The sequence below is a fragment of the Saccoglossus kowalevskii genome, chromosome 22 (genome assembly GCF_978046115.1).
Source record: "Saccoglossus kowalevskii chromosome 22, keSacKowa6.1, whole genome shotgun sequence".
Classification (NCBI taxonomy): domain Eukaryota; kingdom Metazoa; phylum Hemichordata; class Enteropneusta; family Harrimaniidae; genus Saccoglossus; species Saccoglossus kowalevskii.
The window spans coordinates 16,389,556-16,461,644 of NC_140662.1; the positions used below are offsets into that span (position 1 = coordinate 16,389,556).

General features: G+C 34.8%; 5 protein-coding genes across 6 annotated transcripts in view; 3 read left to right on the top strand and 2 right to left on the bottom strand.

Annotated features, from left to right (window-relative positions):
• Positions 1–4,161: 4,161 nt before the first annotated feature.
• LOC144343220 (uncharacterized) lies at positions 4,162–5,364 on the bottom strand. The gene is made up of 2 exons (XM_078005925.1): positions 4,824–5,364; positions 4,162–4,316 (listed from the first exon to the last, which is right to left on the bottom strand). The coding sequence occupies exons 1-2, from the start codon at positions 5,362–5,364 to the stop codon at positions 4,162–4,164; spliced, it is 696 nt and encodes a 231-aa protein (XP_077862051.1).
• Positions 5,365–17,138: 11,774 nt separating this feature from the next.
• LOC102806514 (uncharacterized) lies at positions 17,139–24,502 on the bottom strand. Its single transcript, XM_006825141.3, has 3 exons — positions 23,957–24,502; positions 21,731–21,828; positions 17,139–17,621 (listed from the first exon to the last, which is right to left on the bottom strand). The coding sequence occupies exons 1-3, from the start codon at positions 24,231–24,233 to the stop codon at positions 17,484–17,486; spliced, it is 513 nt and encodes a 170-aa protein (XP_006825204.1). The 5' UTR covers positions 24,234–24,502; the 3' UTR covers positions 17,139–17,483.
• Positions 24,503–25,593: 1,091 nt separating this feature from the next.
• On the top strand, positions 25,594–34,731 carry LOC102806980 (carbohydrate sulfotransferase 8-like). Of its 2 annotated transcripts, none has more exons than XM_085495529.1 (4): positions 25,594–25,641; positions 32,310–32,423; positions 33,068–33,198; positions 33,448–34,731. In XM_085495529.1, the coding sequence occupies exons 2-4, from the start codon at positions 32,315–32,317 to the stop codon at positions 34,264–34,266; spliced, it is 1,059 nt and encodes a 352-aa protein (XP_085351655.1). In that variant the 5' UTR covers positions 25,594–25,641; positions 32,310–32,314; the 3' UTR covers positions 34,267–34,731. The 2 variants fall into 2 exon arrangements, with proteins under 2 accessions (XP_085351655.1, XP_006825208.1); XM_006825145.2 differs by lacking the exon at positions 25,594–25,641 and adding an exon at positions 27,030–27,174.
• Positions 34,732–53,385: 18,654 nt separating this feature from the next.
• Positions 53,386–56,227, top strand: LOC144343221 (carbohydrate sulfotransferase 8-like). The gene is made up of 2 exons (XM_078005926.1): positions 53,386–53,436; positions 55,409–56,227. The coding sequence occupies exons 1-2, from the start codon at positions 53,386–53,388 to the stop codon at positions 56,225–56,227; spliced, it is 870 nt and encodes a 289-aa protein (XP_077862052.1).
• A 6,735-nt stretch (positions 56,228–62,962) lies between these two features.
• LOC146729058 (carbohydrate sulfotransferase 11-like) overlaps positions 62,963–72,089 on the top strand; it is a 9,545-nt gene continuing 418 nt past the window's right edge. Inside the window, exons 1-4 of the mRNA XM_085495961.1 lie at positions 62,963–63,013; positions 69,315–69,431; positions 69,859–69,959; positions 71,273–72,089. The exon at positions 71,273–72,089 is cut by the window's right edge and continues 418 nt beyond it. Of these exons, the coding sequence (XP_085352087.1) occupies positions 69,323–69,431; positions 69,859–69,959; positions 71,273–72,088 (1,026 nt within the window). The 5' untranslated portion in view covers positions 62,963–63,013; positions 69,315–69,322 and the 3' untranslated portion in view covers position 72,089. The remainder of the gene's footprint in view (positions 63,014–69,314; positions 69,432–69,858; positions 69,960–71,272) is intronic.

Here is a 72,089-nt window from a genome sequence, read left to right on the forward strand (position 1 = left end):
TGTTCTCCTGGTCTATGAAACAATTTTTGGAAAGAATTGAACCATCTTCAAGGGGCTTCAACAACAAAAATGGCTCTTTACATAAATTTGGTGGTTGTCTGCACATAAGATGTAAAGTGATTTGTCATGGATGTCTGTTTTGAAAGTTACTATATTATAGTAGTTACTGACTTGATATATTTTATGGAAAATATCAGATTTTTAAATTATGATACTAAAAAGCAACGACCATGCTCAAGTTCAACATCTTGTCCTTTGATCTACCAGGATTTTGATGTCAATGAGCGGTTTTTGAACCTTGTCATGTTCAAAATGTCATAAATATTCATAAGTTGTCAACCTGCAATCGTAATTACGTCAAAAATGTATGAACATAGAAACAAAGGCCAAAACAGGTGTACTCATTTATACATGCAACGTAAATTTGAACGTGATTGGCCAGTACAAACTCCAGCCATGATTGACAGCCGTTAGAGAGATGAGTGGACGCATTTGAATTAGTAGTATACCAAGGTATCCAGTGATGTAATTTTACCCACAAACGGACTTGAAGTTTTTAAGCTAATTTTTTTTAAACCACTTTTGTCCAAAAAAGCATATTTTTGACCCAAAATCAAAAACTCATTCTGTAAATAAATATATAAATATAAGTTTTACAAAGTTTGTATAATAAGCTTTCAGAAAATATATAACATGTTGGATATATAATACCATCTTCATTGTCTAATTACTCAATTAAAAAGCAAGCCAAATAAACTGCATCTCTACGTTAATAGTTGGATGTTGCACTCCACTCTTGCATTATTCTTTACTTACTGTGAAATACTTATTTTAGCTGGAATTAATTTTCGCTGAAAAAATTTATGGGTGTTTTATATGGAACTTATTTTCACTGATTTTTTGACAAGGTGAATGTAAAATATCGGAATAAAGGTATATTCGCTGGATTTTATTTACACTGAATCATTCTGTCTGCGAAAATAAAGTATTATACAGTACTAGTTTATTGAGTTGCAAGTCCTGATTTTGGAGATAATGGAGACTAGTCACTTTGTGCTTTGTGATAACCTATACTCCATTATAAGGGATGGGCCATTATTTAATGGGGTGGCTGGATTATAGTTGCAAATACTGGAAGATATGTCGCTGTGCTTTGTGGTACTCGTAATCTATGCATTATAAGGGATGGGCCATTATTTTTATGGGGGTGGCTGGAGTACAGTTGCAAATAATGAGACCAGGCACTGTAAACCGATACTCCATTATAAGGAATGGGCCATTATTTTTTATTAGGGTAGCTCTATTAGAATTTACTGGGTAATTAGATTTCCCTTTTTATTCATATTTGTTACAGTTGGCTTTCTGGGTTCACGTGATTGCCTGCAGAAATATTACTTTTGCCCCTGACATAGTGTTTCGTGGTAGCCTGCAGAAATACTGTACCCGCCTTGAAACACTCTTGTGGTACCCTAGTTCTATCCACCACTGAGTTGGAGTCAGTGCAAAGCTATTTACAAGAGTGTGTCCGATTGGCTACCCAACCCTAACACCTAACAGTGCGACCAATCAGAGAGCTTGTTTGTTGACAGGGATTTTTCGACGTATGAAATTCTCCCTTGTATATATGCTTCGACTCAACTCGAGAGTTGAGAATGCCTGTTGACTGTGAGCGATATGACGGTCGTGACGGCAGCATTGAGTTATGTGCGCCCTCTGCCGATGGATAAATGCCCAACGAATTTGTTTACGTGAATTGCAGTTGTCGAAATAAACTTAGTTAGCTATGAATATGAATTTTACTGTTTATTTGAAATATCTAAAATACATAGTTTTCTTTAATTTCCATTCAAAATAACTTGAAATGTGATGTATTCGTGTTAATATTTGCAGAGTTCGGGAAACAAACTGTGTTCCCCCATTACCCTGTATGCTGGTGTTTTCTTGTCTAGTGTAGTGTTCTTACATTGCAACAAGGCATTTCTGTATGATCTAAATGAAAACGACAATAGCTGTGATTTTGAACATTTTTGATTTAAATATAACCACAATAAAGACGACCAAATCTTACCGAAATATTGTTTTAGACACTATAGCATGAACAATTTTTGAAACATCCAATTTACAATAAATTTCCCATAACCGAGCCATAAACTTGGAAAGCATACTAAACAAATAATATAAGATTTGTAAAGTATCCAACATAATATTACATACAACGATAACAATTACATTTACTATCTACCACAAATAGAAGATTTGCAGCCCAACATTCGAGAAATCATTGTCACCAGTGTAAGGGACGACGTCAAAAGATCGATGTCGGATAAAAAACTTATTTCCTTTAGTTTGGGGGTGGGGGGTTTTGACCTCAAAAAGTTTCCATCCTACAAAAACGATTTTATTTGTTAATGAAGTCAAAAAAATCTTGGAGTATTTGTAGTTCGTTTTTTTTCTATCCAATCATGGACAGAAATAACCGAAAAGAGAAAAAAACAGAAAAATGGTTTGGTTCGAGTGTAAATCTGGGCGTCAAATGAGGTACATTTGTAAAATCTTTTTACACCCACCGACAACCAACTGCTATGCAATACTACTGTCCGATTATCAATTTGTATTTAATGGTGAATGTAGTCTGACGCCATGACCAATATTTATCAATTAAGTTTCAGTGGGGGGTAGGGGGGTTTGGAAAAAAACTAAAGGAATTAAGTTTTTTATCCGACATCGATCTTTTGACGTCGTCCCTAAAAAGTTCGTCCGTCTACTAAATGTTGATGTACGTACCGTAGAGGGCGGTTGAACTCGAATTGCATTTGTTATACAGGTGGTATACGTAATCGAAAACAAATGCTGATACATGTAAAAATAAAGCTGATTTGTAAGAAGGCGCAGTTTTCAATAAATGATAGTTGCAAACACCGTATATTTCATATCGTTTCACATTCTAGTATTTTGCTATACTTCCATAATTTTGCTGTCAGACAGAATATTGTGACCACGCTGAATTCAAATATCGATCTTGTAATCTTTGAAAAAAATAGCCTGTTTATTATATTTTAATATCCACTGTATACTTGTTTTTAATATTAACCCAAAATAGTATAGAAACCATTGGTTTAAATCAAGACTGTACAAATGGAATGTACACCGTTCTCGGTAACTCGCGGGATGACCACAATACTAATGGGAACATACAGTAGTTAACTTTGAACAAATATATTCAGACTGGAAAAATACCTGGTTGATATCGAGAACATCGAACTGAGAAAACAGTTGAGTAAATTGAGACTCGGCAATCACTGTATCAAAATCGAAATGGGTAGACCATGCACACAAAACCTAAAACTTCAACTGACAAAAGTAATCGCTTTATCTACTGCTGTGGAAATTGAAGACGAGGTCTACTTCGTAATGTCAGGCAGAAAATACGAAAAGCAAAAGTAATTAAATATTTCACTGTTTTGACGAAAAACAATAAATTCTTCGCAATCACGAGCTCAGATGACATTTATTAATATCATGTTCAGCAACTTCCAAACCGAACACAATAAGCCCAGTCTACATAAAAAGATGAAATTATTTTAAATAATCTTCTTTGTTCTGTCCATTATACCATTTTCTCCTGAAATACTTTATTTTATTTCTTACTTTTGAAGTGATCTCATTCCTAGTTGTCTTGTTTTTTGCATGTCTGAGTTTTAGTGTTAACACACTGCATATCAATTTCTGTGTCAGATTCGTGTCAATAAAATAGTATTACCAGTATATACTACGCCACGTTAGAGAGTAAGCGCCCTCATTCTCAGCCTTAGCCTGACAAGTTGGCGTAGGTGACGCCCTGTACTGCTGCGATCCTCACTTTGACGCAATTTGACGCGTGCTGTCGGCAACATTACAGATACTTTACGACGAGTTGGTAAACAATGGGCAGGAAGACGATCAGAATTAAGTGATAAGTTGTTGTCTCAACAATCGCAACGCTTCGTGAATGGTTAAATTATGACGGACGTCAAAATCAACAGTTTCTGAAATCTGATTGGTGCCGACAAAAAGTTGTCGGAGATAAGAGAAAACTACATACTAGTATTCTGTCAGGCGTGGGTGGGGAACGCAGCAGTCCAGGGCGCCACCTACGCAAACTTGTCAGGCTATTCTCAGCCTCTACTTCTTTTTGTTTTTCCTAATTTTCTTCTTAATTTTATTCCACATTTTCTTCTTCTTTTTGGGCTTGGCTTTGTCGCCGTCCATAGTGCTAACACTTGACACACTCCCATACCGTCCGTCTGTGAAACTGACATTAGAAGATGCAATAGAACCTGCGAATAATGCAACAAAATACTGTGTATTGTCACAACTGAATGCTTGCAGTCGTCGTGCCGTGTCGTCACGGTTGGGATTTGGCAGTTACAGAACTTTAGCATTCACCCCTCGTTTACGCAATTGATATTAATTTTTTTTTTCAAGAATTTTTCATCGAAATCGCAAGAGACCAGGACCACAGATTATTGACAATGGCGACGTCACAGAACTTGAAGTGCGTTCTCACTTCTCGGGAAGGTGTTGCCAATCTGTAAACTATTTTCAAAATCAAAAACAAAAATTGTGGAATTTTTTTTCTCCAGCCGTTTCCAAAGACACTGTTGAATTGGTGATGCCATAAACCTTTTGCAACAATATCCCTCCTATTTATCTCCAGACACAGTTGTCTATCCTAACATTTATATAACATTATTAACGACATACGCCAAGCAAACCCAATGAATAAAACATCTGTTTCCCGGGGTATGTTTCATCTGTTTGTGTCGAGTGTGTACACAACTCACCAGTGTCAGGCCTTTTCGTTACATGTACAATGGCGTCAATATCAGTGTCGACGTCATCGTTCGTTTCATCGTTCGTATCTTCGTTATTCTGATTCGCAAACCACATCGCACTGTTCTCGGTTCCTCCCATCTTATTAGTCAAGATCACCCCATCCGATTTAGCTCTTTCTTTATCCCGATAAAGACGTTCCCTTTGGCCATTATCTAAACCAACCCGAAGACGGCGTTTTCTGTTTTTATCGTCTATACGTGTGTTTATTGTTCCTTGTACGTTATCATCTTTATCAACTTGACCGCTTGTTGTCTCCGTGTCGTTATTACGGATTTGAAAACTGTTATAGTCTTCACGGTTCTGTCTGTCAGAATTTAGAGCTCTATCTTCTGAACCGCTTGAACTTGACACCGATGGTCCACGATGTCCGCTGACTTTGCGATGAGTAACGCCTCTTGCAGGTTGTTTGACCGTGGCCTCTTCCGAATCGTCGTGCCCAACATCGCTGTGGTATGAAGCACCGCCTTCTCTGTCAAAGCAACAACCCATTATGGAGCCGATAGATACTGGACTTGCCTGAGTATCTACTTCACTCTAGAGTTAACCCTCGGTGGCGACGGAAACATTACAAGGATCCGTCATATTGGTATGCGAGAAGGAACTGAACGACCTTTGAGTGTAGATATATTCGTCATCAAACATACCCACCACGTGTTAGTAACCGTGGTGACAAGTAAATGCCAATTAATAATGTGAATATGAATATAAAAATGCAGTGATAATGAAAATTAAATAAGTTTTAACAACCCCAACATGACAATAATGTATAACTTAATACTAAAATCAGTTATCTCACAGATGGGTTTTGCCATTTAATATATATTTTATTTTAATTTTGAAAAAAAATCATATTTTTTACTATTCTTCTTTACCATATTTATTACTTACTAGTAGATTGTCAAAAAGTAAAAACGTTTTGTGTCGAAAATTTATACACGTAAACATATACAGTTCATGGTTTATTATCCGGACTGTTTCAACATACAATAATGATTGCACATCAAATGAGACACTCCACTAATTATCATATTAATGCTAATGTTTAATAAGTGCATAAAGGATACGTTCGTATCAGAACCTGTAAAATTTGTAGCCAAATACGTTCGCTGATTTTATGACTTGACTCTGTTTACATGTTAATGAATGTAAATACTACTACGTACACATTATTATTTTTTTTAAATTAATTAATCCAATGAATGATAATGTTTGTACATAACTCAATATTGGCAATAGTCTGTTATTATCATAAACAGTACAGTTCGAATCACCGTCCCTCAACACCGGTGTTCGAATACATTCGCATGGATGAAACATTAGTTAAGAATGTGAACGACATTCAACAACCCGGCTTTAATTAAAGCAGGGGAGTCGTCACCTGCGCATGCGACAGATGGCCATAGCGTGTCATTGTTTACAAACAAGCGTTTTAAGCGTACGTTGTTATCGTCGCTTGCGCGTGCGCAGGTGACGACCCCCGCTTTAAATTATCCTGATTTATAAAAGAAAATTGGCACATTCAAGATTGTGCCAATTTGGCCAAGAGTCTGGCTTTAGTAATAGAGAAAAATGAGCTAATAACTGATCTGTAATTCAACGTTACACGGCATGCTACTATAACAACCCATACCCCACCTGAAAACTTCTATTTAGAAGAATACGGTAGTGCATAGACCGTTTACCTGGCGATGAATCTTGCTATTGTGATACTTCGACGATTGAAAACACCGGTTTTTTTTACACCAGTTACTGATAGATTGTTAGAAAACAGACACACGTAAAGACAACAACAAAGTACGGGTACTTGAAAATGGTTAAAAACAGAATGTTCAATGATCGGAATAGTAAAAGGGCACAGTACGGCATATATTTGCCAAATTGGATACCTAATCATCTCAGATGATGTATATGTTGTTATAGTAACACGCTTAGTAACTTTTAGAGAATGCATCACAGATAATTTTTAACTTGATTTACCCCTATTGCTACCTTAATGTGTTATTTGATATCCATATTTTTAACTTGCCTGAGAGGGCGCAACTGACTATGGTTTTCCAACAGATTATCCCTACCCGATTATTATCTACCCGAGGGGCGTCTGTTGCTGTCCTTTGGGTCATACATTACAACACGTTTTTGCAGTCAGAGATCATTTAAGCTGCGATATAAAAAGACTACATTATCCCGGTATATTCTATGAATGAGATCGTTCTTCAAGCTGTGATATAAAAACACTACATTATCCTGGTATATTCTATGTATGGGATCGTTCTTCAAGCTGCGATATAAACATACTACATTATCCCGGTATATTCTATGCGTGAGATCGTGCTTCAAGCTACGATATAAACATACTACATTATCCCGGTATATTCTATGCGTGAGATCGTGCTTCAAGCTGCGATATAAACATACTACATTATCCCGGTATATTCTATGTATGAGATTGTTCTTCAAGCTGTGATATAAACATACTACATTATCCCGGTATATTCTATTCATGGAATCGTTCTTCAAGCTGCGATATAAAATATGACATTGTCCCGGTATATTCTATGCATGGAATCGTTCTTCAAGCTGTGATATAAACATACTACATTATCCCGGTATATTCTATGCCTGAGATCGTTCTTCAAGCTGCGATATAAACATACTACATTATCCCGGTATATTCTATGCGTGAGATCGTGCTTCAAGCTGCTATATAAAATATGACATTATCCCGGTATATTCTATGTATGGAATCGTTCTTCAAGCTGCGATATAAAATATGACATTATCCCGGTATATTCTATGCATGAGATTGTTCTTAAAGCTGCGATATGAACTTACTACATTATCCCGGTATATTCTATGCATGAGATTGTTCTTCAAGCTGCGATGTAAAAATACGACATTCTCCAGGAATATTCTATGAATGAGATTGTTCTTCAAGCTGCGATATGAACTTACTACATTATCCCGGTATATTCTATGCATGAGATTGTTCTTCAAGCTGTGATATAAAAATACGACATTATCCCGGAATATTCTATGTATGGGCTCGTTCTTCAAGCTGCGATATAAACATACTACATTATCCCGGTATATGCTATGCATGAGATTGTTCTTCAAGCTGCGATATAAAAATACGACATTCTCCCGGAATATTCTATGAATGAGATTGTTCTTCAAGCTGCGATATTAACTTACTACATTATCCCGGTATATTATATGCATGAGATTGTTCTTCAAGCTGTGATATGAACTTACTACGTTATCCCGGTATATTCTATGCATGAGATTGTTCTTCAAGCTGCGATATGAACTTACTACATTATCCCGGTATATTCTATGCATGGGATTTTTCTTCAAGCTGTGATATAAAAATACGACATCATCTCGGTATATTCTATGTATGAGATCGTTCTTCAAGCTGTGATATAAAAACTTGACATTGTACCGGTATATTCTATGCATGAGATCGTTCTTCAAGCTGTGATGTAAAAATACGACATTACCCCGGTATATTCTTTGTATGGAATCGTTCTTCAAGCTGTGATATAAAAATACGACATTACCCCGGTATATGCTATGCATGGAATCGTTCTTCAAGCTGTGATATAAAAATACTACATTATCCCGGTATATTCTATGTATTGAATCGTTCTTCAAGCTGTGATATAAAAAAACGACATTATCCCGGTATATTCTATGCATGAGATCGTTCTTCAAGCTGTGATATAAAAACTTGACATTGTACTGGTATATTCTATGCATGGAATCGTTCTTCAAGTTGTGATATAAAAATACGACATTGTCCCGGTATATTCTATGCATGGAATCGTTCTTTCAGCTGTGATATAAAAATACTATATTATCCCGGTATATTCTATGTATTGAATCGTTCTTCAAGCTGTGATATAAAAATACGACATTATCCCGGTATATTCTACGCGTGAGATCGTTCTTCAAGATGCGATGTAAAAATACGACATTATCCCGGTATATCCTATGCATGAGATCGTTCTTCAAGCTGTGATATAAAAATACTACATTGTCCTTGTATATTCTGTGCATGAGATCGTTCTTCAAGCTGCGATATAAAAAAGACATTATCCCGGTATATTCTATGCATGAGATTGTTCTTCAAGCTGCGATGTAAAAATACGACATTATCTCGGTATATTCTATGCATGAGATCGTTCTTCAAGCTGCGATGTAAAAAAATACGACATTGTCCCGGTATATTCTACGTATGGAATCGTTCTTCAAGCTGCGATATAAAATATGACATTATCCCGGTATATTCTATGCATGAGATCGTTCTTCAAGCTGCGATGTAAAAATACGACATTGTCCCGGTATATTCTACGTATGGAATCGTTCTTCAAGCTGCGATATAAAATATGACATTATCCCGGTATATTCTATGCATGAGATCGTTCTTCAAGCTGTGATATAAAAAATACTATATGTCCCGGTATATTCTATGCATGAGATCGTTCTTCAAGCTGTGATATAAAAATACTACATTGTCCCTGTATATTCTATGTATGGAATCGTTCTTCAAGCTGTGATATAAAAATACTACATTGTCCTTATATATTCTATGTATGGAATCGTTCTTCAAGCTGCGATATAAAAATACGACATTATCCCGGTATATTCTATGCGTGAGATCGTTCTTCAAGATGCGATGTAAAAATACGACATTATCCCGGTATATTCTATGCATGAGATCGTTCTTCAAGCTGTGATATAAAAATACTACATTGTCCTTGTATATTCTGTGCATGAGATCGTTCTTCAAGCTGCGATATAAAAAAGACATTATCCCGGTATATTCTATGCATGAGATTGTTCTTCAAGCTGCGATGTAAAAATACGACATTATCTCGGTATATTCTATGCATGAGATCGTTCTTCAAGCTGCGATGTAAAAAATACGACATTGTCCCGGTATATTCTACGTATGGAATCGTTCTTCAAGCTGCGATATAAAATATGACATTATCCCGGTATATTCTATGCATGAGATCGTTCTTCAAGCTGTGATATAAAAATACTACATTGTCCTTGTATACTATATGTATGGAATCGTTCTTCAAGCTGTAATATAAAAATACTACATTGTCCTTGTGTATTCTATGTATGGAATCGTTCTTCAAGCTGCGATATAAAAATACGACATTGTCCTTGTGTATTCTATGTATGGAATCGTTCTTCAAGCTGTGATATAAAAATACTACATTATTCCGGTATATTCTATGCATGGAATCGTTCTTCAAGCTGTAATATAAAATACGACATTATCCCGGTATATTCTATGCATGAGATCGTTCTTCAAGCTGTGATATAAAAATACTACATTGTCCCTGTATATTCTATGCATGGAATCGTTCTTCAAGCTGCGATATAAAAATACGACATTGTCCCTGTATATTCTATGTATGGAATCGTTCTTCAAGCTGTGATATAAAATACGACATTGTCCCTGTATATTCTATGCATGGAATCGTTCTTCAAGCTGCGATATAAAAATACTACATTGTCCCGGTATATTCTATGCATGAGATCGTTCTTCAAGCTGCGATATAAAAATACTACATTGTCCCTGTATATTCTATGTATGGAATCGTTCTTCAAGCTGTGATATAAAATACTACATTGTCCTTGTATATTCTATGTATGGAATCGTTCTTCAAGCTGCGATATAAAAATACTACATGTCCTGGTATATTCTATGCATGGAATCGTTCTTCAAGCTGTGATATAAAAATACTACATTGTCCTTGTATATTCTATGTATGGAATCGTTCTTCAAGCTGCGATATAAAAATACTACATGTCCTGGTATATTCTATGCATGGAATCGTTCTTCAAGCTGTGATATAAAATATGACATTATCCCGGTATATTCTATGCATGAGATCGTTCTTCAAGCTGTGATATAAAAATACTACATTATCCCGGTATATTCTATGAATGAGATTGTTCTTCAAGCTGTGATATAAAAATACTACATTGTCCTTGTATATTCTATGTATGGAATCGTTCTTCAGGCTGCGATATATAATATGACATTATCCCGGTATATTCTATGCATGAGATTGTTCTTCAAGCTGTGATATAAAAATACTACATTGTCCTTGTATATTCTATGTATGGAATCGTTCTTCAAGCTGCGATATAAAATATGATATTATCCCGGTATATTCTATGCATGAGATTGTTCTTCAAGCTGCGATATAAAATACGACATTGTCCCGGTATATTCTATGTATGGAATCGTTCTTCAAGCTGCGATATAAAAATACTACATTGTCTCTGTATATTCTATGTACAGGATCGTATTGCAAGCTGTGATATAAAAATACGTATTTTCCGGGCTATCCATTTCTGTTTTTCGATCAACTTTTTAATTTGTAAATGTCCGAAACTGCACTTTTCTGAAATTGTTTATTCCTTGAAGTAGTTATATGTATGAGTGATTTGAAAGAGATTGGCGCAATTTTAACAATTAGAGAAATATGTACGGAACCGGAAAAGTACATCACGAAAAGATACGATAATATTGGTTGTTTTCAACGCATGTAAAAAAAAATAGGCTGTTATTTACACTTCTTGGTAAACGCAATTTATACTCCAGAGGGCAGCAGACATTGGAGAATCTTATTTCAGCGCCCTCTATCAATAGAATATTAAATTGAACTGCGAGTGAGTCCGACGTGTAGGAATGTTTACGGCAACAATCAGTGACGAATTATAATTAAATATAGCAATTGGAATTTTAATTATAAATTTTTGCTTGCCAATTGATATCATTTCTACTCTATTTCGTAATGTACCAACATAAATTACTGTCACTTCATTTTTTAAATTAAGTCTATGTTGCTATGGTTCCAGGTGTCACTCTAAACCTACGCTTTCAAAAGTAATTTGAACTATTTTAAACGAAACCTTTGTTAAATTGTCTCCCATGGTGCATCTCATTTTGGAGACAAATAGATTGGCTAGTTTCCGGATCAATCTGATTAAAACTTAATGTACTGTACGGGTTATATTTTATTTTTTTATATATTTATTTTACTTCAATATTTTCTGTTAATTATTTTGTTTTTTATGTTTTTTATTACATACTTGTGATTCAGTATTTTTTTAACTATCACCTTGTGGGCTTTCGCGATTACCAAAAATAATAAATTAAAATCAAATGAAGTAAAAACAAATGTATAATAAAAATTAATTATTAAACACAAATTTTAAAAAAGAAAAGCCCAAACTACGATTTTATTATAATCAGATTGGTTTCCAGGTTTGTTGTCATTATGTTTACAATGGAGGCACCCTATATTCCTAGAAAAATTATGAAATTGTAAATCAAATTGTAAAGGAGACACCCTTTCTTCATTGAAATGCTAAAAATTTAAAACTAAATTGAAGAGGTACTCTATCTTGAAAATGCTGAAATTATGAAACAAATTGGAAAGGAAGCACCTTATATTCCCTGTAAAAGGCTGAAATTATAAATCAATTGGGAAAGGAGACCCTATCTTCATGGGAAAATTGTCGACCAAATTGAAGAGGCACCCTATCTTCCTCAAAATATGCTGAAATTGTTGACCAAATTAAAAAGAAGCCACCCTGTTTTTCTTGAAAAATGCTGAAAGTGTGAACTAAATTGTAAAGAATGCACCTTATGTTCCATATAAAAGGCTGAAATTGCAAATTGCAAACCTACTTGAAAATTTAAACAATGAATAAATAACCATATTAAACAGTCTGGACCAGAAGACGGGCAGTAGGAGAAAGAAAGTTTTTATTGCTCTGGTGGGTCACCTGCTATCAAAACTGGATAATACAAATACACATACAATGGAATGAAAATCTTGAATTTCATCTCATATTTTGTTGTTGAAATATAAAAAAAAAAACCAACACATTTAATAGTTGTTGAAAGTGATATATAGGAATATGAAGATATTCTAAAAATTTCAATATCAGACCAACCAACATAAAAAAACACATTAGACATGACATTTCAAGACACAAATAAGTAGACAATAAAATAAGATATGTACTCAGTTCGAAGAAAATTTACTTACAACACAGCATGTTTTATCTGTTTTAGAACATTTTACCATAATTCCTAAGGCAATGATGTATCTAAAATTTTGTTTGAAAAAAATAAACATGACAGTATCTTGAAAGTAATTCGTTGATGTGAAAATGTATTAGAAAATTGACATTATTGTCAGTGAGTTTTCATTAGTCTATGGAAACCGTTACAAAAATGTCACTCTGTGCATATTATTGATTTTTCTCAAAAAATAGATTGACAATAAACAAGAAAATTCACAAATTGTTGAATAATACTAAAATATTGTCACTGAAATATGCGCTAAAATACGTAAAATTCTAATCGTAAGAAACATAAATCAATATAATAATAAAATACAATATTTCCATGTTTATACAGAAAAAGAAATTAAAGTCATACATTATTAGAACACATTAATCAACAGTATATCATTAATTAATTTATGCTCAATAATTAAATGGATCATATTTATTTTAAAATTAATATTTTACAGACAGAATATGATATGATTTTTATAACAAACAATGTGATGAACTTATAATATAAAAATAATGTGATTGAAAACTGAACTATATTGTGTGGAAGGTCACGACAATGTATGGTGGTGAAAAGGTCTGTGTCTAGATGGTGTGCTGGCGTATGAATGCATAAAGAATTGAGAGCATTGAGAACACAAACAATATGTATATGCCGTTCTTCTCATTGCAAAGTCGATATACCTTGCTAAAGAATAGTCAAGAATGTGTTATCGTCAACACAACTAACAAACTAAACATGTTCAGTTATACCATCTTAATAAATTGTAAACAAACAGACAAATTTTACATCATGAAATGGAGGATTCAAACTCATGATCACGACAAATGCCACAACACTGCAGTTTGAAATGACGTATAGTGAGCATCGCCCTCAGCGACTAGATGGCAATGCACAAGTTGTATCTTGAACATCACAAACAACATATATACAGTAGTTATGTCGTCACGGTTCAAATGAACTTTACTTATTTACGATTGATCTCAAGTCACGTATATCTGTCCACCATGCAGAAACGACATGTACCACTGAGTTGAGTTAATAAATTATACATGAAAACAAACAGACAAATATTACAACATGAAAGTCATGATTTGATTTAACAATCACGGCAATCACCTCACCACTACAGATATAAGCTGATTTATATTTCAGGGAATAAGGAGAAAATTGCAATATGCAATATCAAAGATGATCATTTGGAATCTATATTTTACCCTTTTCCTGTGATTTTCACAATTTGCAGCGTTAAAATTAATTTACACAGAATTCTGAACTCTGTAAGGACACATAAGTTACTTTAAATATGTAAGCCTTTCTTAGATAAAAACTTAGAATATATACAGGTTGTAATAATTATTACTAGTAACCATGGTAACAAACATTTCCCTACCAAAATGTTGCTACCACTTTTTTAAGCATTTTCTTAAAATTTATTGTTAATTCGTTTGGATCAAATTAACATAAGCGATCTGTCAAGTATGCTTTTGTTACTGCACAAAGTTTACTGACGATCAATTTAAAGAGTAAATTGTTTCAGTCATAGTCATAGACCAACCTTAATTATAGCTGGAGAGAGCTTTACTTGATATGGCAGCAAATATAAGATCAAATTTGAAAGAAAATGAGGTCGTTAGCTGTGTCAACGGCAAAATCACAGGGAGTGAACATGCAACATTTGACAAAGATAATGACACTGAGTTATACGTTAGTGAACGAACCAAAAAAAAAGTTGATAGCGCAGGGAAGAAGTTGGAAAAAAGACAGTTTTGAAAGTTTAACTTTAAAATTAACTCCTTCCCTAACACAGTATAGATGTGTCAAAAATGTAAAGATGAAAATGAATGTTGAATTTTATTTTGAAATGAGGGCCACTGACTAGCTATTTAGATGCCTAATGTCCAGAATGATTTCCTATATTGAGATTCTTGTACTTAGTGTTTTGTTAGGGTGTTAGTGAAAGTTTAATTGTTGATGTGACTTAATATGCTTTTCTCAACTCTCAATTTTTGTCTTGTTTTGTAACTTTATTGTAAGCAAAATAAAAAAAACAAAAAAAACAAAAACATAATTTCATTCAATGAGTTCTGATCCTGATCCAAAGTGTAAATAAAATGATTGTAAATTGTTTACTTACAATAAACCCACTCATCCTTCTGAATATATCATGATCTTTCCAGCCAAAAATTGTGTTAATATTTTCTGTCCAAGACATTGTTGAAAAATATTGCACATTTTTAAGTATTTTTCTATACTTTTTCGTTGATATTTAAACCAAATGGACAATAATTTCCAATTAAATAAACATGCAGCTTTATTTTATGAATGTTGAATTTGAAAAGTTACATTGATGTTGTGACAATGTTTTTTGCAGATCAGCTAATTCACAGAACTATGACTTGAAACATTCTTGCATTTATTAATATTCATATTTTGAATTCTTGATGAATATGCTCTTTCAATGAAAAGCATACTGTTTTTTTTATTATAAGTTAATATAATTATTATATCTCAGTCTGGAAACTTTACTCGTAAATCATTTACAGAATATAGCTGCTTTTCATTGTATAATTGACACAAAAATACCTGACTTACTTTCCGGTATGAATGGTAACATTCAGCCCAATTTAAAATAAATACATAAGACGTAGACATTTTATTTTAAGGCGAGTGAATGATCATGATCGTTCACACAAAATTTTGCACAGGTTCGCTAAAATAAAATTTCACATCTTTGCGTATTTATACACGTGGCATGACGACCCCTGCCCTTTAATACTGTAAACCAAATTATTTTTATAAGCGTCAAATTTTCGCCAATTTTGGGTGTCAGGGACGACTGCTGAATTTTCCAGTAAATGTACCAGTAGGCTCATTAAAACAATAACCGATAGTCGTAGTGACTCAAACATTTCGTTGAGGTCAATAAGACAGAGTCTCATACATTATATTTTGTAAATACTGGTGAATTATGTGTGTTACATACGATAGAATGGGGGAACGTTTGTTTTCTGTTTTAGAGACAGTTATGTGGATCCAATGTATAATGCATTATTTTTAAATGCTAAACTTTGAACAAATATCTTGTTCGTGTGGTATTGAATAATTTTAATAAAAATAAAAATAAAAAATAAAAATAAATTTGTTTTACCACAGGGAGCCCAGGAACTATAAGAAACTATAATCAACTGTAGTACGCACTCCCTATGAGCGAGGGGGGGGGGTATCGGCTGGTATCCGTGTAAGAAATAGACAAGGGATGAAGGCTCCGGCGAGCTCATATTTTTTAAACTGGAAAAAACAGACGAACAGAATGAAAAATAAAATCTATAAAAAATACCAGGTTGAAGATTATTAGTTGCTCTTTCACAAAGCCTTACTAATATTTTACCTATATCTGCAGAATAAATCAAGAAAACTACACAAACGGTTTGCCCGAACGCACGGCACAGTTGGAGGCGTGGCCTGTTCAGCATTTTGTCAACAGCCAATCACAAGACTGGACCTCGATGTGGTTCGTAACCAGCCTTGTGATTGGTTGTTGACAAAATCCCTGTGGTTTTACCACATCATTTTTCGCTTTTCCCTGCGATGATCAAGAAGCAAAATCTTAGGGGGTCTACTTTTCACAAACTGTTCCTTTAAAAACACACTAAGCCATAGATAGAAACCTACAAACCTTTTGCAAACTAAAGAGTGTTAAAAGTTATTATTATACATCTGTCACCATAACGCCATAAGTTACAGCGTGCCATAATTTTGCGGTATTGCACTGGGTATTTTCATCCTACCATATTAGGAAATGTGAATTCTGATTACGCATGTAGCGTCTTCTAATAATAAAAACAAACATGGCAGCCCCCAGGGTTTGACCGGACTCCACACAAAGAAGTTCGCTAAATCTGTTCTAAACTTTTTTGATTTTTGCATTCCCAGGTTGTATCCTTGGAAGGGAAAGATGTATAATAATAAGGATATCATGAAGATACCTCAAAGTATGCACTCAGACAGTAAGACGTCGCATCAACCTCCACTGTGCGTCATTCGATACTCGTCATTCGCTGTACTGTCTTCGTGCATACTTTTCGATATCCTCGTAATAATTTCATATTACGCACATAAGATACATACAATAACTATAGAATTGTTTAAAACATGTTACTTTTTTTCACTCAAAAACATGTTTCTGTAGGCTAGAAACTTTTAAACCTATTTCCATTTGACATGAGTAATCACAGCTATAAGTATATAATCTCTGTATATCGAACTTCACTTTGAATTCAGTGAAGTGGAACAATAACTTCACAAATACAGTACAGGCCAAGTGTAACTTAACACTTACCTAATTCTTAGCTTGACCAAAGCTAACTTAGGTTGCATTTAAAACTATTAAATGTCTGAATTGTGATGACTAGTCAGCCTAAGTCTCATATTAGATAAATACTACAAGAAATAACAATTTTCTAAATACTTGGCAGGTTAAAACAATTCATTCATCTTTTTTTTTCTTAGACTTCTTCTTGTCTTTTAATTGTTTAGCCGTCAATGAAAGTCTCTGTGCGTGCATTGCTAATGTTATGGTTCTTTCTTCCGTGTCTTGAAGCTTCTCTCCTCGTTCAACGGTGCCCTGAAAAATAAATAAATAATAAATAAAAAATAAAAAAATTGATAATGTTGTAATTTATTAAAAGAATAACCTGTAGACTTGTTGAATTAGTCCCAGGCATTTCAAATTTCATTATGTAGAGTTTTGAGCGTGAATATGCTTCTTCAAAGTCAAATTTGTCAGTAAATGACCCCTGGCCAGTTGCTCTGACCTCTCTGTTAAGTCTGTGACACACTCCCCCAGAGTTAGATTCAACAATTGTTTGGCATTCATTACCGTCCACTGACCACAAGGCTTGATCAACAACAACTATGCTACTGGTTATCTATCACTTATAAAAAGTGTCTTTAACATTTATTAAAACTATTTTTTGATGGGCAATATTGACAGGAAAATGTAATTTTCAGTATTGTTGTTTGACAGAGATATTGATGGATTATGATATATGGTGAACTGAAAGTTTTTTTCTTATAGCTTTTATCTAAAGATTTGTTCCACCACGCAATGACTTGCTTTGATACGCTAGTACACTGGTTGATTTGGTACATACAATAACAAACACTGCACATGCATATTAGTGGTTTTAATTTTTTTATCTAACGAATAATGTTGTGTAATTTAAGATGCATATTCTACAGTATCGAACGACAATATTTGGAAAATATTTTTTTTTCATCCATATCAAGGGTTCTTCTAGAAAAAAACTGCAAGAGGGAGCACTGCAATTCAGCGGTGCCACCAAGGTAAGGGGGCGCATGACCATGCCATGAGGGCACTGCGTCCTGTTCCCTTGTTTAAAAAAATTCCTGCATATTGCAACTATAATATTATTCAATAAAAAGTTAAATTAGCAACTAATTTAATTAAAACTCTCAATATTCATATTTTAATTATTGGCAATATTTATACAATTATTACACAATAGTCAATGCTATGTACATGTCATACACATCATGTAATATAATGAATGTAAGCCACGTCTTTAACGTCAACTACTCTCATAACAGTTAATTACACACACACAATCAATAAATATAATTACACACAGGGAAAACAATTAAAATAATAATTAATAATAATAATAATAATTAAGTTCAAGTAAATTAGGTTATACTAGGATGTTGATTACACCTATTATAAGCCAGTTTTTCTGAAACATTTTTTCACATTAATTAATAATTTTGCAACATATTTTGTCTTTTTTAATTATTTTATTTTTATTTTGCTTACTTTTTTTAATATATTGGCTTTTACTAAAAAACATAATTAAATGATTGGAGCTTTAATTGTTTTATAGCTACATAAGGTGGCATAGTTACACTGTGAGTTCTATTTTTTTAAACAGTCAATATTTATATTTTTAAAATTGTCAATATTCATATTTTAAAATTGGCAATATTTTACAACATAAGGGTATGTACTATTTTCATCATCCTTTGATAGAACTACCGAATTTCTTATGACCACAGAAACAATATACATTCTATACTGATTATCTTATCAATATCAACATTTTTTTACAAAGCAAAAAAAAAAAAATTTGAAAGAAATGTACATGACACGAATAAAAAACAACATTGGAGTAGAGTCATGTTGTTTATTTTCTTGAGGTTTCTAATCTGTGTATTGCTGACCAGGGAGTTAACAAACCAGCATCAGAACATAGGCAATTAATTCAGCAAATAGACATAAAATGAAAAGGTTACGACTTGATGACTCAGCAAATAACAACACATGTCATATTGAGACAACACTTTCAAAAATTTTAGTCAAAAAAATAATTTAAAAACTCATAGAAAATACAAAAGCAGTAGCGAAGAAAAACTACTGGCAATGAACGCGAAATTAAAATAAAATTACTACCGTAAAATCTGTATTAGAAGCCGCATCCCTAATAGAAGTCGCACCCATTTTTTTTGAATAATTGAGAACCAAAAATTCATCATTTCTCATATGTGTAGATGCTCTATTAGAAGCCGCATCCCCTCTGTTGCATTGTACCATTTTAATAGAAGCCGCGGTTTCTAATACAGATTTTACAGTAAATTGAAAGTGTAGGACAAAGATAAAATTAATATGAACAACACCATCTAATGCAGACATTACCTGGCAAGGTAGAAGCATTATACATATGCCTGCTCAGTGATCAAAAAATTTCATCCGGCCATTTTGCCACATTTCCATTTTTCTTTGGAATTCATTCATTGGCCATAATTAGCACTCTTATTTCTATAAACAAACATTCAACTCAGAAAGGCAAAGTAATTTTAGCCAACAAACTTAAATCTAAAATTTATTATATATAAAACTTGTTGTACAACGATGTATTGTTTTCATTTGTGGGCTGTATTTTCCAAAGCTAATCTGAATGCTGTGCGGGTTGCTTATAACAACGCTTTTCGCGCTATTTTTTTATGTCAGTCGTAACTTGAGTATTTCTGAAACTCAAATTTTAAATGGTGTACCCACTTTTTTAAGTGTTCTGCGCAAGTCCAGAGCTGGCTTTTACACAAGATTGACTTCTAGTGAGAATTGTTTAATTGTGGCAGCCATGTCTACTGACATGTTGAGGGACAGCAACTACTGGAAAAGGGTCTTTTCTGATATTTATAAGGCGCCTTATTTCTAATGTCTGTTTTGCTGTTGTGTTTTTAGCAATTTTCAAGGCATTGTTATGAGCTGCATGGTTCTCGAAATAAAAACTATTATATTATTATTATTATATATGAATATATATTGATAAATTCAAAAATGAGCTCCAACTTTCAATTATACATAGCCCATCAATCAATGTTAGACAAACATTCTGACAGGAAAAGCACTCAAAATAGGGCTGTGCTGCTGCAATGTTTCCACACTCCAAGTAAGCAGAGGTGTCAGCCACACTATGGAATCAGTTTCTTGTTCGCAAACATTAGGGGTGACGTTAAACCTCCTCCTTACTTCCTATTAGTTAAAAAGGTGATGAGTCAATGAAGTTTGGATTAGAAGGGCCGCAGCTGGAATGGTCACTTAAGCTACATTCTCACACGTCTAAAAAACGCCGGTGTTGAAACTGTTTTTTTGTTGTGAAAATATTAGCCTATCAGCTGAATTGTCTGCTCGCGTTCTCACTTAGTAAAAACACTGGTGTTTTGCGCCCTCAATGAATCATATCACGGAAAGGTCAATAAACAAATGAAAGGTCAATTGACAAAATGGCATCCCCTCTGGTATATGCATTTGCTTTGTTTCTGTTTTTCAGTGTGTTTTTACGCTCGAGAAGAAGGCAATGACGATTGATTAATGGAGATTTCGAAGAGCAAGAAATTGCCAACGTATCAGGTCGAACCAGACTAAGAAATGATCGGTTCATGTTCACGCTATTCGCGTGTATGAATAACGCAACAATAGACCTGGCAACCTGAGCAATTTGGACTCGACAGCGCGGAAATAACTGGTGGGAAGAAATAGTGTTACGAACATGGGATAACTGAGATTGGCTAGAAAATTCAACTTGTAACTTCTGAAGCCATCTTGTGTAATGTCTAGCAGAAATAAGTCGGCGATAGAGGGCTTTTGGCCATCATATTGTGTTCACACGGCACATTCCATTGTGCAAGAGCGGGTGTGACAACAGCAAAACTGTCAAAAACGTCAGCGCCACAACGGCATATTCTGTTCACACACACATTTTAACAACTTTCTCAAATAAAAGGCGTTCTGACAACGACTTATTTCGTCTAATGAGAAAACCACTATATTGTCTTACAAACAATGGTCACATAAATATGTGAAAAAAATAGTTTGTTTAAAACAACGTTTGAAGAACCAAAATAAATATTAAAATTTCTTGTCACCTTGCACAACCTGTTGCGCATGTGCAACATTTGTGTTGATAAACATTGATTTGTTTATATGAGACCCATATATCGCACAAACATGGCACGATGACCACTCCCCATTAATTGATATTTCAGTCCCCTCTTCCCTTCTCTTTAATTCATTCGTTTCAAGGTAATTCACACGAGAACACAATCAAATTTGGCATACTAAGTGCCTCATCTCTTCTCTTGCCTAAATCTACCCCACTTTTTCAAATGATACATCCCTTAGCATCTTTAATTAAAAGCTGGCAATGTAATATTTACCTTGTACGCCTGAGAAGTAGCTTCAGCTGCAGACACTGTGTCTGGGTCACAATTTGCGGATCCACTGGTAACGTCTTCTTCATTTAAACTGGACTTTACTGAAATAGAACAATTGAGTAAATAGTGTTAATTCATTAGGTAGTGTGTTCTTCAGCCATTGTCACCTATGGATATTCTATTGATGGTTTTGAGCCATATATCATCTATGGGAATTCTATTGGTGGTCTTGAGCCACTGTCACCTATGGGAATTCTATTGGTGTTCTTAATCCACTGTTGTCTATTGGAATTCTATTGATAGTCTTGAGCCACTGTTACCTAAGGGAGTTCTATTGGTAGGCTTGAGCCACTGTCACATATGGGAATTCAATTGATAGTCTTGAGCCACTGTTACCTATGGTAATTCTATTGGTAGTCTTGAGCCACTGTTACCTATGGGAATTCTATTGGTAGGCTTGAGCCACTGTCACATATGGGAATTCTATAGGCAGTCATGAGCCACTGTTACCTATGGTAATTCTATTGGTAGTCTTGAGCCACTGTCACATATGGGAATTCTATAGCTAGTCGTAGTCTTGAGCCACTGTTACCTATGGGAATTCTATTGGTAGTCTTCAGCCACTGTTACCTATGGGAATTCTATTAGTAGACTTGAACCACTGTCACCTATGGGAATTCTATTGGTTGTCTTGAGCCACTGTAAGCTATGAGAATTCTATTAGTAGTCTTGAGCCACTGTCACCTATGGGAATTCTATTGGTAGTCTTGAGCCACTGTTGCCTATGGGAATTCTATTGGTTGTCTTGAGCCACTGTAAGCTATGAGAATTCTATTCGTAGTCTTGAGCCACTGTCACCTATGGGAATTCTATTGGTGGTTTTGAGCCACTGTCACCTACATGCATGGAAAACTAACCAGACTATTAAACTCACTACAAATTTACTTTATTATTTAAAATTTAAAAGTGAAAAACTACCCAGATTCATGGCGTTCCACAATTACATGATGCAACTCCCAGGGATTGAAAGCCTCCCCTTTAACATACTTGTATATTATATTATATTATATTATATTATATTATATTATATTATATTATATTATATTATATTATATTATATTATATTATATTATAGTATATTATAGTATAGTATAGTATAGTATAGTATATTATAGTATAGTATAGCAATATGTAAATTAGCTGATCAATATGTTAAGTTTGTAGCAAAAATCAGAATGTAGAATTTCAAGTGTGGTATTGCAGTTTGTTTTCATTAAAATTCATAGTAGGGCTAGAGGGAGGAGGGTCAATTCATAAATGAGGGGTAATTCCAATTCTCTAAGTAACCAGAAAATGATTGAAGTAGCTGGTTACCAGCGTTTAATTTAATAACAAGCCTGATTACTGGTATGTCAGTATTTAGTTTCAGTTTAGTTACTTGCACAACTTTTATAACATCCAACCCACCCCTACAGTAAAATGGTTCATCTTTCTCTTTCTTTAAATAAATAAATGGATGTTTGTTTCATTACCACTACATGTGTGAGTGAAATGGCAGTGACACAAGAGTAAAAGCATTGTAATTTATATATATTGCCCCCCCCCCCCGAAAATAGAAACACGACTTTGCACAGTGAATACAGAAGCACTGGATGTGATAAACAATGTCCATGTGATTTATAAACTTTATATTATGTGAAGCTAAATATACACAATTTTGTTTTCAACAATGCACACATGTAAATAAAAATTGGCCGCCTACTCCCAGAATTTTTTTTTTTGAATTAGACAGGTTAGAGTCCATCATAAATAACTTTGAATACAGTTAGAGTTGTCAACAGATAGTGAGACAGCCATCTTTCAATGAAATGTCTCATTTGAGAATAAAAAGAATGAGTGGCAAAAACAGACATAATTTATTCAGAGTACCTGTTGCTACATGTATTAACAGACATCAATTGTGGAGCTTGTGTTTGTTAAAAAACGAGAACGTATTTGAAAAAAAAAAATACTTTTATATCATAGAAAGGTGAATTTGGTGTGGAAAACGTAAATTATTACATTGCTCATTTGAAAGTATATGCATATTAACAAAATATAAATGCATTTAAGACAGTTATTGCGGGTAACTACGTCACCGTTTTTATGAATAGATCAACCGGTATGTGCATGTTGAATACTCCCACTTTTGCATTTGGTTTCAATGAATGAATGTAAACACCAACTTACCGTTCGCGTTCTTTTTGCCGCTAAACCGTCCCTTCATTTTCTTGAATGTCGATTTGGAGTGCATAGTCTTTGTTTCTGGGTGTTCCGCCGGGTCTTCCATGAGCGGCGTTTTTTCAGTCGATTTTTTTTGGAATATTTTCCTTAGTGTCGAGCCATACTTGCGCGCACTCTTTGGGCGTCCTGTCTCCAGCTCCGCCGCGGCAGGCTCGGAGGTTGGCGGAGCTTCTTCAGGTTCTTCTTCATTTTGTTGACAACAGCAGTCACAACAGTTGCCCATTGAGAACACGAAAACAAATACTAGATACTATGTTTGAACGGCGATCACTGTTCCTGGGTTTTCAAACTTTTAAACTAAACTTGAGAGAGTGGGAACCATTTCATCCAGGCCACGGTACTGGACAAAATAGGAAATACATGAGCTAACTATGAACCAATACCGACGATTTGATGTTAGGTGATTGAAAAATTACGAACCCGCTTCAGATAAAATGCTCGCAATGAACTGACAGTGTCATCAACTGTGCCGTGCAACTCGTATTCAACTTGACAGGGTCTAACATAACCCGGAAATAGGACCATACTGCCGTAGATGGCGCTATGCCCGACAAGTTTGACAAACTTTGAATTCTAGTCCGTGGCACACCAGGCACATCTAGGCTGGCTAAATTCTATCGAAATCATGTTCATTTTAATACATAACATCAGTACATAATAATTGAAGAACAAATAATTGTGCCCTTATTCTAAAATTGTAATTCGTCTAATGTTAATATTAATCACTGTCAAACGCTATTTGTTAAAACCAACACTAACAACAGCAAAGTGGCCCAGGTGTTAATTAAACAAATCGCCCCGTATCACAAATGTATTACCAGTTTAGAAGCGCGCCTCCACCAGTTGTCAGTCAAAGCTACCGATTGTATTATCCCCACTTGATTTTACAAATGACACTCACTATGACATCGTCATGCTGGTGGCGGCTAACCATATTTTTTTTTGTGCAACTTTTTCCCCTTCAATTTGAAAATCAATTACCTAATTGTTTCCATTTGGCATTGGATTAGATTATAGATATGAACGTTTTACGCAGAGCTACTAATTGAACTGTGTAATGGCGGAAACCGCCCGGCAATGTTGGGTTTTGGGGCACCGCGGAGGACGCAAAACACAGACCTTGTCAGGCTGCCTGACAGCGACCATTCTCCGTTCACTCAGAGATCTAGATTGGCGCAGATTAATTTGTTTTTGTAGTTTTAATAAAATAAAAAAAAAATCGCCAAATGGAGGTGTTAGCGCGAAATCACCGGGGTGATTTCGCAGTTACAGGGGATTTCGCGCACCTCCATTTCGCGAATTTTTTTATTTTATTTAAACTACAAAAACAAATTAATCGCCCCGACTGCGCCAGTCTATCAGAGATCCCGCGTGATGCGTGAAATCGAAATGACAAATGAAGGTCATAGTTTCACAGTGTCGTCAAAACAATGCGTGGGATTTGGCAAACGCGAAAGTATTTTTACAGTGGGGGAGTCGTCACCTGCGTACGCGTCAGATGGCCATAGCATGTCATTGTTTACAAACAAGCGTCTACCCACGAGCCTTTGCGTTTTTAGCGTGTGTTGTTATAGTCACTTGGGACTGAATTCCCGCACGTGCGCAGGTGACGACCCTCCCGCTTTAATGAAGTAAGTGTATATCAACGCCATATTTCCCACTGAAAGGTGAGAATTTTGACATTGAGCCATGAAAAAAAAAAGAAATTCGAGTTCAAATCAAATTATTCGATTTGCGTGGCTGACATTATTTATTTATTTATTTATTTATTTATTTATTTATTTATTTATTTATTTATTTATTTATTTATTTATTTATTTATTTATTTACCGAATCAGCGCACAACTCTGAACACTGTTCATCAAATGTGAAATACTTTGGTTCTCTCTCACCTGTCTCTGTCGCCATAACAACCATAAATTCAGTCTTCAAATACACCCAAACTATAAACATTTTTATTGGAATACTTTATCAGACTTGGGAATGAAGATATGTACTTCGCATTTTGTGTGCTATAAATTGTAGAAGTTTATGTTGAAGGGGATTTTAAAGTGATTTTGCCAATTGTCATTTTGAGGTTGTAAGAAGTTAACCAGAAAATACCAGCACTCGTAGCGGGTAAATAAACTGTTGTCATCTTTCGATGACGTGACCAAAATGTGCAATGTGTATTGTCATTGCGCATGCGTACGATTCGTTCAGCCACGAGACTTGTTTTTTGCTACTCCACACAATCACGAAAACGGGTGAGAATAAAACACTTATTGAGGGCCAATACAATTTAGGGACTCGCGTTATCAGTGATATATCGGCGGCCATTTGCGACTAAGTTCTATTCCGAATTGGGGGTATTGGCTAATTCATGGAGCTCCATGGGAATACTTCAGTAATAAATAAAATATCAGGCAACTAGCATACGCAAAACAAGGTTTAAGCGTGAGCTTAATTTGCGTTGACGAAAGCTGTTGAAAATAAATGTTAAAGCGGGAGGGTCGTGACCTGCGCACGCGCGGGAATTGAGTCCGAAGTGACGATAACAGCACACGCTAAAAAAGCAAAGGCTCATATGCAAGACGCTTGTTTGTAAACAATGACACGCTATGGCCATCTGACGCATGCGCAGGTGACGACTTCCCCGCTTTAATATTGTATCAATGACTAAGTTTCTTTTGATATTTGTTTTGATCACCATTAATTCCCCATATTAAAAGCAGATACCCTGCCTTCACTTTACAGCCCGCTTATTTTAGGTGTACTGCAGGGTCTTAACCCATATTTGTCATATACCTACAATAGAACGGGTCTTTAAGAACAAACAAAACCGCCTAACTCGGTGAGTTTCTTATTTACAAATCTAGCTAAATTTAGGAGGTCTTCCTTAACTCATGTTCTGTAGCTAATTTCTCATTACTCGTCCAAAATGCCAACATTTGATGGTATAAAAATTAGTCAGGGGGTGGTAACCCCACACACTTTAACATAATTACTCTGATTCTCTGGCTCTGATTCTAAACACGCACTGTATGACAATAGTAATATCGGATAGATAGATAGGCGGTTAGCACAGCTGATGTCAACTATGATTCATATTGCTTCAAACGCCTAAGAAGTGGGTACTAAAATAGAGCCATCAAAAAATACTACTGAAAGTGTGCACGTTGATGGTAAGTGTGTCCAGTTTCCCACTAAGTGATTACTTAGATGTAGGCGAGTAGCCGTGGTTTGATGGGTTTTTTTTTTCAGCGTACGGCGTTGCCAATATCAGTACCAAAATCAATATTGAGTTTACCGGAAAGTTTTTAAAAGTTTGAGACAGTTCAGTATTTTCTATATAATATAGTTTTCTTTTGACTGTGTGATAACCTCCACGTGTATGCTTAAATTTGTACAAACCGACCAAACTTTGTGTAACGTGATTATAATTGTAACACGACTTGTTACGGATAACGGCTGAATGTATGACATACAAATATCACAATCATGCATACATGATTTTCTGATTTTTTTTCTCGCACAGATCTGATCGAGCTTGTTCGTTTCATGTCGTCGCTCGGACACGAATCAAATAGTAATTCTATGTATGTCCATCTTTCTGAATCTCATGTATACAATAATAACGATGCAAATTGGGTGGAAATCTGTCTCTTTTAATGAAGTAATAATATGCAGGCAAATCTGCATGCTTTTCACAGCATAATTGTCTATGCCCGATGTAAAACATCTTCTGTTTTATTATGTTCAGACAGAAATTCCTCAGTTAAAGATTACAGTCTAAAGAATACATAACGACGTGATACGTGGGTATGCGTTCAATCCGTGACCATGGCGCGTGATAATATTGCGTGTGCGCAATGAGTCTGAATGAGTTTAGTGGATAGACCACGAGGCGTAATGATACTGTGTACGCTCGATGAATTAGATTGAAGTAATATCTGTTAACGATTTAGGTTAATGTCAAAATATTTTATATTGGAGGTTAAAAACGTCTGCAGGAAAAGTTACATTGCCATGAGCTACAACAATCGTATCAATTTAGTTTTTTTAATTAAGCAGCTTGCATAATTATGTAAAATTGTATTTTATCGTTGATTATTCCCGGTTAATATTTCTCTATCTACTGGTTGGTTAAATGCGTTCATCCAAGGAAATAATTGTTAACATTATTCCCGTCAAAAGGAACACATAGATATAGACGATAAAACTAAGAACACTCAAATGGGTAAAGGTTAGTTTGCGATATTTAATGTCGTATTATTCTCGATTATTATGCGATTGCCGCAATTGGTCACCGATTTCCGTCGATATGGTGGTTCTGAAACGTGTCTTTTATTGGAAAGTGGGCTTAATAGTGGCGTGACTGAGCACCAATACACATTCTTGTTAACGAAACGGGCATTTAATCCGTTGCATATGGTGGTTGTTAAATCAAATTTCCAAATTTCATTTTCGGGTTGAACAATTTGCGTTCAATATATAATAATTCACCGTTATTAGATTCGTGTTTTCAGTCACTTCTTATAAGTCTATTTTTGTGATGGAAATCAAATAAAATACGCTCAATGATAACAGTGAGTCTAAAGGGCACTTGACATTATGTATTTCAAAGGACGACGAAGACGACTTTTAAGAATACACTAGTTGGGAGTCGTTACCCGTGCACGCGACAGACTGCTATAGCATGTCGTTTACCCATGAGCCTTTTCGTTATTAGCGTGTGTTGTTATTATAACGCGAGTATACTTTTTGCCGTAATGTTAATTAGTATTTATATTTCACACACGGACTTTCAACAATATATATAAAATAATATCAGTAAATTCTTGAGCAACTGTACATTACACTTACAGAGATATTCTGTTTTTGTCGAGCGTTGAACCCTTGCGTTCCAACTGCTACCACAGACATGTAGTTTCGACATTCATTTACCTTACCACTACCGGAAGTTCCCTTTCAGAAGCAACCACATTAAGTTCGATAATATTCTTACATTATGCTTTATTGCAGTTCCTCTGTATACTCTTCTAAAACGAGCGAAACGTCCGTTGTTTAATGTTTGGCATTCAGTTTGTTTTTAGTTTCATGTGTGCACTCAGTGCTGTTTTAATTAATTTACCAACAATTCCCAGTCTTAGGAACACTGAGGGTGGTACCTGGCCTAACTTAAAATGTACAACATAAAGTGTTTCTCCAATGTGTTAAGAACTAAACCAAAGTTCAACATATTTTGACTCTACCATTCCTTCAGGATAAAATTATCTTAGCTTCATATCCATGGAAATTTTATCAATATAATTGATTTGAAATATCATTATTTATTAATAATGAAAAATAACAAAATTGTTTACATATAATAAGCTTAAACCCATCCAAAACGCCATATACCTGAAATAAATGCACAAACGGCACCCATACGCATGTCGACCAATTGATTATTTGGTTTTTTCAAGATGGATGCTGTGCGCTTTGTCGACAGTAAACAATTACAAATATTCATCTGGTGCATTATAGTACATTTAAATAAATAAAATTTGAGACTTTGCGATTTTTTTAAATATGTAGATGACCCTAGGTAGCATCTGGGGGCCATTTCAGTACACCGAAAAATAGAATTCATGTCTTCTGAAATATTTAATTTGTAACTTAGAAAATCTTAAATATGTTGATGTCTCTAGGTAGCATATGGTACTATTAATAAGTACATTGAAACAAAGAATTAATACCTTTCAATTTCAAATATTTATTTTCCTACTTGTTTTGTAGTATACATTACTATATTTTTCTATGTATTGCTCTGTAGACTTAACAATTACTCTGGGTTATAGTGCTACACTGGAAGATCGCAGCCAGAGTGACAACATTCCGATATGAAACTCTCAGCTGCTACTCCATGTACAGTCAGCTCTTGTTTAGATAAATGCTTATGTAGTTCACCAGACTGGAACCCGTCCCTTTCACACGACAGACACTGCTCATCTCCAGGCAGTTTTATTTTGTATCTTTGACATAGTTTCTTTTCATCAGAATAGTTACATGATTGTTTTACTACTAATATGGCATTTTGTTAGTTATTTGTGTACAGCTGGAGTAAGACAAAACAACAGAAAAAATAAAATTGTACCACTTCACTTCTTCAATTGGATTTAGTATTTATATTTTCTAGTTGAATGAGACATTTTGATCACAGTTTACTGATCATCAGATTTAATTTGTAAATTACTTTATTTGTTTCTTGGAGATTTATCTTCAACTAAACCATGATCATGATCAATATATACATCCTGCAATTTGTTTGTTTGGTGGGTCAAGCTCAGTCAGAAGTTCTTGTAGAAAAAACAAATACACCAGAAATCTGAAAAAAACAACAAAAACAAAACAAAATAAAATAAACATTGCTACTAAAGAATAAATTAATTTATTAGTGGTTTGGGGTATACAACAACAGTAATAGTGATTCATATCCAAGCACAACTGCACTAATAGGCATTCCACGGGCCAGCCATATTATTTCTTGTTTTTTCTTTATTTGTACCTAATTGGCACACAAACCTTCAAAGCATTTAAATTTTGACTGTCTAACAGACGACCTTTAATAAACAAAACATATGTGATGTTCGCAATAGTCACAGTCTAATACAATACACAAATTAGATATAAACATGTAACACTGTACGAACATTGCCGTACTTTAAAAATGGCTTCCAACTTAAAAAAGTTGAGTCAGCTGTTTGCGTGTGAAACTACCAAAGCCTCTCTACAGCAATGATGTTCCATTAATACAGGCGAGTTTTGTCTACGTGAACAATAAGCATTAATTTAAGTTTTCAATATTGTTATATGAAGAAATGACGAGAAATTCATGCCCTGACTAGAACCAAATAAATACACTAATCTGTATTTAGAAAAAACGACTCAATCAAATGAATATTTAATACTTTGCTTTCAATTGAAACTGCATAATTTTGAAATATTCATCTACTCGTACATAATTTCTATTTTATGTGTTTAATTCTATCATGATATTTGACGAATTCCGCCAGATTCATTATCTCACTAATATAGGTCGACTCATCTGCAATAAGGCTATAAAATTGGAGCTCTTGGAGCCTAGACTTATGGTTTTTACTTATAAACCGTCTATTCGTGCAGTTCTGAGAAACTAATTTGAAAAAATAAAAAAAGATCCAGCAAAATAAACGTTTGAATTAGTTGCACAAACAGCATTTACTTAGGTGTTAGGGATTTCCCTTTTAACGAGCCGCAATAAATTTCCGATGAGCTTCATCTTCTGGTCTCCAAGACTTTTGTAGGGAGATCATATGAGTATGACTTGAGCTTGTTAAGTTTCCTTGGCCCTGGAAGGACTTACGCATTTTCCCCATTTCATGATCACTTTTCAGTGATGCTTCTTTACAAACCTTACAGATCAGACACAAGCATAGCAATGGTAGACAAAGAGAATTACTGAAATGCTATAACAAGTAACAACTCCCTAGCCAGCATGTATTTCCGTTCATTCAGTACAAGCAAAAAATTAGTACATATAGAAAATCCATGGAGCACGATTATTTAATGTCTAATTTCAAAATCATATATTAATTATATATGTGCATCTGGCCGGCCACCGTTATCCGCATGTCAGAATGGCGATCAGTCGAGTCGCATCCACTCGGGCTCGAAATATTGGAAATATTGCGGGGAAATATGGTTAAGTTTCATTAAGTATGTAGCTTGGGCGGGGCGACTGTCATTACATCTGCTGCTGTCTGCCATTGGTTCAGATCTGTTTTTTATAAACATTATTAGTGTTAGAGAGGCTTGATGTTTACAGTCTCTGTGTAACACTACTACTACTGTAAATTGCTTTCAGATAAGATAAACTGCATACAATCCCCCAACTTTTTATACAAATTACTCAATTGCTAATTGATATGACACCTTTGTCTGAAACACTGAGAAATTAAATAAAGTTCCTTATTTACCTGTTGCCTAGAAATTTACATCCCTGACCCATCATAGGTCCTGATTTTAAATCTTACCACATGTTGAACGTCTTGTAATAGGATATATCTGTATTTTAAATGGGAAGGTAAGTACCAATAGTCAGCATTCGTTTACTGCAACTTCATGGAACCTTGGTTATTTTCCGTGGGTTGCTTATGGATTTCTAATGCAATAAAAACTAAGAATGAACAATGTGGCTAAATACATATTTCAAAATGACCATAATGCAATCGAGGGATTCTCTATAGTGTTTTTTTCGTTCTTGATATCAAAGAAAGTTTATTATTGTTTTCCGCAGACACAATGGCAGAACAACGTTTCTCCCCGAAAAAACAACTTTTAATTCTCGTAATAGTAACATTGACGTTTCTTGTTGTGTATCATAAGAAATGGATAATGACATTAAACTTAGGTAAGACAATAATTGAATTAAATTAATGTGTATGCACTGATTAAAGAAGGGATGTGAATATCTTTACAGAATTATATTTGATATGCTTTATCATAAAATAATGCAGTATTCGTTCGATAAAATAGTGCGCTTCAAATGACCTGTATATATAAGTCATTCAGTACAGCATTGCGGTTTTGTTGAAAGAATAGTACAGCGCACTTTATCTATGACAATTTTTCTAAGGAACTAATCGAAACAACATGCTCAGAATTAGACATGATTGTTTTTTCAAACATTCGAACGCCAAAGTTCTATATATATAATATATATATGTGTATATATTTTAGTATTAGTTTTATAAAAACAAAATTTATTGGTTGAAAGAAACTAAAATCAGAGAAACAGGTTCGACATTTTTGGGGAGTACCCTTTACTGTGGGAACTGGTACCCTAAATATGACGTGCAATTATCATGTGTCAAATATGATATACATTTTTCTTGTGATGGTGAATTTGTTAATGATCGTGTCTGTTCGATCGTTTTGTTAATTGAAAAAAGTGACAAACCGATGTTCATGGGCAGTGCTGACTAATGTAGGCCGACATTTGTAACCGTGCAGATAAATGATGCACGAATACAAAATGTATTTATTTTTTCGTAGACCAATTGAATGCTCCGGGTTATCAAAAGAGCACCAGAGAGCAGCAAAGGTCCATGGAAGCTCAAGAAACAAATCATACAACAGTGGAAATTGCTCGGAAGGTTGAAAATCCCACCCAAAATCCCGAGATGGTAATTAATTAGAGCATATTTGAAACTGTGTGTGTTTTGGCACTGTTCTTTTATAAACGTTACAACGCCATATTGTATATGATGTTTGATTGAAAGCTATCGTGATAGGGGGCTGGGTCTTACTGTCGAACCCATCTGCATGAAAGTATGAGAAAAGTGATATTTTTGAAAATTGCTATTTTTTCAATATATATATATAAATGTACATGTTTACATATTTAACACACTCTTGTTTTCCTGTTTTCACAGTATGTGCGGGAAAATGTCAAAACTATCACATATGATTGTCAAAAGGTTAGCCAACAACGAATGGAAACTGCCAGACAAGCCTGCTTGGCTAACAACATAACGCCATCGAAGAAACCAAGGCACATTGGCTCGCTTATTGTTTCAAACAAATACAAATTTATGTTTGAGTTGACTCCTAAAGTCTCATCTACATGTTGGAAGCATTTCTTGCATGATGTTGTTGATCCACAATGTATGGGAAATGTGTACGGAGATGGAATGTTGAACACTGTCAAATTAAATAAGACCATAGAGGAGTTAGAAGAATATAAAAAAACGATATTTTTCCGGGAACCCCTGGAACGACTTGTATCCTACTACTATTCCATTGTGCATTACACGTCGGTGTTTGCAGGTAGGAATAAAGAGTTCAATGACCTCATCATCAGAAGTGGAATCCGTAATCACAGTGTGATGCACAGCAAGCCTAAGGGAGATATTTACAATATTACATTCTCGGAGTTTGCACAGATGGTTCTTTTTTACAAAGCTAATTCCAGTATTTCAATGTCTGGTCACTACCAAAGAGTGGGGTATAAATTATGCCTTCACGATTATGACTTTATTGGCCACTTTGAGACCCTTGCTGAGGACGCTGAATGTTTTCTCAAACTAATCAATATCGCTGATCATTACAGTTTTCCAGAAATACATGTACAGAAGGGCAACGTCAGATTCAACGAATCATTGAAAAGTTTGCCCCGAAACATCCTCAGAGATTTAATCGAATTTTATCGATTGGATTATGAAATTCTTGGGTATAAAATTCCAAAATTTTAATGACTTTTAAATAATTAAATACAGGCTACATGTATGAATCATTGTCTATTACATATATGATTCTTACAACAATAAATGCAACACACAGTATTTTGTGAGTTTTCTCAGAAACCAAAATTCACAACGACTTTTAAGATGCTTTACCAAATCGAATTTTAATCAAAGGTTTGGCCATATAGGATGAATCACGAATACTAAAATATTATCACTCACATTTCAGTTATTTAGGCCAGCGAAAAGTTCACATGCTTTCCAAAGCACAATACACCATATATGATTTCCAACGTGCGTATCTTGACGTACAGTACGCGCTCATAACTTCTAATTAGAAAATCATTCTTTTTAAATTACTTGACATACTGAGCTGTTTGTCTGGTTGCTGTAATTGTGGGTCATCATGCAGTTGAAGTGATGATCCCTCATATAATAAAGACGAGTCTAGTCAAACTTCCATTTATAGTTTAATTAAGGTTAGAGCTCTTCTCTTTCTTAAAAGCATGAAATACATATTTACCCAGGTTTCTTAAGGTACCACTATTAATTGCTATCGACAGTTGTACGAATTTAGGGACTAATAATATATTTGTTAGGATATATTTGATTCTGTGTCAAAACCACCAAATCTTTGGCCATAGAGATATTTTGTTGCTTTCCTTGCCCAATGTTTAAACTTGATAAGCAAAAAGAAGTACTCATACGCACAAAGACCGGTTTCGTAGTTGCAGTAAGATATACTTTGCATGCTAACAGTTCTTTGTTATATCAGAGTTAGTACCTTCCATGATCGGATATAGACAAAAGCCGTGTTTGAATAATGTTTTAGTGTGTGTCGGTGTCAATGTTCGTATTTGCATACCAAAACATTGATGAAGTTGTTGGCGTAATTGTTCAAGACCAAGGGGGGCTTTCAGAACATAGTGTACCCCTGATTTTAGGACATAGTTTATACATACTTTTCCCTTGATTGTTCAAGCTAACCTGCCAGTACATGCGTTGTTCAATGTGATGACAATAGGACTTGTTGCGACCAATGATGAACAAAATGGGGGAAAGTATGACGCACTCAATCACAAATATCACGATATACACGTGTGCAATGTATTATCTGCAAAATCATAGTAATTACATGCTCAACTTTGATAGTATGACCAATAATCAATAATAACGCTGAACGTTGGATGCCTATCTGTTTTAATATGCAGGCTCATCGTTGTGCTAAATAAGAAATAACTGTGTTGTGGGAAGTTTCTGCTATCCTACCAAGAGTAACTAGCTTGATAGTCCCTCTTCTAATAACCATATTCAACTGATTCTCATTCACTTTTTAAACAGGCTTGTCCGATACAAATTTATTTAGGCATTTTCGGGAAAATGATTTTTAATCGATTTTTTTTATTCGATGGTCAAACACCACTACTGTACCAGTAAAACTCGTGCGCAAATCAAATCGTGAACACAGTATCAAAGTCACGTGTATATGAAGTGTATAACTAAACCTATACCATTTTTTTGCTACTTAAACTCAAACTAAATAGAGTGTCAATTAATTCTAAACACCCACCATACACTACAAACGTGGGGAAATACATGCCTCATCACAACGTCAAAACACACTGTCATATAAAATATATAATACCAATACCATATCAGTAGAATCACCTAACGTTTAAAATCGGGTGAAAATGGACGAAATATCACATAGATATGGGTGGCTGAAGTCATTCACAAATATTACAAGTACTATGTAATAAGTACCAATTTTATCTCACTCTAAACAACAATCCATATCACTAATGCAAACCAAACTATACGAAAATACATCAATTTTAAAACAATATAATGTGGGACATTTCTCATGATAACACATATTTTTGTAATCCTTTGCCTCTTGTTTTAAACATGTACTGTCTGTCTTGTCAGTAATACCATGCACAGTTGTTGTCAACTATTAACCATATTGTTTCAAACACGAAGGAGTGATTACTGAACGATAATCACGAGAAGATATCACTGTAGCTACGAATATTAAAAACCCTGTGTCATTTAAATCTATAAAACAGAAATTTGAACACAGGCGAAATACCACATACCACAATTCACACATATTGAAAAGTACTAATTTTATTTTACTCCAAACAGCGATGTCAAACACTCCATAAATACAACAGACAGAGCAGACATGTTAAAGAAAAACACACCCCCTATTGCAGACATATATTGCAAACATCCTACCCCGGCACCTTACCCCCTATTGCGAGCAATCTTTGCCGGTTTTTGCACTCAAGTGGAGTGTGATCAACTCAAACAAGCTACTTATGATTGCTGTGTACGCAACTCTTGTTGCTGCCATTCACTGTTTGATGAAGAAAGATGAAAACTATTGACATGATTATGAATATGATCATTTATTTGATAGTTTAATACACAATGCACATAACTTTGCCAATATTCTATTCCATCATACAGTATGATTTGAATCATTGCCCTTCATCCAAATGTCTTCTTGCTTTTCATGCTTACGAGGAATGCTCGGAGCACTGGGGTCTGCTCTCATTTCCTGAATGTTATTCATTCCGGAGAGATTGAGAAATGAGAAATTATGTCGAGTTTTAATGAAACTACCATTTTCAAATAATCCTTGCATGGTTGGCTACCAGACAAATCGTGGCGGACCTCTTTTCTAGGTGTTAGGTCCCTAGGTCCCTAGTGGCCATGATCAGAAAGCCCACAGAAGTGTGTCTGTTCTTGCATCCCAGTATATTTGTTTCCAAATGACAGTCTTATCTTTGCACGCTTCAACAAGGACATCCCCTGAGATGCCATAGTGGCGCTTCAGACTCTGGTAGGTTTGGGAAAGTTTCTTGAAAACATCTAGAGCTGATGGTTTGAGGCTGTAGTGAACCAATTTCTTGCGTCTTCTTCATTTACGAGATGACTTAGATGGACCACACACATTCTCAGACATCACTGTGGCTATACGTTCACCTCCCCAGATCTTTGCCAAGTCATACATATCTTGGGTAAACTTGCCATACCTCTTGCCACCAGGTTTATGAGTAAGATTCTTGGCAATGAACTCAATAAGTCCACTCTTGCTAGCTACCTCACGAGAACAGGTCAAGGCATAAATATCAGACCTTTTCGCATGATCCTCTATGAAGAGTTATTTTCCTAGCCATGGTAAGAAACAGCTTGTGTTGTTGAGACTGCTGTCGATATAGGCGCAATTTATCAATCATCTGCTGCATATCATAATAAGAATTCCTTGTCCTGCTACCCAGTTTAGCAATAAGGGGTCCCTTGGAATGCCATTAGTTTAGGCAATTCTGAGCTTTCAGTGCAAGTATATCGATCCTGATAGAAGCAAAGTCTTTTACACTTTGTACTGCGTATGCTATCCACAGAGGAACCTATGGCAGTATTGATCTTTGTATATGGCTCAGGAATCCATAGAATACCTCCGTTTTTATCAAAACCTGGATTCGCATTCAATAGGAAATCAATATCAAATGCCTTGTTCCAAATATACACTAGTTTCTCAAAAAAACCAAAACAAGGATTTGGCCTGGAACCTTGAATTTTGATGGAATTGGATGATACGAGTGCTTGAGGCTCTAGTCATTTACTTGACCCAGTGCAACCAAAGGAAATTACACTCTGTTTAACCTTTTTGCCAGTATTGGCAAGATGAGTAGCACCCTCACTATTACTGCAAAAGAACTTGTCTTTGAATGAAGAGGCAGAGTCTTTGAGCAGAATCTACAGAATACCTTGGATTCATCAGAACTCGAGTTTTAAAGCTTGAAAACACCAGGGTATTTTACATCAAAAGTTTTGAACAGTTCTTCATCTTTTTTAACTTTTTCCTGCTTTGAAAGACAAACACTACCTGCATTCCCTCGCTCCTTGTACCGTTCAAATTTTGTTTTGTGTGAATCACTACCTAAATGTCTTTTTGAATCAGCTAGTCCTTTTCTACGTACAACAGCCATTATTGATTTTCGACACAACGTACACAAAATCTTCAACTTCTTCTCCTTAACCACCAATTCTGTTATATCCTTGACACCTAGAGAGTCTAGTCTTCTGTTCAAATCATCTCCTTTCCAATCACTGTCATAACCTGAAAAGTCAAATTTATTGTGGCATTTATGCATAGAAACCCCAACATAAGTTTTAACTTTTCCTACCAACTTTCTCACAACTGTTTTAAGATTTAAATAATAAACTAAAGTGAATTCTTTATAGTCATTATTGCTTTATGACTATGTTCGATACATTAGAATGTGGAAAATATTCTTACCTGACAGATATTTTTCTCCAGACTTCTCTGCAGCGGAAGCAGGAGCAGAAGTCAAGTCGTGACCATCACCTGCATTGTCAATACTCATGAAGATATGCAAGTTGGTAATGATAGGAGACGCCCGGGAATCAATTGAGCTAACAACAGTCATTGTAGAAGTGGTAGTCGTGACAGTGCTAGGAGCATGACTGGGAGCATCTGGCTTATGTCGCTTTGCTGCAAAAAAAGTTTGTTGATAATATTCAAATAAAATTGGAAAATGTTTTTGGTTTCCAACCTAGCTCTCTTTGAATTTAAGAAGTTATATCGAGTATGGTACATACTGTTTCTAATTGAATCATCCTCTTCTGGTCCTTTTTTTATTCCTATTGATAGTAACAGAGTCACTTACTCTGGCATCCACCTGCTGCTGGCAATCGGGAACCCCCACAACTGATGAGACTAGAAAAAAAAATGAATAGATGTCAAATAAATAGGGAGCATTCATACAATCAAACAAAGGCAATAAAAGATATGCTTTAAAAGAGAATTTCACAGACACTAATGATGTGCGGTCAAGGCACTTCACAATTACTATTGTCTTAAAAGGGGGCTTGCTGATCTGAGTTTGACCAAATATTGACAATGACATGAATGGCATATCTGCACTATTATTTGATTCCTCAATATCTTCCAGTAGATGAACAGGGGCAGTTGTTTCTGTAAATGTGGTCTGATGTCAATGACCATCGGTGTCTGCCACCCAGTTTTGCACAATGGAAGTACAAATTATTTTCTTGTTGGTTCCTATGGCCTTTATTTTCAAAAAAGCGGGCAATTTATGCCTAGGAATTTATGCTACCAAGAAATACCTAGTCAAATCAAATAAGTGCAGTCAGTGAAGATGATTTCTTGGGTGCTCCCCTGACAAATGAAGTTAAAAAAATGGTTTCACTCTCCATCACCCAAGGTCAAGGTCCATCACCAGCTATTGACCCCTATTGACTAGGGACACATGATACAGGAGGTGCAACTGCAAGGGATGTCCATAATGTGAGTGCCCCGGGCGCAAGCACCAGAAATTAAGAAGCTAACATACACACAGCCAAGCAACGCTATAAATGGTTAGAGAGTGCAAAGACTGGACACACTACCAAGAAAAACTGCGAGATAAGAAAACATTTAATGTATAGATGCAGGTTCGTGGGCACTTGGGAGTGATTTTTTTTTTGCTTTTTATTATCCAAACAGTCTTGGCTATAGACTGTTAAAATTTCACAGCATCATGAATAGTGGAACATACTCAAAAGACGATTTTAAAATATAGAAAACTGGTACAAACATTCTCTCTTTTGAGTGCTTAGCAAGATTTAGCAAGGCTAGACATAAATAATCAAAAAAAAACATGGGGGGGAAAAAGTAATGACGGGATCTCCATATTATGCACTATATTTAACTTTTTACAAAAAGATAATAGGTTTAAATTTGGAACTGTTGCAGCCATTTTAATTATGAGCATTAGCAAACTTCTTATTGAGTGAATGGTTATGCAAATTAGCCATTATCTGCACTTGTGTTTTTCAGTTTACCATGGAAGTTCAAATCTAAATAGCTCGCACAATTCTTGTTTATTTTGAGTGAAACTTTCACACAACGTTTATCAGTTGTTTATTAATAAGGGGGCGTCCAGGCGTATATATAGTATGTTTTGATTTCATATCACAAAGTTGACAAGCAGGATGTGTGCTGTATAGCCAACCCCGGTCAGTATTTCCCACTTCGAATGTCATTGTCCGAGAACGCAAAGCTTTAAAAATAAGCCCAGACGTCCTTTTGTTCGTAGAGACGTTGTCAAAATAGTGTGAAAATGTCAAGACAAACTGACAAAAACTGTGGGAGCTAATTAATTTTCAATCTCTCTGACCAACCAGAAAACACGAACGGAGATAAAGGCCGTTTTATGAAAGTGACGTTAATCGTCCACAAAAATGGCTATTGCATCACGACGACATGCCAAAATCCATCATACACCGACGCTTGCTGATGTTCAATCGTCAGATAAAAAAATAAAATAAAAATATTTTCAATACTAGAGAAACGGACGTAAAATCGTCTGCGGAATCAAAACCTTGCGTGAAAACTGTCATGGCGTTCTGTTATCTTTTCCACTTAGGGAGGGGCACAATGGATTACCTAAAGCTGATGAGATATTCACACAGTTAGACAAACATAGCGATCCCCATTGGGTGGGTTGAGTCTAAATTTACCTTTCCTCAAACCTTTAAAAAATACTCTGTATGACGCAGTTTTTCACGATCTCCGGTGAAATGGATCGTGCGAAGTTAGACGGCCAGGTTGAAATGGGCCGTAATATTTTGCTACACAACGGCTATTCACAGTTTTTGTACTCAATCACTCAAACGACGGTGTGAAAAAGTTGAAATGGAAGACAACTATTGTAAATCGAAACAGGTTTCATTCAACTACGAGCAGACGCGATGGGTCGATAAAATTAAAACGAACCCTGACCTCTGGAAATACCTCATTCATAGAGTGCCATAGTACCAGAGGTCGCCGAGCACGGCCGTACAACGTACTTTGCGACATCGCTACAGATGCGTGCTAGCTGACAAGGGGGTTTCCGATTAAGGTAACCAAGATGGCATCGCAGAGTGCGTGATTTTTCCCGCGATGTTTAAAAACAGCATCTCGTTGCCGATGTTTCTGTAATTTTCGGGGTAATTTTTATTTTTAAGTAACCGAGCATTTCACGTTTGTGTATCGTTACAGCGAAACAACAAATGTAAAATTAGCCAGTTTTATAATGCCTTCGAAGAAAAAAATGTGTGAGAAAAAAAATATTTAACAGTACTCCACTGGAAGCTGCCAGGCTAGAAGTTGTCAACATGTTGCGAGATAAGGGTGAAAAAGTTTACTTATCATTTACAACTGTGTGTTTTTTGTATTCCGCTTGCATGCTGGAAGCGTCTATGTCTTGTCTTTTTTTGTAGATTGCAAGACTAGTTGGTAGCGCTTGAGGTAAGTTAAACAGGGTCGCGGACAGGAAGTTACACATCGCCGCACCGTAACAGAGGTTAGCAACTCATTTGCATATAACATCAACAGTGATTTGTCAATCAAAGAGCAACGTAAACAAACTTTTGGGACTTTTAATCACATACGCGTGCCTCGATTCTCTATATTTTAAAATTCATTTTTGGTCATGTACCAGCATTGACAATGCTCTGAAATTTCAACACTATCTAGCCAAGACTGTCTGGGTAAGAAAAGCAAAAAAACAAAAAAAAATTCACTCCGAGTGCCCACGAACATGCATCTATACCTTAAGCAGGCATTTAAGCTGACACACCACATCATGAACAAGCCCTAATGAAGCACACATTTCAAACAGGAAACAGAACATGATGAAATGAAACCACATGAAATACTCACCATAAATATTTAAGAACAATTTACCTACAGAATCAAGGTTAAGAGAAAAAAAGAAATATTTTAAAATGCATCAAAACCCCGGATCAAAACCCCGCCACAATAATAAGGCAGCCTACATTAAAAATACCTAGGGGTATGAAGAGATCAGGGGGTACCTGAAATTAATTTCAGTTGCTGGGGGGAGGGGAATAAACTGTTCTGTTCGGGGGGTAAGTCTGTACACAGTCTGGTCGCATAGCTGGTCGATGGAACATTTACTTGTAGTATCCGTTAAATGTATTTGTCCAGTACGAAAGTTATACTCTGAGATCACCTTCCTTTGCAATACACAATGTAAACTTTAAACCACATTTACTGGAAAAACTAATGTCTGCCTAAACAGATACTTGGAACATTAATTTTAACAATTATATCCATGCATACCTATCCTCCAAAACCAGAAATTATGTATATAAAATGATTAATTTGATTAAAAGTAAATTAATAACAAACAGTTGATCAGAAGCATTTTGGAATTATTTTGACCTTTTTCTATTTAGTTAAAGTCCTACAATCTGCAAATCTATATTATTGTTTTAACTGACTATCAAGTAATGACCAACACATACTTTATTTTTAATCAATTATGGCTAAAAATATATTAAAACAGCTTACCAAAAAAAAGACGGAGGTCATTTGTAGCAGACAACAAAATCTCATTGTACTAGCATTTTCGATTACATATGCACTACCGGTAAATAAATTTGATGTAAAAAGTAGTATTGGTTGCATAAACGAGCTCAGTGAATTAATACAATGAAGTTTTTTGTGATTTACCTGTGAACTTTCTCAAAGAAATATCATATAAATATAAATGTACTAGTTATAATATGTCAATAAGGGATTTCTGTTTTCATTAAAATTAATGTATGTATTAAAATTGTACCATTTTTCAATAAACCATTTTTCAATTAGTAAACATGGTATATGATGTATACACAACTTGGCCAGATTAAGTTCCCTTCTTGGTGAACTTTTTCACACAAAAAATGTCTTGTTTCATCACCATAGAAAATTCATTTCTCCTCCTGGGTCTAATTGAATTTTATAATTGAACATAGAAAAACTAAATATTTTTTTTTCTCAAAAATTACAGATTTGAGATTCAAGCTTTTATAAAGACAAATTTGCTGATTTATATTTCCAAATTTTGATAAGCTATGTGTATAGATCACAGTTCTGTCCATATATGGAAGCATATTACAGACAAGCTCAAGTTGTCTACTCATTTGTAATGATGACCAAATTTAATATTTACATAAACTTATTTGTGTTAGCAGGTAAATTGTTCTTTCACACATTATTGGTTTTTCATTTTTAAGTTTTATTGGGATAAATTTCGAAAATGTTTTTGAAAGTAGAATAGAATAGAATATTGCTTAATTACAACCTTAAAAAAGTGACAATTCTTTTTTTGGTTTCTACATATAATAAAGCTAAAAACAAAACAAAAAGTGTGACAAACAAAGAAGAAAAAGTAAACTACTGTGTTAATATTATTTGCTTTCTGTGTGATGTTGTCAGAACTGTCTGTGGCCTATAGTCAATTTTTTAAAATCAGTGTTGGATAGTCTGTTGCCAAGGGAACAAAACATTTGTCATCCATTTTTGCAAGTCGTAATTAACCTATATATTTTGTTGAGACTGAATTTATTCAAATCATGTAAGGGGTTGACTTTAAAATTCTACATTGTTTGAAGCACAATGTAAACAACTGATACAAATTCGGGTGTAAATCAGCCTATTGATTCTAAAAAAATGAACTTACCGAATTCCCGCTGTGTTCTTTATGCTTCCCTGGCACACATCCACAGTAGGAACATTTAATACTGCCTGCTTCTAAAACGAAATCGCCACAATCCGGACAAATTTGGCAAGAACCGCGATTGATACCTCTCGAATCGAGAGCCATCTTATCAATCTTCGCGCCTTCATGCGAATTAGGCCGAGTCGCGAAAGGATTTTCAGAACTGTAGATGACTACGGAAGATGACTTTCCGTATGCTCGTGTTGGAAGTGGCGGGAAAGTCCCGGTGGGAAAGTTCGAGCGGGCGTTTGGGGCTTAGTGAACGTCAGGGCTCTAGGTCCGCCATTTTGGGGTCTAGGGCGGTGTATGGGAGTGGTTGTTGCAAGAGGGGGCCTACAGCTGGCGCAGCAACCCTGTGAGTTTATTCCTGGGGGCCAATTGCAGATATTAGCATTTTAAAGGGGACCTATTTGCCTCCCGCGTGAGCCCGCGTTAGAATGGGAGAAGCACCCCCCTTACTCGCTAAATTTGGAACGCACATGGGGTAGTAACGGCATATAGAGTGACCTCCCAGGGGGTACTCCATAGCTGCAGTTCTGTAGCTCGCTTGGTTTCGCTGTCGGTTATATACGTTTGTCGTGATGTAAACACAAAACCAGGGAGCTACAGTTCCATCACAGGGAGCCCAGGAACTATAATCAACTGTAATACGCAGTCTCTATGAGCGGGGGGGGGGGGGGTATCGGCTGGTATCTAGTGTAAGAAATAGACAAGGGATGAAGGCTCCAGCCAGCTCACATTTTTGAAACTCGAAAAAACAGATGAAAAAAAAAAAAAATCGAAAAAAAATACCAGGTTGAAGAATATTAGTTGCTCCTTCGAATTTCGCCAAAGCCTTACCTACATTTTACCGATATCTGCAGAATAAATCAAGAAAACTACACAAATTGACTCCATTTAGGAATTCCTAACGGTTAGTCCGAACGCACGACACCGTTGGAGGCGTGGCCTGTTCAGCATTTGTCAACAACCTATCACAAGACTGGTTATGAACCAGTTGAGCAAGGCTAACCGAGTCGTGACCTCGATGTGGTTCGATTCTTCAACCTGGTATTTTTTTTATATTTTATTTTTCATTCTGTACCATGCATCTGTAGAAGCTGAAGATCAAAAAATGGTGTTGGCAGAATTTTCACTGCCCGATAGCAGCATCAGGTGTGTTGTTGCAAAATTGCTTTTGGGATGTTGGGATCATAATTCACTTGGGAGGAAGCAACAATGCACTGCAATACTGGCAGGAAGTTGGACGATGTGCCCGTGATACAGAGAGCCAGGCATACTGCTATGCACTATGAACAGATGCATTTAGATATGAAGAAAATATGAAAATTCTCTGTAACAAATTTATTAATAGAAAAATGAAGTGTCTGAGATTTGAAATTTTGCAGGTTTTAAGTATACATGAAATGGACGAACAATATCTGCAAGACTTTTGTGATAAACCACATTGTAATATGTCATGTGACTTATGTGCCTGTCATTACTGCATACGTTGCTGTGTGTACAGAAATTGTCTCTATGTCAAAAAAAGCTTTATCTCTCGTTTTTGCAAACAATGAGAGGTGTAGTACTTATACAGCCCCTTAAAGTAGCATTCACAATTTGCAAATATGTGAAACATCACTCTCACATGTTAAAAATATATTTTGCTAAAAAACAAATATTAATTATTAAAACGGCAATAGCTGCAACTATCGATCTTCTTTTATTTTTAATAAATCATTTCCTGTACGGTCAATTTGTAAAGGCCATTGATGAAATGTGGACACTGAAAGCTTAGCATATATGCTATATCGAGGTTGTACATTAAATCGCTTGGAAAGAGATGGCAACATGGTTTTATCCTTGTCACCAGAGGGCGGCGTCTATTGAAATGCAATTTTTCCGAGCGATCCTTGGGGATGATGGTACAAGATAACTTACCAGGGGCCCTTGGCGAAATGTCAAATATGTTGCCTTCTTGAGAGTCTATGCCTCTTTCTGGCGGTCTCTCACTGTTGATTTTATATTTATGTTTGTCATGTGCCAACATTTTCTATGACCCCAATCATGCACGATTGTGTCTAAATAATATTTCATTAAGATTTGACTACCTTTATGTGGTTATATTTGATCAAAAAAATGTTCAAAATCACAGCTACTCTCACTTTATTATTTGATATCTTGCCTGAATCTTTTTCACATTTGCAGAGTACTGGAGGTTCTTACCATTTAGGCACAAACCTTCAAGCCTTCCCCATAGAATAAGTAACATGTTTAGTGTAATGTACATTTCTATTGGATATGTACTTCTATTAGAGCGCATACATCATTGTGGGTAGGCTGAACTATTGAACTATAAAATGAAAGATTTTGACCATGGATATACCTATGTAACATATACCCATGTGCTTCTAATATAACAATTACTGTATGCGATTCATTGTGATGAAACAGGTAGCATATTATCTCTATTAGAAGTTGTGTTTGAATTTTTTGTTTGCATCAATAATTTTGATATATTATCACCTCTATAAACTATACAAGTATGAAATTAGATTTCTGGCAATATATTTTATTGTTACATGTACTCACTAAATAAACTGCATGGAACAATCATTGTTCTGTTGGCAGACATCTGATTTCATCATCTAAATTGACAGAATATCTCTTTAATGTTGTTTTTAGTTTACTAGGTTCTCTGACAATTTTATGTTCAAAGTTTGCAAAGTCAGTAAAATTTTTTACCCTCAACTATCTCAAACAGTCTATCATTCTTAAAAGTTGTTATAAACCATTTTTACATCATCCTTATAAGATTCTTATAGCAGTAACATAGGTAGCAGTGACCTTGCAGATATGAATATCCACAACTTTCGCAAAATAAGCTTGGTCCAGCTTCTTTCCTAGGCTCCCAATAAGTTGACTAGTTCGAGCAACCTGGGTGTCTGTATACTGGCCATGATTATGTTTGAAATTATCTGTAAAAATATAAGTTGTTTTTCATTTAAAAAAAAATATATACTATAATATATACCATATGGTTTCATTATGAATGTGTGCAACATGATTTCTACAGGATGTACATACATGTAGTATATTGGAATATGTTCCTGCACACACACTGTGAATTATACTGTAGCAATCATTGGTCCTGAATAACCCACTTACATGTCCAATGGTTTCATAATTTGTCAAGAAGCAGTAAAGTGATTTAAAATAGGATTAATATTTTAATTTTTCATATTGTCATACCAATACCAAATATCAGGTCACATGTTCGCCAAAACAAATTTATGTGTATTAAGTCATCAGGCTAATACTCCCCAGAAAAACAAAGTTGAAAATACAATTGTTAGCTCTGCTGTTATTGTAGATGACAGAGCGCAGCTATTCATACAAGTGATTGTTCGTTGCCATCCGTCTGGCTCGTTCACCAGATCTAGTGGAATATTGCTTGCAAATAATGCACCTAATATATTATCTGCTCGAGTAAAAGAGATTAATTTCTCTTAATAAGCAAATATGCTGATATACACTCATTAAATATATTATTTGCATTCAAAAGTTTATTGAAAAGAATGGAAAGAATATGGTAAATATATGTAGAGAACTCAAACTTATATACCTGCTAATAGTCTGTGTTCTAGGATTTTATATTTGTAATGGTTATGAGGCCAAAAATACAGCATCCAACCATCTCCTCGCCATCATTTTACCTTTCAGCATCTTTCTTGCACATGTATTTTAATCCTTGCCATGTTAATGATTCTGTGTACTCTACCACATGATCTTATCCATTATTTGTTTCCCCTTCTTTCACTCATAAGAGCAGAACCAGTAATCATCTAATGTTTTACAAACAAAATATTACCATATCAATGTATTATATGAGTTAATACAACTTTTATACATGTATGTATGTCATATTTTAAAACAAATATTGAAGTCTGATTATTATTGTTATAAATACTCTGGGTAAATTATATCTAATCGTGGATAAAACAAATCAAATCGATACCTGGTGTGATTCACCATTCAAACATTTAATTCCTGAGGAACATTTAATCAGCATGGCCTCTAGTTTATAGATTTTGCAACAGTATGAAACATGAGTTGAGCATTATAGTGAGCACCACCATTCTTCATCATATGTAGGTAGTTCTTCTCCCGTGATATTGACACAAACTATGTGATACCATCTTGCAAGGATACAGTGAACACCAGCAGAGCATTCAATTCATGTGTCACAGTCTACAGCTAGTTTATGAAAAAAACAAACATTTTATTAACTTTAAAGCTGATATATGAACATTAATACATGAATGAAATACAAAAATACCATGTTCACTGCAATTAAACAAAAAGTAAGTACCTTCATTAGAATCACATACACACAAATCTCTTTCATCATCTTCATCATCATCATCATCGTCATCTGCACTGCTTGTTTGGAGAATTGAAAATTTGTCAATCTCTGGCCACAGATGAGAAACTACTTTCTTCGATATGCCATGCAAATATTGCTGCCTCAACCCTTTTCCTAGATCATAAGTCTACTTGAATGCTGTCAATGAATTCCAATTGCAGTATGTATGTTATTTAGTGTACCACGACTGCCAACAGTACATAGTGTTCATAATGTCCTATAAAATAGTGTTTGAAATAATGTTGCATCACACATATCAGTTCATAAGGTCTAATTTATTGATTTTTCTTTCAGAATAAAAATGCTGACGACATGTGGGAAATTCCATTAACAATTGAGAGACACTAATTCGCACACAATTTTCGAGTTTTAATTCTATTCAAAAGAAAACAGCCTACTCACATATACATAAATACTGGTATTGAATCCTAAATTTCCACAAAGTGCAAGGTGATAAACTTACAACTTTGCTTTTCTTAGAGTATTCATGGAGTATATGTTTTACTACACAGTCTGAATAGAACTGTTGAAAGTGTGTAAAATGTTTGCACAAAATTCGAGATACAATAATTTCCATTCTCTGTTTCAGTCTATCCCAGTCCTCTTGATGGTAGAAAGTAACTCAGAGGAAAATCTGACGCTGATTTTCTTGTGTCCACTTCTAGGTGTCTAGACTGTATTCTGTTTTGGGTGGCGAAGCACCTGGCCCACATAAGAAATTGATTTGGCTTCACTGATGTGTGATAGCGAGTCAAACTGAGTTTCTGGACATTGTCCCAACATAAGCTACACCCAGTAGCTGTATAGAAAAGACAAAATGGAATTAAAATTTGCCACTGCTAAGGTTATTGATTATTTTGTAGGATAGTATTATTAACATAGCTTACATTTGTCAACAGGCACTATATTTATAGGCTCATCTTCATTTCTGTCACATTCAAAAAGAAAGCGTCTGCTCCTCGTGGTATTTTCATCCTCATCTGTAACATCATCATTATCATCATCATTACAAAATAATATAGTATATTTACTGAACTGTATAGAATAACTTACATATATCAAATTAAAATGTACTCACATATCTACTATGTCAGAGAATTTCTCTGTGTTGTTAAAGTTGAACGTATAATTAAACTTAATACAGGTAGATTCGCATTTATCTCATCATTTAGGGAGTGCCACTGAAACGTTTCACGCGTTACTTTTGTGAGATTGTTGGCTTTACTATTGTTTAACATAATTTCCTACTTCTTTCTCCATCTAACATTTACAAGAAAATATTTAAAACAAACGTTTTTTCCTATTTCTAGTTTATTCCTAAGTTTAGTCTTTCGGAAACTGCCAACTCATTGAAACATCCTTAGGCTTGTCATAAAAGAATCTTACATTGTTACGTACAACATTCAGTACTTGTCTCCTGGCTCTGACACTACAACGAACAAGAATATTCACTGCTGACTCGTAGTCATGTCTTTGAATTGCCATAACAGCTTTGTTGACAAAAGTTATTTTTTGTTGAATGTAATAGAGGAATAGTGTGATATGATATGATATGATATGATATGATATGATATGATATGATATGATATGATATGATACGTATACAATTATATACTTTATTTAGCTACAGAACTGCATTAGGTACTCCACTGACGGGATGATTTTAATTTCATCGACAGCGGTCGTTGCTGATCTGCACGCTACAACTTCGTTTGTGATGTTGCTTGCTTGCCGTGATTTGAACGAGTCTTGATTACCGATTAAAATGTTGCTCATTTGGCGTTGGTAATCTTTATTTGGAACTGAGTAACGCCCGGCACCCGGTTGCGGCTTCAATCACAATCGCTGATTTTACTGCGGGTGGATCTTCCGAGAGCCCTCCAGGGCTTATAAAACTCAAGTTCTAGGCGGTCAACATACATTAAGTTCTCCCAATTCCATGTGATGTACACCTAGTATGCCAAAAATGTTGCAGAACGATTTGAACCGGAGAAAAATAGCAGACGAAAATTTGTTTGCAAAATAAAAATAGTTCGGTTGCCAATAAAAATACCATGTTCATTTGCATATCGACCATGAAAATACCGAAAACATTATTGCATGAGTGATATGTAAATTAGTTTTAGTCAAAATAAGTGACTGCTGAAAAGTACTACTATTGTTGTTCAAATTCCATTTCACTCGGCAAGTATATTCAAAATATTGTTTATTTCTGCCATGTTTCGAAAAACGATACTGAAGGGACTACTTTGTTTGCTCTCAGACCTCATTTGCATACGGGGTGTGGAAATACCGATTTTGATTTCAGGGACGAATCAAAATAAACTGCAGTACATATGTAATAATAATAGGGATGGACACACTTAAATGGTTTACCACACGTAATATATATTACTAGATTTTCAAGCAATTATGATAACTATATTATGATTTTCATCAATCACCATATGGGGATAAATTATAACGGCTTATGTCATAAACATGCACTGCCTGTCAGTAACACCTTGTAAATACACTGTTAACGCAGCTGACGTCAACTATTAACCATATTGCTTTAACAACAAATACAGCACAATAAAAGAGACTGACGAGAAGATATTACTGATGCCTCGCAAATTGGTGGTAAGTTTGACCAGTTTCCTGCTAAGTAATTAATTGTATATATGCAGGTAGCCGTGTTTGGATACTGTTTTAGTGTGTGTAGGTGTCTATGCTGGTAAATGCATGCCGAAAGCAATGTGAAATTTGGCGTATTTGTTGAAGTCCTACTATGCTTTGAGGAAAAATAGTAAATCTTGTAATCTCCTGATCGTTCATGGTAAATTGTATTAGACCGACCACGCGTTGTTTAATGTGGTCATAACAGGACTTGCTACGACCAATAACGAACACAATGGGGGGGGGGGTGAGTACTGGATCACAAATATTGTGTGATGTGACGTAGTATCTGCAAAAAACAATTGTTCGTAAACATGGCTGATATCGTATTCGTGACCTTAACCAAGTCATAGTAATTCCACGTCTGCTGGCGTTTATGGGAGGGGAGTTGTCATCTGCATTTCTCAGATATATAATTATTCCTTCTTCTTTCAGGATAAATTATTTTTAATTGTAAAACATTTTTGGTAAAGTCCATAGCACTACTGTTTAAAAAAACAACAACATTTCTACTGTTTTGTGATAAACATTCAGTGTCCATAAGCGTGTCTCCACTTTAAAACACTTATAATCTGCATGATCTGCAAAGTGTTTATAATCTGCATAATCGGGAGGAGTGTATATGATGAAAAGTATTTTTTACTAGACACACACATTATAATGTTTTTATGTTCACGACACGTAGACAACTATGTATTAATGAAGTGTTTACTTTCATAATTCTTAGAAAAAATGAATTCAAAAGACACACATGCTATCATGCTAGCAATCACCTTCCCAAAATATATTTATGAAACTATAAACAAAAGTTTCAAGTTTGACTCATTTCTGTGTAAATGGATCAATATAAGATAAGATAAACTGTAGCACATAGCACATATGAAAACAATATACGTTATTATGGTGGTTTGTTTACCAAAGTGAATTAGGAAACAGAGCTTTTAAAGCGTGTAACACTGTTCTTTATAAGAACTACTCAACCAACTTATTTAACACATGATGGTTTGTATAATCTGTATCTTTTAGTTTCAGCGAACCTACAGGTCACTGGAAGCAGACTATTTTATCAAACTAATAATTCTTTGAAACTTTTATATTTTATGATGTAACATATTCGGACACACCACGTCGCTTTTTTCACGTTGTAATAATTCAAGCAGAAATCATATGCTTACACATATGTCTCTGTTGAACCACTCAACCAACGTATTTAAAAACACGAGTGTCTATTAATGGAACAATTCCACTTTGAGATACTCATTGTGATTGATCTCATGGCTTGGCAGCTCCAGAACAGCATACTCCCTGAATTTGTTATACAAACAAACAAATTACTCACTTGATCTGATTGGTCCATGTTTTGGTCACCTTATTAGATTTGGAGAACCAAATGTATCTTAAATTATTTCATCTATATATTTAATGTTTACTATGTATTGTGGTTATCTATTGAAAAGAAAAATGTATATGTGATATATCATCTAAAAATTCAAATTGATATAACACCTTTGCCTGAAACATTGTACCATAAAATAAAATCCCCTATTTACCTGTTGCATGGAAATAGATGTCTCTGCCCAATGGTAGGTCCGGATTTTAAAACTTACCACATTTTAAACGCCTAGTAATAGAATAAATTTGTATTCTCAATGAGAAGGTCAGTGCCAATAGTCAACATTAGTTTACTGCAACTTCATTTTCTCGTAGGTTTCGCATGGACTTCTAATGCAATAAAAACTAAGAATGAATAATGTGGCTAAATATCTATTTCAAAATAAGCATATTGATATCGAGGTATTCTCTATAGTGTTGATTTTTTTCATTCTTGATATCAAAGAAAGTTTATTTTTGTTTCCCGCAGACAATGGCAGAACAACGTTTCTCCACGAAAAAACAACTTTTAATTCTCGTAATAGTAACGTTGTCAATTCTTGTTGTGTATCATAAGAAATGGATAATTACATTAAACTTAGGTAAGACAATAATTAAATTAATATGTATGTACTGATCAAAGAATGGATTTTATTTGATATGTTTTATCATAAAATAATGCAGTATTCGTTCAATAAAATAGTGTGACTCAGCGATTCAATCTAAACTAAAATCAGAGAAACAGGTTTGACGTTTTTTGGGAGTATCCTTTACTGTGTGAACCTGTAAACAGTATGTGCCCCGAATACTGACGTGTTTTTCCAAGATAGCATGAGCGGCAATGTAAATATCAACTGATTGTAGTGTGTCAAATATGATGTACACTTCCCTATGATGAATTTGTTTGCGATCGTGTCTGTTCGACCGTTTCAATAATTAAGTGACTAAATAAGTGTATTATAATATATCACAATATACGCCTGGTAACTTGCACGAATACAAAATTATTTTTTCGTAGACCAATTGACTGTCCCGGGTTATCAAAAGGACACCAGAGAACAACAAATGTCCATGAAAGGTCAAGAAACAAATCATACCACAATGGAAATTGCTCGGAAAGTGGTTGTAACCCCCACTAAAAATAAAGAGAAGGTAATTAATCATACAATGGAATGAACGTTACATATTTGAGTTTTTCTGGCACTGTTATTTTATAAACGTTACAACGTAACGTCATATTGTTGGCGATCAGCTCCGCTAGGATTGCCGTTATACTCACTTTTGTGTGTGTGTGTGTGTGTTTCTGTGTGATTTCCAGTGTTTTTCATGTATTATTTCTTCTGTGATTTTTTTGGCTTGGCCGATTTCGCTCAAACTTGGCAGGCTGGTCATACCTTCACATACCTAGTTATAAGGAAAAATCCGAAAATTTGTTTGGCCCACCGTTGTCATAGCAACAACCAAAAACTGTTTTTTGGATAGCTTCACGCCAAATGTATCTCCTCCTACAAATTTGGGATTAAACACCTCAGACGTAGCTCATTCTACTCAGCTTGAGTGTGGGCACAAATTACTATTTGAATTTTTTGATATGTTTTTTCATTACCGAGAAATTTGACCCCAAAGTTGGGGTAACTGTTCACCATGAATGGCTTTTTAACTCTGTGATTGTTTTGGCTGTGCCGATTTGGTTCAAACTTGGCAGGCAAGTCACACCTTCACTCTAGTTAGGTTGTAAAATCTGAAAACAAATTCTGGCCCACCGTTTCTATGGAAACAGCCAAAAAAACTGATTTTTTTTGTACATTCACGCCAAATGTATCTCACCCTACATTTCTGTGATTAAAAAAGCACGGACGTAGCTCATTCTACTCAGCTTGTCTATTTTCATTATCTAGAAAATTGACCTGAAAGTTGGGATAACTTTTCAACGGCTTCTATCTGCTCTGTGATTTTTTTTGGCTTGGCTGATTTTGTCCATACTTGAAAAACAACTTTTTCCATCGCTGCCATGGCAACAGCCAAAAACCGATTTTTGAATACGTTCATGTCCTACCGTGACAACAATCGAAAACATTTTGCTTGCTTTTTGAGCGGAGCAGATCTGCATGAAATTATGAGTTTTTTTGAGTGTTTTTTATTGAAAATTGCAATTTTGAACTGGTAATAAATACAATTTGTTGAATAATTATGATTGCATGTAATATTTACAGTTTAATACATGGCTCAACACACACACACACAAAGAACTATTTTACAGTGGGCCAGCCAAGTGTTTCCACATACAAAAATAATATTGCTATTTAATTATTTTATTTTATAATATAATATTGCCACTGATTTCTTTAAAATAAATTTACCATTTACAAATTAATGTGTTGGACACTATATAATCTTAATATTTTACAATCCATATCCTTATTTTTGAATCTGTTTCAAGACATTAGAAAAAAATATTTTAGAAACATAACAATACAACGACTGGATTTGGTGTTACTGTTTGCTCCCAATTCATACTGGAATATTGCTAGTAATAATTAATAAAGCTTGTTCAGAATACCATTTATTCCCGACATCATATTCAATGGCTAGTTCTCAGGATCTACAACAGTAAATAAATAAACAAAAATCATTTTGATGCCATGTTTTTAGACGACACCGCTATATCGCACAGATATTCAACACCGCCATATCGAATTTGGATTTGGACCATACCATTTCAAGCTGCAGAGTGTCTAAACAATGACTCAACAAACAATAAACACATCTTCCACCCACCACACAAATTTTAGCCACAATTGAACAACCAAGAAAGCAACAAATATCAGACTGCATCTTGAAAACAACGAGATACCGCATTACAATCAGTCATTACAAACATGAAATCCTCCACCCCTCCCAGTACACCATTTACACCCAACTACTCATTTGCATCTATGTACAACTAGCTTAGCCAATATATGAACCTGACTCATCGAACTTTTGACCAACCACTCATTCTAAATATTGTTGAGTGAGGGCGCTATTTACTAATGAGAGGAATCTTTTAAAAAAATTAAATATGTATATATATATTTGTACATGTTTACATATTTAACACACTCTTGTATTCCTGCTTTCACAGTATGTGCGGGAAAATGTCAAAACTATCACATATGATTGTCAAAAGGTTAGCCAGCAACGAATGGAAACTGCCAGACAAGCCTGCTTGGCTAACAACATAACGCCATCGAAGAAACCAAGGCACATTGGTTCGCTTATTGTTTCAAACAAATACAAATTTATGTTTGAGTTGACTCCTAAAGTCTCATCTACATGTTGGAAGCATTTCTTGCATGATGTTGTTGATCCACAGTGTATGGGAAATGTGTACGGAGATGGAATGTTGAACACTGTCAAATTAAATAAGACCATAGAAGAGTTAGAAGAATATAAAAAGGCGATATTTTTCAGGGAACCCTTGGAACGACTTGTATCCTACTACTATTCCATTGTGCATTACACGTCGGTGTTTTCAGGTAGGAATAAAGAGTTCAATGACCTCATCATCAGAAGTGGAATCCGTAATCACAGTGTGATGCATAGCACACCTAAGGGAGATATTTACAATATTACATTCTCGGAGTTTGCACAGATGGTTTTGTTTTACAAAGCAAATGCCAGTATTTCAATGTCTGGTCACTACCAAAGAGTGGGGTATGAATTATGCCTTCACGATTATGACTTTATTGGCCATTTTGAGACTCTTTCTGAGGACGCCGAATGTTTTCTCAAGCTAATCAATATCGCCGATCAATTTAGTTTTCCAGAAATACATGTACAGAAGGGCAACGTCAGATTCAATGAATCATTGAAAAGTTTGCCCCGAAACGTTCTTAGAGATTTAATCGAATTTTATCGATTGGATTATGAAATTCTTGCGTATAAAATTCCGAAATTTTAATGACTTTTAAATTAATTAAATACAGGCTACATGTCTGAACCATTGCCAATTACATATGTGCAGTATCCTGTGCGTTTTCTCAGAAACCAAAATCTACAATAGCTGATGGAATTTTAAGATTCAAAAGCTTGTCCATATAGAATGAATCACGAATACTAAAATATTATATCTAACATTTCAGTTATTTAGGATAGCGAAAAGTTCACATGTTTTCACATCAATCATTCGCATCTGCTTTTCAACGTGCATATCTTGATCTAAAATACGCGCTCATATCTTCCAATTAGAAAATCATTCTTTTAAATTACTTGACATACTGAGCTGTTTGTCTGTTTGCTGTACTTGTGGCTGATCGCGCAGTTAAAGTGATGATCCCTTATATAATAAAGACTTGATTATTCAAACTTCCATTTATAGTTTAATTAAGGATAGAGCTCAACACCACCAAATCTTTGGTCATAGAGATAATTTGTTGTTTTCCTTGCTCAATGTTTAAACAATTACATGATAAGAAAAAACAAAAGTATTCATACACACAAAGACCGGTTTCATAGTTGCAGTGAGGTATACTTGAAGGTCAATATTATGATTTTGCATGTTAAAAGTTCTGCTTTATTTCAGAGTGTCATTTTTGTAGTTAAATATCTTTAATACCATTATTTTTTCTTCACTGGGGATTTTTTTGATTCATTTACAACTTTCTGATTAAACCATATATAACCCTGGGTTTAAAGCATTTTTAAAAATTGTTTTGCATTCATTCAGTTTGTAGTTATATTTACGCATTATACGATCTTTGGATAAAAACGAAAGAACTTTTGATTTTGAACTGTGGAGGCGTTACATTTGCATATAACTACAGGCGGTGTGAAAGATGTTGCGCGCCAAGAGAAGACCGGAGAAGACCTGGCTCGTCGCCGTCCGAAATAAAGATATCTACCCCGTTATGATACAACTGCGGTGTTTGCAGATAACCTACAGAGTAAGGAACTGACTTCGATCAACTATTTAGCTATCCAGTGAGGGTTTCTCCGATCGTCGACCGTTGATTTTGTAAGCCGTGTCACTCCCCGTGTAATTGTTACAGTCACCACTGCCCATGGACGGTTTGGTTATTATCGATTGTAATACATCACTGTGATGAGAATTCGTCGATTCGGAACTTTTATTGAGCTTCGTTTCTGTTAGAGAATTAACTTTTGTGTGACGATTTAGTGAAAAATAAGTTTCTTTATTCACATGATTTTGCAATTGCAAGATTTGGTCACCGAGTGCTCACAAATTTACTGTGATCACATGTGTAGCTTGGTAGTATTTTGTTTGTTTGTATTTTTGAATTTTTATTGATTCCATGAGGCAATAACTTTTGCCTATGCTGGTCACTAAGTTCGTTGCTGTGACAACCGAAGTGGTCATATAGGTCACGTGCAAACTCGTGTTCCCGCAAATATCATTGTAAGTTTCGATATATTTTTTCGACCCGTTGTTAAAATTACTGAAATTTATCTCCGTCGAACTACAAGACGGACTTTTGGCTTTGGAACCTGTGGGGGTGTGTGAACACAGACCATTTCCTACTAAAGGTGTTTTGTATACTATTGCTTTATCTCTTGTATAGTTTAGATAAGTGATATTGCTCTGTAACCACGGTATAAAAATATACTGTCAATGATTTGATTTACAAAGTCAAATAATAAATAATAAATTTGAATTTAGTCAGTGTGGCTAATAAGGTTAATGCATTAATATTTTTGAACAGTTGCCTGTTAGGTTAATAAGGTTGATGCATTAATATTTTTGAACAGTTGCCTGTTAGGGTAATACGGTTGATACATTAATATTTTTGAAGAGTTATCTGTTAGGTTAATAAAGTAGATTCATTAATATTTCTGGAACAGTTGCCTGTTTGGGTAATACGGTTGATACATTAATATTTTTGAACAGTTGCCTGTTAGGTTAATAGGGTTAGTTAATTAATATTCTGTGTTGTGACTTGTATGCCCATACTGTTTACAGTGGGTATCCATACTGTATTGTTTTTACTGTTGCTCTTTGAGCTGATGTTATCCATTTACTAGCTTGAGAAATCAATGTGTTTAATAAAACTGACATAATAAGTTCAACGTAATATATGGTATTGTCACGTCTTGTGGATGAGCGATTTGTGTGACAGTGTCCCCTATATGGTATATAGTGTTGATAGTGATTACTTATATGATAGTGGTTTTCTTATAGAGCTAGTCACTGGTAAATGCCACTTGCCAATCTTGGGAGAGCAGCATCAGACGAAGACTCATAGTGGAGAAGTTGACTCAACCCAGCCTGACCCACAGCTCGAAATTGATTTTATTATAATTGCTTTCTCCCTGGTCCCGATCTGACAATTCACCTGAGCTAGCCTGACGAGACTGGGGCTACACATATTTAAAGAAACCCATAATGAAAAAATAAAAGAGTCTTCACCTAACATGGCATTTTACATAACATGCGTTTTTAGTTTTATACATATATATATTATAAATATATTTCTATCGATTTTACGACTTCAATGACTTTAAGGATACAAAACCAACTTTTAACTAACCAAGTTCGGAAAGATTTCATGTGAACTTTTTCAATATTTATTATTGCCGGATGCATATTGCGTCAACATATGACAGTTGTGAAGCGCTGGTGAGACACTAAACAATATGAAATTATCCTTTTTTTTTATCTCACTCTATACAACAATCCATATCACTAATGCAAACCAAACTAATGAGAAACAACAATTTTTAAACAATATAATGTGGGACATTTCTCGCGATGTTGGTGTAATCCTTTGCCTCTTGTTCCAAACATGTACTGTCTGTCCTGTCAGTGATACTATGGGAATAGAATTTATTTAGCACAGCTGTTGTCAACTATTATCCATATTGTTTTTAACACGAAGGAGTGAGTACTTAAACGATAATGTCGAGAAGATATCACTGTGGCTATGCATATTAAACCCCATCCCCCGTAAAAAGAAGAGTTCATTGTTCATGGTGACATTTGTGTAATCCTTTGGCATTGGTATTGAACTTGCAGCTTTTGAAATAATACCACCTGTTTAGACACTTTTACACAGTTTAGACATTTATACATATGTCACCGTTACGCCGTAAGTTACAGCGTGCCGTAATTTTGCGTTATTGTACTGGGTGTTTTCAGCCTACCATGTTAGAAATCGCGAATTCCAAACATGGAACGATTACGTGGGTAAGCATCATCTACCCATAACAAGAAACATGGCTGCCCCAGGGTTTAAAGAAGTGCGCTAAATCTGTTATACACTTTATGAATTTCGGCATTCCCATGGTGTATCGCCGGGGAAAACATTTATAATAATACGGTTATCGCAAGGATACTGCAAAGTACGCACTCGGTACACGGTCGCATCGACCTCGATGTGCGTGTGTCGGTATTCCCTCTGTACTGTCTTCGTGCATACTTTGCAGTATCCTCGTAACAACTTCATAATAGTATGAGTGAGTTCGAAACGAGAATATATTAATGAATCTACACAAATTAATGGTAAGTTTGGCTAGTCTCCTGCTTTGTAATTATCGGATATAGACAAGTAGTCATGTTCGAATAATGTTTTAGTGTGTGTACCGAGAGCAAAGTGAAGTTTGACGTAATTGTTCAAGTCCCAAGTGGTTTTTAAACCTAACCTGTAAATCATGTAATATAGTTTTATATTGATTGTTCAAGGTAACCCGCTAGTGCATAGTTTCTATTTATTGACCCACTACGCGTTGTTTAATGTGAGGACAATATTACTTATTACGACCAATGATGAACAAAACGGGGGAAAGTATGACGCACTCAATCACACATATTACGAGATACACGTGCGCAATGTATTATCTGCAAAAAACAATTGTCACTTGGCAATCTTGACCGAATCAGAGTAATTACATGCTCGACTTTGATAGTATGACCAATAATCAATTATAACGCTGTAAGTTGGATGCCTTGTCCAGGCTCATTGTTGTGCTAAATAAGAAATAACAGTGTTGTGGAAAATTTCTACTAATCTACCAAGGGTAAACAGATTGATCGTTCCAATTCTTCAGTTTTTGAGCAGGTATGCCGGTGAATATTGGAGTTGTCATCTGCATTTGCCAGACACAAATTATTTATGCTTTTTCGGGGAAATAATTTGTATTCAAAATTTGTTTTTTCATTCGATGATGTACCAGATAAAATCTGGTGCAATTTAAATCGCGAACACAGGAGAAATGCCACGTATATATGAAGTGAATTAGTGAACTTAAACTAAATAGATTGTCAATTAACACTTAACGCCCACTATACACTGCAAACGTGGGAAATGCATGTCGCATCACAAAGTCAAAACACTATATGGAATATTTAAAACCACTACAATACCAGTACATCTAACGGTTAAAATCGGTAGAACACGGGCGAAAAAGAACACATAGATATGGGTGGCTAAAGCCAGTCACACATAATAAAAAGTACTAATTTTATCTCACTTTATACAACAATCCATATCACTAATACAAACCAAACTAATGAAAAAATATAACAATTTTGAAATAATATAATGTGGGCATTTCTCACGATAAGACATGTTAGTGTAATCCTTTGCCTCGTGTTTTAAACACGTACTGTCTGTCCTGTCATGGAATTGTTAGCACATTTGTTGTTGTCAACTATTAACCATATTGTTTTAAACACGAAGGAGTGAGGACTTAAACGACAATCAGGAGAAGATATCACTGAAGCTACGCAAATTAAAAAAATATGTCATTTGAATCTGTAACACAATAAGTTGAACACGGGCGAAATCATCATTCACACATATTAAAAAGTAATAATTTATCTTACTCCAAACAGCAATGTCAAGCAATCCATAACACGAATGCGGACTAAATCGATTTCGACGAATATGAAAATATAACACTTACGAAAATACAACACTACTTTGGATTCTATTTGGTTTCTCTGGACCAATTACGCACAAAATAATAGCTTCGTTTCTCTCATCGTGAAGATCATGTACAGACCGCACCTTTTGTTATTAAATGCATTATTACCTTCATCAAGCAGGTGGATAACTATTTCTCTATAAATCTGCTTATGATAACAATGTAATTGTTGATTTTAATTCACAGTATAATTATTCACAATTGTGGTCTTAATAACTTTAGTTTGCTACATTTTGTTATTTTGTGAAAGAAAGGTTGTCCATATGCTGAAATCCTTGCATTTGAACAATTAACCATATTATAGTTTTCATCACTACTTTAGTTTTTGTTCCAGAACTTGCAGATTTGTTTTACTAAGAGGGATAAGTTTGTAACTCATTTGTTGGAATTCCTATTTTAGTAATTACTTCCCTAATTATATATTATTCTAATTTAGTAATCACTCTCCTGATTATATATTTTGCAACTATATTTTGGATAATGTTCAGATTTGTAGATCTTCTTAACATTTGTGTAAGTTTGAGTTTGTTGCTAAAACTGTGTCTTTATTTTGTTCAAATTATTATTTCATTTCATGGTATTTACATCTTTAACATTGCTCTGATTACATTTCTAATTTGTTTGATGTCATAATATTACCAATCCTAAGTTTGTTACATTGAAGTGTTTCTGACTACTGTTTAATAAATGTTTAGAATGTAATTTTCCGTTTTTCATGTGTTCAGATTTTCCAGGGTTATCCTCGTTATATATTGACACTCAGATCCATAATTTAGGACATATGGTTATTTAATAATTAGAGAAAACGTATTTTGTGACCCAACAGCATTGAAATTTAACTTTAAAATCTAACGAATTCTTGTGGGTGAAATGGCCAATGTTTTAACAGCTGTTCGTGGGGGTTATGTTGTAAACACATGCGCACACACATACTGTGATATGAACATGGCCTTTTATCGTTTGTCCTGGAAGATAACTGGGCGGAACATATATGTAGTTTAAAGTTTAAATGCATCGGCTGTTTCTTTTTTAAAGTTATATTCACATTGTGATCTTAAGCTTTAAGAAACTGGCAGATGAGGGCCCCATTTCTAAATATTGAATTATGTATCCATAACATGCACTGTTTAACTGCAATGAATGCATAACATATTATATTTAAATGGATAGCACAATAACCTAACATCGTTCGCAACCCCATATGACCGATATGCTACTTCGGGACTCCCTATGATACTAATTATTATTACACAGGACGCATCTAATCTGGGGGATGGACACACTTAATGGTTTACGTAATATATATTACTTGATTTTCAAGCAATTTTACTGAACTAATCATTAATCACCATATGGGGGATAAATTATAATTGTATACTATGTATTATTCAGAATTTTGACAATAGATCGAATGCAGTTCGCATTATGTTAAATTTACAGTGGATAAGAATGCGGTTGCTCAAAATATATAGGGTTTTCTTCTGCATTGATGTTGTTGTTGAGTGTCGTGTACACTATGTCAACACAACTCTGTGTTGAGAAGCACTGGAGCAATGCTATTCGATTTAAAATATTCATGAGCCATCGACGGCTCGTAATATTAATATTAATACTCAATGTAGTGGAAAGTACATTATGATAACAGACATTTATGTAATCATCTGATGGCTCTTGTCATAAACATGCACTGCCTGTCAGAATTACCATGTGAATACATTGTTAACGCAGGTGACGTCAACTATTAACCATATCACTTTACCCACGAGTACGAGACGAGAGGATATTACTGACGCCTCGCAAATTGGTGGTAAGTTTGACCAGTTTCCTGCTAAGTAATTAATTGTATATAGGCAGGTAGCCGTGTTTGGATACTGTTTTAGTGTGTGTAGTCGTCTATGCTGGTAAACGCATGCCGAAAGCAATGTGAAGTTTGGCGTATTTGTGGATGTCCCAGGCAGGCTTTGAAGAAAAAAATAGTAAATCTTGTAATATAGCTTTCTCCTGATCGTTCACGGTAAATTGTATTAAACCGACCACGCGTTGTTTAATGTGGTCATAACAGGACTTGCTACGACCAATAACGAACAAAATGGGGGGGGGGGGGGTATGAGTACTGGATCACAAATATCATGTGACACATGGCGTAGTATAGTGTATGCAAACAAACAATTGTTCTTATACATAGCTGATCGTCATTGTAACCTTAACCAAGTCATAGTAATTCCACGTCTGCAGGCGTTTATGGAAAGGGATTTGTCAGGAAATATTTGTTATTTGAAAAACATTTTGTTTGGTTGATGGTCAAACGCCACTGCTATACCTGTCAAATATGTTATGGGTTAAACTCTTGTTCAATTAAAATCTACGTGTACACTGTAAATCTGAGTCTCCACTTTACAATCCTTTTAAGTGTTTTTCTTAAAATCGCAATCGAGTTATTTTATAGCACTACTGTTTTTGAATAAAACATTTCTCCTGTTTTGTGAGAAAAAATTCAAAGTGTTCATCAGCTTGTTCCCACTTTAAAACACTTGTTTATAATCTGCAAAATTTTTATAATCTGCATAATTGCAAGGAGTGTATATGATGAAATATCAGTCGCTATCAGACTATTATTAAGTAGGAAACTCTAGATACACTACCCATTAATAGTGAACATTGACACTTGAAACGAACAATAACATCTTTAAACCCATTCCTTGATATGAATGAAAGTGCCCAATCTCTTCCCATGTGGTATTGTTGTCTCGAATGTAGTTTCATGGACACATCAACTTCCTGGAAAAAGGAAAAAAATAGTGGAACAAATAAAAGTCGTTAATTAATTAAGACAAAAAATGCTACACAGAAATAAATTTACTCTATTGCAATCCCATTCTCTCTCAAATCTCGAACCTGCATTCATGCACTACATTTATTCTATTTCATTCACTTTTCTATCCGTCAAATGTTTGATTTCACCACAGGACAGCGGTATTTTAAAACTATATTTACCCAAACAGAGTTCTTTTGGTATAGAGAAACTGAATCAACAATAATCCATAATATAAGGACAAAACTAGTTCCTGCTCTGATGTTTTCTTCAAAAATCTGAAAAGTATAATATTATCAAAATCCAGTGAGTAATGTTTAAAAAGGTGTGTTTTAATGAAAAACATGAAAGTGCTCCCTAGATTTACAATGTATATGAGTATTTTTGTTAAAACACACTGTTTTAATTGAAAATCCACTGTTTAAGTTAAGGTAGAATTGCAGGTTCGTGGGCACTTTTTTTTGCTTTTTCTTACCCAGACAGTCTTGGCTTGATAGTGTAACATTTTCGAAGCATTGTCAATGTTGGAACATACTCAAAAATCAGTTTAAAAATATAGGGAACCGAGGCACGCTTATGTGATTAAAAGTCCCGAAAGACTGTTTGCGTTGCGCTTTGATTGACAAGTCACTGTTGATGTTATATGCAAATGATTGCAGGCAGCGGTTACGGGGCTCAGTTACGGAGCAGTGGTATGCGACTTCCTGCCCTGGCTCTCTGTTTATTTACCTCAAACGCGATCAACTAGCAAACTAAAAAAAAAACAAAAAACAGACAAGACGTAGACGCTTCCAGCATGCAAGCGAAATGAAACAAAACATACAGTTGTGAATGATAAGTAACCTTTTTCACCCTTACATAAATTGATTTTTCATTTAATTTCATGTGAAGGAAGCCCCGATAGGGCGATTTAATTTTCGCACAAAACAAGGCCACAATTTCTTTTGTTTTTTTGGTGCACACATTTGAAGCTTTTTCACATTGTGGGAGAAACTAAAAAATGTTTCCACATATTTTTTACTCCAATGGCATTTTAACACTGAAGTAAACATTTTCCGTTTCGGTGTAACGATTACCGTGCTGATAGAATTGCGATGCAATTGACAAACAACACTGCTGTTACTGTCATCGATAACTAACTTTTCATTGTCAAAATAAACAAACGTAAAATGCTTGGTTAATTAAAAAAAAATACCCTGGAAATTACAGAAAAATCGGCAACGAGAGGCTGTTTTTAAACACCGCGGAAAAATCATGCACTCTGTGATGCCATCTTGCATACCTTAATCGGAAACCTCCTTGTCAGCTAGCATGCACCGGTAGCGATGTCGCAAAGTACGTTGTATGGCCGTGATCGGCGACCTCTGGTACTAAGGCACTCTATGAATGAGGTATTTGCAGAGGTCGGGGTTCATTTAATTTCCATCGACCCGTCTCGTCTGTAGTTGAATGAAACCTGGCCCGATTTACATTAGTTCCCCTTCCAATGTGACTTCATTTCGAATAGCCGTTGTCGAGCAAAATATTACCGTAACGGCACATCTCAACCTGGTCGTCTAACTTCACACGGACCATTTCACCCGGGAACGCGCAAAACGGCGTCATACAAAGTATTTTTTTAAAGGTTTGAGGGAAGATATATTTAGACTCAACCCACCCAATGGCGATCGTTATGTTTATAAATATCTCATATGCCCCTCCCTCAGTGGAATTGATAACACGACGCTATGACAGTTTTCACGCAAGGTTGTGACTTCGCGGACGATTTTTCGTCTGTTTCCCTCGAATTGTAAATATTTTGTATTCTATTATTTACCTGACGATTTAACATCAACAAATATCGGTGTATGGTGTATTTCTATGAGTTTCTTTTACACATATGAAGCGAATGATTCGTTTTATAACTTTTTTTACAAAATGGCGATTATCTCAGTTTAATTTTTTACTCAAAATTTCAATTTTAAAACTATTTAACTTGTAGACAGTTCATTTGTTTTCAATGAAATTTTCAGGGGTGATTATTCAGATCTATCCCAAGTAAATGGCATCGTATGGTTTCACTGTCTTTACTGGAACAGAAACAATAGAGCTTTCAATTAGCGGCTCTGTTATTTGTGAACGATTTATAAAATGTGAATGTTTCAAAGAACACTGTGTAAACAATTTTCAATGGAAACACTAATAAATAAGCCATTATGTTCCTAGTAAACAGAGGTTTTAAATAAGTGTTTGTAAATCAAAATCAGGGTATGCATTCAAAAGTTAAATAGTTTTAAGTGCGCTTTCACCTAAAACGCATGATTTTATCCGCAAATCCACACCACTTAATATGGTATCATAGTACATTATTGTAAACCATAAAACTCGAAAGTTTAAATAAAGCTCTTTCAAATGATATATAACTTGATGGGTGAAAAATATATTTTACTTGTGTAACTACAGTAATTAGAGCCAATTAAAAATATAGTCTCCCAACCTGCATCTCTACCTTAAAAACATATGCATTATATTGTAAAAAATCGGTATTTTCTATTAAAACATTATTGTTTAGTATTTTTTAAGTAAAATCACAAACAACGTTTAACAAAGTGCTAATGTATAAGACACATTTTTATTTGTGAGTTTAACCAAAACACTTTTCTTCCAAACTGTTTTATTTTGAAACACTTCAAAACACCCGACTATGCATGTTTCATGTTTATGTATACGACATTTTTAAAACTAAAACTAAAACACTATGAATGCTGAACATTTTTTATGCGATTGTTATTATTCGCTACATATGTTAAAAAACTTAGCTTATTAATGTTTATATTAATAAGCTGAGCGGAATGCATCATTTGATATATTTACAAAATGTTTCTCGGGTGCGAAAAATTGTTATTAGTGTTACCATGTTATAAATAGGAAAACATATTAAAATGTGACTTTGATACAGGCACTTTTCAATATTCTAGCTTGTGTTTTGTATGAGAGCATTTTTCAATGTGTTGATAAATAAATACTTTTTAAATACATTTTTCTGAAGAAAACATTTTTCAAAAATTGTGTCTATGGAAGCAATTTCCAAAGAGCTGTGATGGTGAGCACTTTATTTAAACATGTCCCCGGTGAAGACGACATTCCCTACACACTTAATCAAATATTTGTCTAGTGCTATCACTTTTAAAAGTGATAATGAACACTTTTCAGTACATTTTACTAGTAAAAGCACTTTTAAAAATGTTGTGAATATGAACAATACATATTTCTAGTTAAGGTACTTTTTCTAAAACGGTGTTGTGAAACGAGTTTCTGGTGGAACACTTTTTGTTATATGTCATATGCAAAAAACATCCCCTGAAATGTTGGAATCGAAAACACCTGCTCACCGAGGTGTGTTCATCAATACACTTTTCATAATTATGCAAATTATTAACACTTTAAGTGTTTTACCTCAAAACAATAAAAAATGTTTTACTTGTGATATAACTCATTCACGATATTAACAAAAACACTTAATGTGTTTAATTATAAAATTTAAAAGTGATTTTAAAGTGAGACGAAAATGTGTCAAATTTTAAAACATTTAGATTTACAGTGTGGAAATTATGATCATGTACTTCTACTTAAAGCGAAGGGTGTCAATTACCTCTAAGAACCAATTATACTTGGCATACAGGCGAAATGTCCTTCGCATTAAAACACGCTGTCTTACAGAATATATGACACCACACTACTGTATCAGTATAATCAGCTAACAGTTAACAACCGCTCGTTAATCTCTAAAGGCGATTGTTTATTGAAGGCGTGAACACCTAAATTAGTGTTGCACAGCGTATAATTGCAGAACACGGGCAAAATACCACATACATACGAGTTCCTAAGGTCATTCACACATATTATATATTATTATATTATACATAAGTACTAACTGTATCTCACTCCAAACAAAAATGTCAAGCAATTTATATCACAAATGCAAACCAAACTAATGGGAAAATACAACATTTTTAAAATAATATAATATGCACATGTTGTGGGAAGTTTTTTCTAAAAACACATGTTTGTGTAATCCTCTTGCTCCTCGTGTTTTAAACATGTTCTGTCTGTCCTGTCTGTAATACCATGAAAATAGATACATTGTTAGCAAAGCTGTTGTCAACTATTAACCATATTGTTTTAAACACGAAGGAGTGATAATCACGAACAGATATTACTGTAGCTACACATATTGAAAACCAAAAAAAGTTGAACACGGGCGAAATACCACAAAAATATAAGTGGCTAAAAGCATTCACACATATTAAAATTTTAATTTTATTTCACTGCAAACAGCAATGTCAAACAATTCATATCACTAATGCAGACCAACTCGTTTTTTCCAATACAAAAATACAACATTTTCGAAACAATATAAAGTGCACATGCATCAGGCATATTATTGCTTTGCAATAGCTTGCAATTAAAGACTTCAAATAAAGTAAAATAAAACAATTTACTTGTCATAATATCAAACAAGTAACACCTTTCGCTGTCAATTGACCTCCAATCAATACACTCAACCAGTACTTCCTGTCACCATAGTGGATGCAGCACTACTGTAGCGACATCGGGCGACATACTTGTACGACTTATTGTCATCAAACCTACAGACTTTTACTAGCGCAATGTCTTGTGATAACTGTTACATAATTAATATGTCCTCACAAATAATCATCACCTACACACTTGGTCGTTTTGGTTATTTTTTGGAACCTTTTAATTTTAAGTTATTTATATAATCTGTTATTAAATGAAATCTAACAGAACAGAGCACACTAACACATTAAACAATTTTAATAGTTTTGGGGACAGAGCCAGACCTAGAGTTTGTTCATTCAAGACCAAATCTGCAGAAGTATCTGCATCTGCATCTGTATATCTAGACAGCAAACACCCTGCATGGCAAGTTCTATATTTGTCAGTTTAGCCCATTAACGTATAGGCTACATGAGATGATTGAATGAAAATAATCACGTCGGCTGATTGCTGGAACTCACACTATTTTCACAGTAAGTCTAAAATTAGCGCATTATGGTCACCCGATTGCATTACAATCACCCAACTAACCAACAAACCAACCGACCAATCACAGCCGGCTTTGTTTGATCATATTTAGACAAACACGTGTTTTAGATCTTAAGTACACACTCTGAATTGACTCAAGTTATTACTGGCATATTTCATCTTGCACAATTATAATCCAGAGATTTCGTGTTTTTTAATTGTTTTAACATTGATAACAAAAAGTGTATTTTCATGTATTTGTTCTCAGGTGACACAATGGTAGAACGCAGATGCCCCTTGAGAAAACGACTTATAATTCTGATAATATTAACTTTGTTATATGTGGTTTTGTATCATACGAAATGGATAACAAATATCAATCTAGGTAAAAAGTTCAATTGATATATATCATTGTTTATAAAGAGGCACTGTTGATAACTTTCGAGCATGCTCCCATAACTCTATATTATATGAATTGTCATGAAGTTATACATTTGGATAAAAACTTTGGAATTGCGTGAAGAATTAAACAGTCCATTACTTTGTACAGATAAATATAAATATTATTGGTTGAAAACAAACGGAAATCAGGGTAATGGGTTTAAAATTTCAGGAAAGTACCTTTTACTCTGTGACAATAAGTAAATATTAACAACGTCAATTTGAAAGGAGTATTGTTACGGACTTATAACAATATTAAACGCTTTTCCATGTGTTCAGGCAAACAGTAATGATGGAGACAATTGCTAAGTAATGCCACACGACCATTTGTTATAATTGTGGTATGAATAAAGAATGTATTTATCTTTCAGCCCTATTGGCCGTCCCAGGTTATCAGAAGAGCACTAGAGATCAGCAATTGCTTACAAGAGGCCAGGAAACAAATCATACCTTTGTGGAAATTGTTCGGAAGGTGATTGATCATTTCAAAACTAAATATATTACATAATTTGTATTATATTCACCCTACCGACCTGACATTTCAAATAGGGAATGATTTTAAGACATTTCTAAGATGGCGATTGTGCTTATTTAGAAGTCAGTGCGCACGTATATCATGTTATCCATATTAGATTCACTCTATAATGTAGCACGTCATACATATTAGGATGAATTCATCAGAAACGTATGATTACACATATATCGTAACTGTGTTTATTTTATTCGAATCGCTGAAAATATTTTAATGATGGTTGGAACAAATCCTTTTTCTGAAAAACTGCTTTGTCAAATAATTAAAATTTGACCTTATTTAAATTTGGTAATTTTTGGTGAAATTTTATTTCACGTGAGTTGAATTGTGGCTCCAAATCGTCTTTAGTGGAATATATATTATGAATTTGAATGACTGTATCCATTTACGACAGCTTAACACATCGTCACAATAGGAAACATTATGAATGTGTTGCATCAAATAATTTATATAAATCAATATATGTAGATAATGAATTCATAGTTAACACAAACGTTTGTTCGTTATTGGCGAGAAAAAATATCAAGGCGTTATTTACCATTAGGCATCTTAATTGGAACAGTATTATTAGACACATTGTGTCTCGTGTCAAGAGATTGCTTGTTTGTTTTGAGCATGGAGAATAATCTTCTAACTTGTTCCTGTTTTGTCTATATAAATTGCTAGTGATCCTAATTTCAGAATATGGCCTGCCGGCCTGGAATGTTAATACTATTCATCCTGAAAAATATAGAGCGCGTTCGGCGTCGAGCAACCTGTATCATACTAAGACTGTGCATAATGATGACACTATGCGTTTTAGCGTTTCATCGAAAGTTTTATTATTTAATATTGTTTTTTTCTCATCAATCAACGGTATCTAAATCAATTATTTTCAATTGCCATCATATTGATGATGTTTAATTTTTTCAGCTAAGCGCACATAAAATCAGATTTTTTTTCTATTCACGCATTCCATCGAATAATAAATGCACACACATGCTTAGTATCAACATCGTTTCATCGACACTCAATAATTGGTTAATCAGCTTACACAACACATTTTATCGAGGTTACTAACCTGACTGTATTTGTGTAGTTTTTTGTATTGTATGTCACTGTGTTCATTTTATGTTGTACATATTGTTGTATCACTGTATTGATTTAGTTTACTTTATCAGTTCCCCAAAATCTTTTATGATGAACACAAAACAACGTATTATTAACAATAATTATTATAATAATTTTTATTATCATTCTCATTATTTTTACAGCATGAGAGAGAAAATCCTAAAGATAACACAAATTATTGTACAAAGATCAGCCAACATCGAATGGAAACTGCCAGACATGTCTGCATGGTCAATAATATAATGCCATCTAATCAACCAAGGAAGTTAGACGGGTTTATTGTTTCAAACAAATATAAATTTATGTTTGAGCTAACGCCTAAAGTTTCATCCACGACTTGGAGGCATTTATTGCATGATGTTGTTGATCCACAGTGTATGGGAACTATGTACGGATATACAATGCTGAACACCACGTTAAATAAGACCATAGAAGAATTAGAAGAATATAAAAAGGCAATATTTTTCCGGGAACCTCTGGAACGACTTGTTTCTTACTACTATGGCATTATGCATTACACATCAGGGCAGTCAGCTAATAATAAAAAGTTCGATGACCTCATTATTAGAAGTGGAATCCGAAATCATAGTGTGATGCATAGCAAACCTAAGGGAGATATTTACAATATTACATTCTCGGAGTTTGCCCAGATGCTTCTTTTTTACAAAGCAAATGCCAGTATTCCAAGTGCTGGTCACTATCAAAGAGTCGGGTATAAATTATGCCTTCACGATTATGACTTTATTGGACACTTTGAGACCCTTGCTGAGGACGCCGAATGTTTTCTCAAACTAATCAATATCGCTGATCAATACAGTTTTCCAGAAATACATAAAAAGCAGGGCAACGTCAGATTCAACGAATCAATAAAAAGTTTGCCCCGAAACATCCTCAAAGATTTAATCGAATTTTATCTATTGGATTATGAAATTCTTGGGTATAAAATTCCTAAATTTTAAC

Bases quoted from the DNA above. Each gene is read 5' to 3' on its own strand.
- LOC144343220 (XM_078005925.1), bottom strand. From the start codon at position 5,364: ATGGGTTGTTGCTTTGACAGAGAAGGCGGTGCTTCATACCACAGCGAT. The intron at 4,317-4,823 runs GTGAGTTGTGTA...CATTATTCGCAG, and splicing joins AACGAAAAGGCCTGACACTG to GTTCTATTGCATCTTCTAAT.
- LOC102806514 (XM_006825141.3), bottom strand. From the start codon at position 24,233: ATGGGCAACTGTTGTGACTGCTGTTGTCAACAAAATGAAGAAGAACCT. The intron at 21,829-23,956 runs GTAAGTTGGTGT...GTTCTATTTCAG, and splicing joins CGGCAAAAAGAACGCGAACG to TAAAGTCCAGTTTAAATGAA. The intron at 17,622-21,730 runs GTAAATATTACA...TTTATTTTTCAG, and splicing joins CTACTTCTCAGGCGTACAAG to GGCACCGTTGAACGAGGAGA.
- LOC102806980 (XM_085495529.1), top strand. From the start codon at position 32,315: ATGGCAGAACAACGTTTCTCCCCGAAAAAACAACTTTTAATTCTCGTA. The intron at 32,424-33,067 runs GTAAGACAATAA...ATTTTTTCGTAG, and splicing joins GATAATGACATTAAACTTAG to ACCAATTGAATGCTCCGGGT. The intron at 33,199-33,447 runs GTAATTAATTAG...CTGTTTTCACAG, and splicing joins CCACCCAAAATCCCGAGATG to TATGTGCGGGAAAATGTCAA.
- LOC144343221 (XM_078005926.1), top strand. From the start codon at position 53,386: ATGGAAATTGCTCGGAAAGTGGTTGTAACCCCCACTAAAAATAAAGAG. The intron at 53,437-55,408 runs GTAATTAATCAT...CTGCTTTCACAG, and splicing joins CCACTAAAAATAAAGAGAAG to TATGTGCGGGAAAATGTCAA.